The sequence below is a fragment of the Somniosus microcephalus genome, chromosome 26 (assembly GCF_052327205.1).
Source record: "Somniosus microcephalus isolate GS21.2 chromosome 26, FLI_Smic_1.0, whole genome shotgun sequence".
Taxonomy (NCBI): Eukaryota; Metazoa; Chordata; class Chondrichthyes; order Squaliformes; family Somniosidae; genus Somniosus; species Somniosus microcephalus.
The window spans coordinates 24,422,217-24,494,305 of NC_141012.1; positions in this window are offsets into that span (position 1 = coordinate 24,422,217).

The following is a 72,089-nucleotide window of genomic DNA, read 5'->3' on the forward strand; positions in this document are numbered from 1 at the left end:
TTCACTACTGGGTGACAAAGCTTGTGAGGACTTAGAACTGGTCAAGAGAGTATACCGTATAAACTGTGCCATAAGCAGACCAGATGACTCAGTGGATTCTGCAGTAAATAATTTCCAGGATGTGTTCAAAGGATTTGGAGTTCTACCATTCACTTACAAGATCCAGCTAAAGGAGGATGCTCAGCCAGTGGTACATGCTCCACAAAGAGTTCCAGCACCCCTGCGTGACCGGCTCAAGAAAGAACTGGACAGAATGACCACACTAGGAGTCATCAGGAAAGTCGAAGAACCAACAGACTGGGTTAACTCCATGGTATGTGTAAAGAAAAAGAACAATGATCTATATGCATGGATCCAAAGGACTTAAATGCAAACATAAAACGTGAACACTACCAGATTCCCAAGCGAGAAGAAATCACCAGTGAAATGTCAGGTGCCAGATACTTTACAAAGCTCGATGCCTCACAAGGATTTTGGCAACTAAAACTGGATGAGGAGAGCACCAAATACTGTACCTTCAACACACCATTTGGCAGGTATTGTTTCCTCAGAATGCTTTTCGGGATAATATCTGCATCTGAAATCTTTCATAGAGCGATGGAACACATAATTGAAGGTCTGGAAGGAGTCCGGGTCTATGTTGATGACATCATCATCTGGGGCTCCACACTGAAAGAACACAATGAGCGACTGACTAAAGTGCTACAGAGCATACGCCGGAATGGACTGAAGCTCAACAAAGCCAAGTGTCAGTTTGGCATCCAGGAAGTCACTCTCCTAGGAGATATTCTATCTGGTAAAGGAATAGAGCCAGATATGGAAAAAGTAAACGCCATACTCAAAATGCCCCGACCCACTGACAAAAAAGGAGTACTACACATCATGAGGATGATAAACTTTATTGGAAAGTTCACTCCTAACTTGTCAGCATCCGCAGTATTTTGCTTTTGTCTCCGTATCAACTGGTATTAGTATTCAACAAACAGGATCTAACCATTGGCGAGGCAGGCCTACCTCTAATTAGTGCATTTGCCTGTGTCTGTGGCGATGGACTCCCAGCTCATTTATAAAAGACACAGACAATCTAATTGATTCATCCTCACCTCTTCTGTTACTTCAAAGCTTTGGCCAATATATTTTTAATGACGTGCATTTAGTCACCAGAATTGTGGTCAAATTCCATCTGCTCTAAATCAGGAAGAAACATACAAATGTATAAAGAAATCAGCCTGCTTCCAGTGTGCAACTGAATGCTTCTGAGATAAGCACATAATACATCAGCTTTTTTGGTCAAAACACTAACCCAGATTTGTAATGGGCTGCTCTGGTGTGTGTTTTACACAGAAGCACAATTGGAAATTCCTGGTTGTGCTTCTTGTATTTTCCAACCCAAAGCACAATTGCAGCATTGCACAAGCTTGAATAGGTTTCCATGGCTCAACATTGTTGCTTAGCTTGTTCTTCTGCTTGGCTTATTTATAGCACAACTCCAGTGTGAGCAACAGTGGTTATTTGTAAGTTAATTAAAGATTGCACAGCCAATACATGGAAATAATTATAAATAAGGATTAAAAATTGAAAATTCTTCAAATGGAGAACTGAATAGTGCAGGTTGTTAGAATATAATCCTTTTATCTCTGAAACTTATATTTCATTCATGCTCCTGAAATGGGGATTTCCTCAGTCTAATTGTTAAAAGCCCTAAGTGAAATTAGCTTTTTATCAGATGGGAAGCCTGGCAAAATCTTGGAATGAAACATTCAGTCATCCATCATTTGAGGCAGAAGCTTTCAGTTGCCCGTTGACTGGACCAGAAACCATGAGCTGTCCATCTTCCCCGGTGAAAGCTTTTAGCTTGCTGTCTTCTCGGAAAAAGTCTTGAGCTGTCCAGGGAAGAAGCCTGGAGTTATCTGTCATCTGTGGAAGAAGCTTTGAGCCATTTATCATCTAAGAAAAAGTCTCGAATCATCCATCACCCTGCGGAGAATCCTTGAGGGATTTGTTAGTTGTTGTCTGTATAAGAAGTCTTGAGCTATTATTCAGAGATATAGAAAAAACGTAGCGGGAAATTAAGGCAATTTTCAGAGAATTTGTAAAGGTAAGATGCATTGTTATTCCATTGGGTGGTGCTAGTGAGGTGGGGGGGTTATTTGGTTACTTGTTGTGTGCCATTTCCTTTGGTGTAGGTTATTTTATGAAAGGGAAATCATGTTTAAAAAATTTGTTGGAGTTCTTTGAGGATATAACGAGCAGGGTGGATAAGGGTGACCCAGTGGATGTAGTGTATTTGGATTTCCAGAAGGCATTCAATAAGGTGCCACATAAAAGGTTACTGCATAAGATAAGAGCTCACGGAGTTGGGGGTAATATATTAGCATCTATAGAGAATTGGCTAACTAACAGAAAGCAGAGAGTCGGGATAAATGGGTAATTTTCCAGTTGGCAAACGGTAACTAGTGGGGTGCCACAGGGATCAGTGCTGGGGCCTCACTTATTTACAATCTACATTAATGACTTGGATGAAGGGACCCAGTGTAATGTAGATATAGACAGGCTAAATTAATGGGCAAACATTTGGCAGATGGAGTATAATGTGGGAAAGTGCGAGGTTATCCACTTTGGCAGGAAAAATAGAAAAGCAAATTATTATTTAAATGGAGAGAGATTACAAAATGCTACAGTTCAGAGGGACCTGGGAGTCCTTGTGCATGAAACACAAAAGGTTAGCATGCAGGTACAGCAAGTAATCAAAAATGCAAATGGAATGTTGGCCTTTATTGCAAGAGGGTTGAAGTATAAAAGCAGGGAAGTCCTGCTACAACTGTACAGGGTATTGGTGAGACCACACCTGGAGTACTGCGTACAGTTTTGGTCTCCTTATTTAAGGAAGGATATACTTGCATTGGAGGCAGTTCAGAGACGATTCACATGGTTGATTCCTGAGCTGAGGGGGTTGACATATGAAGAAAGGTTGAGCAGGTTGGGCCTATACTCATTGGAATTTAGAAGAATGAGAGGTGATCTTATTGAAACATATAAGATACTGAGGGGGCTCGACAAGGTAGATGCAGAGAGGATGTTTCCCCTTGTGGGGAAATCTAGAACTCGGGGGCACAGTTTCAGAATAAAGTGTCGCCCTTTTAGAACTGAGATGAGGAGGAATTTCTTCTCTCAGAGGGTCGTAAATCTGTGGAATTCTCTGCCCCAGAGAGCTGTGGAGGCTGGGTCATTAAATACATTTAAGGAGGAGATAGACAGATTTTTGCAAGATAAGGGAGTGAAGGGTTATGGGGAGCGGGCAGGGAAGTGGCTTTGAGCCCAAGATCAGCCATGATCTTATTGAATGGCGGAGCAGGCTCGAGGGGCCAAGTGGCCTATTCCTGCTCCTATTTCTTATGTTCTTATGTTCTTATTACATTTTCTTATTGTTTAGGAATTAGCAGTAGATTTGCATGACTGGCCACTGATGATTTTGCAGAAATGCAATTCCCTTTTGTTATGTTGTCTTTGAGATGTTCTATGGAAGGGCACGTTCGGTGACTTTGCACTGCTTCCTCAAAGGGTCCCATGATGCCACAATTCAAGATTAATTACGTAGTGAATTAGCACACCTTTCCCATCATTCCCAGCCTCACCACCAAATATTTGTCAAATGCTGTACAATATGTAAGTTTAGCTTGCTGACTATAAATATATATATATTTTTTCTTGCCAAGTGTCTGCTTACCACCCCTCTCCTTAACCACTACCTTGATCAACCTTCTCTGTTACCTCATCAAAGAATTCAATCAAGTTAGTCAGACATGATTTACCTTTAACATATCCATGCTGGCTCCCCTTGATAAACCTTCCAAATGAAAGTTTATTTTGACCCTGATAATGGTTATCACACGATATGTAATAATGGTTATTCTGTGAGAGCACTGTGATTCCTTACCTCGATCAGCAGAAGTTCAGATATTTATGAAGAAACTCAAAAAGTATCAAAATACAAATGCCAAACTGGCCTTCATACCTTATTAAACCTACTCTTTTACAGTAACGATCTATAAAGCATTGATTGTTAAAAGCCAACTTGTAGAAGTTGGCTCTTTTAATAGAAAAATCATTCTCTCCATCATGTCAGCTGTCAGCAGCTGAATAGTTTGTCTTGTAACATGCAAGTTCTCAGCGTGACCACAGTGCCTCTTTGCTTAATGAAATCAATTATTGCAGCTTTTTAGTAGTTGGTTGCTAGGGAGCAGCGCAAAGTTTTGCATAGTTACCAGAACCTTCAATGTAAACAGACCGTTATTCTTGCACAGCAAACAAAGCACTGTGGTCATGGCCTGTTGGGAAGAGCTATAAGTCGGTAATTCAATATTTTGTGTCCTGGAATGATTTGAACTCTTTTGATGTTTCCTGTGCAGCAAATGCATTAACACCGTTACAGTGGGCCTTCGGAGCAAATTGTGTGCCAGCTAATTAACTTGACTAGCAATCAGCCTAATAGCATTTCGCTGATTGACTTTACTGTGCCACTTCAAAAAGTCAATCTGCAAATCCAGCGCTTGAATCTTCATGCTGCAGCACTTGGTCATGTGGGAGTTGTTCTTGCTGAGCAAACCAAGCTGTGCTATGAAGCTAATGACTTGATGGTTTTGAATATTGTTCAATTTTGATTAAACTATCACTCAGACACGGTTCTTTAAACAACAAGTGTTTACACAGATCCATTTATCAATTACACCAGTTACAATGTGCTCCTCACTGATAACGATTAATCGGATTTCTGTGCAAATATAGCATGATTTATAAAAGGAGCTTGGTGAAGCATGTTGTCAGTCATTGGGTGAGGTAACTGGCCGCAATAGCAGTATTGCACCAGGAGACAAGTATCCTTGGTCCTCTTTTAAGATCCTTGATGCTTCTTCTCACTGTCATGTCTGCTGATCCAGCCAGAAAGGCAATCTAATCTGCGCCCTTTATTGACAAGGGACTTCAGAAGATTCATTGTGATACCTTCTCTTCTCCTCAGATTGGACCTGCTTGCACCGTGCTCTCTTTAGCATTCCTAGCAAAAGCTTGAGGGGGTGAAATTCGACTTGGATGGGACGCCGTGTAAGAATAAAAATATATGTTTTGTATGTGTGATGGACTCGAGACTATTAATATAAGATAAAGATAAATTTGTGTATAGATCTCCCCTGGGTAAGGCAACAGCGCGAAACTTAAAGGAAACCTGCATAACAGGATAAACCCCCACAGAGACAACATCGAAACTCACCATCGAAACTCAAGAGCCACTAAAAGGTGTCAACAAACAATTAACTTAAGCAAGAAATGGCACCAGCCACTGCAGGCAGACACATGTTCAAAGGAAAGCCAATCAAGAACGGCCAGAATCGAAGACCCAATCGTGGTGTCTTAAGAATTTATATTAGAAAACAATAGACTTTAAAAAGATATAAAAACAAGGAACCAAAGGCTCTCTCTCGCTCTCTCTGACCATGCGGAAGAACAAGAATCCCTCCCTCTACAGACCAGACCAAGAAGCAAGGAAAAAGGCCGCGTGCATTGCCTAACTCAGGGAAGTACTAGTCTGTGCAAATCTAACTCATTACCTTGCGAGTTGTAATCGAGTAGAGTCATAGGATACAAGTAGGCTATTGTTTTGATGTGCATGAGTGTGTGTGTTTAATAAACTTGCATGAGTTTGTGTGTTTAATAAACTTATTCCAAATTGTTTCAAAAGAATTGGTCTTGCTGTCAATTTATTGCCACTCGAAATAAAAAGCTAACAGCAGAACAGACGAGAATGCATCTGCCGGCACTCATACGCACTGCCTGATATTCGGTTCCAATGACTTGAATGGGGCTGAATATCTGGCAGGCCATATAACTGGTGGCAGATGCGATGTCGCCCGTTTTGCATGCACCGCCCAAGTCGAGTTTGTAACCCCCAATGAGTTCATCCAAATACAGCAGTCAGGCGCTAATGTCAATTAGAATGAAGGCTTGAAAATTGCAGCTGTCTGGTTTGAGAAGCCAATACTCTTTAATATTAAAGTTACTGGCTTTTCTAGTTTATTCCCAATCTAATACATAAATACTGTGCTAGCTTGTGGCTTGTCTGCCACATTTCAGGCATCAATCTTTTCCATATGAAAATTTTGCCTCACATTTCCACTTTATGGACTGAAATTGCAAGAAATAGCGTTTTGCAGTGTTTGAAATGCCTACACTAATGTTTTCCACTGGAGGCTTGTGCCTATGTGAGAGGTCTCAGCCCTGAAATCATGCAAATTCGTTACTCTCTGCTGAAGAGATTCAAGCTAGCAAGCCCCAGCTCCCAATGTACACCTATGCATATAACATCTAAAAAAGTTATGAGTGTCAGCAAATGTGGCTATTCACAGAGCATGCCAGGACTGACTATTTATAAGCAGATTGGGTGACCGCTTTGCGGAACACCACCATTCAGTCCACAAGCGTGACCCCGAGCCTCCGGTCGCCTGTCACTTTAATTCTCCCCTCCACTCCCACTCGGATCTCTCTGTCCTCGGCCTCTTACACTGTTCCAACGAAGCTCAACATAAGCTCGAGGAACAGCACCTCAACTTTCTGTTAGGCACTTTACAGCCTTCTGGACTTAACATAGAGCTCAACAATTCCAGACTATAACCTGTATTTCTTTATATTTTTAATTTTTTTCTCTTGTTTCCTCACATGGCAGCTGTTAATGTTGCTGCCATCATCATTCACACCTCATCTAGAGTAATCTTTTGTTTCTTAACTTGTCCCATTACCTCTCCTTTTGCCTTGCACCGTCATCCCTTTTGTCGGTCAATCTCTCCTGCCTTCCAGCCTATCACAGACCTTCCCTTTGTTCTTTCCTCCCCTCCGCCCTGCCCCTGCTTAAAAATATCTCTTCTCTAACTTTTTCCAGTTCTGACGAAGGGTCCCCGACTCGAAACATTGACTCTGTTTCTCTCTCCTCAATGCTGCCTGACCTGCTGAGTGTTTCCAGCATTTTCTGTTGTTATTTATAAGCCCTACCTGTTCCAAAAGATATTAGGAATGAAGTCTCTCAGGCACATCATTTTTCGGACAGCGAAAGAACCAGAGTTTGTTTTGTCAAAGAATATTGAAGACAAGGTAAAAGTATGAGCTCTTGAAATTTTTATGAAGTCATTTTCCTTAAAAATCAACCGGAGGTAGGTGATTTAAACCCATCCCACCCAGTGGGAACTGGGTGAACACGCAGTTAAAATTGCCTCCATAAATTTAGTGATTGGGCTTGTTAAGCCCACCCAGCAAAGTTTCCTGGTCAATTGAAGGAAGTGGGTCCGATGACATCACTTGATGATGCGTCATCAGCCGGTTTCCTTAAAGAGACCATGCGCAAATTTACTTTGACATTTGTGCTGTCAGTGTTCGACAGCATTGAGGTGCTGCAAACACTGACAATCACCGCACAGAGGTGCAGGGCTGCACCCAGGCTCTCCCATGACTCCCTCCATATGATTATGGAGGGAGTCACAGCACACAGGGAGGTCCTCTTCCCTTCCAATGGGTGGAGAAGACCTCCCCAGGAGATCAACGCAACCTGGTTGGACATTGCACAGGAGGACACAAACAGGGATGTGGTCAGGAGGATCAGGCTGCAGTGGCTCAAACCTTTCATTGATCTCAGTAGATCAAGAAACGTTACTGCAAAGCCACACTCAACCTCATCCTGTTGTGCCACTCATCACATCCTCATCACTCTGCCTTCCCTACCCTACTCCTGCACATCCTTACTCACACCAACTTACCTTGCACCTCCACCCATCCCTCTCTATCTACATTATCACTTCTCCATCTCACTAGCCACCCCTCACACTCACCCTCATCCTAATGCAATCATACCAACCAACAACACAAAAGGGTAGGCACTTGGGTGTTTTATCCAATGATGTAAAGTTTCTGTTAATGATGTGTTAAACATTAAAATCTTTATTTTCAACACTTTGCGTTCTTGGACAGATTTGTGTGCACCTTTGGAAGTGGCTTAGTGAGTTGCAGTGAATGGTGAGACATAACGCTACCCCCTGCAATGGTGATGAGTGTAAAAGGAATGGCTTGGACAGTGTAGGGATGCTTTTTGGTGTTGGTGTGGGGTGGTGCCAACCTGGTGCATCATGTGGCAGCCATATGGGTGTACAGCGTAAAGTGAAGTAAATCTGGCTATGGTGAGGCCATCCCTGGCCTCCTGGGTAGCAATGTGCTCAGGTGCTCTGCACCAGTTGATTGTGGAGAAGGTTGGTGTTGTTGTTGATGCTGCTTGTGTGCCTGGTGATGCTGGTGTTGGGACTGATTGTGGTGGAATTCTGAGGACCAAGGTGAGAGAGTATAAAGTGCACCGATGCTGTTGAAATAGATGGCAGGTGAAGTATAGATGACAGAAGCGATCAGTCAATGGTGGGAGAGGTAATGAGGTCAGACTGGATGGAGACTTGTGTGAAGACTTGCAGCATTCTGAATCTGTAGTGGAAATGCAGTTTAGAGAAGCTAATAGCGAAGGGAACATTTCTCAATCTGCTGGGAGCTTTGACTTGACATTTGAAGCTTTCAACTCGTCAGCTGATCCAGTGGCAGTGACCTCCCACCTCAGCTTTGCGGATGTGGTCTAGGCACTGCGGGAAACCGATGGGCGACCTGTCAAATCCAAAAAGCTGGGAAAAAAACATTAAGTGGCTGTAAACACTAGGGTTGCAAAATTCTGGGAATTTTTAAAAGAGGAAACTTTCCATGGGAATTTTCGGGAATTTATGGGAATTTTGGGAATTTATGGGAATTTATGGGAATTTTGAGTTTTTTTGCACACTGATGGTTTTTGTCTCTGACCCTTATATTATCTTTGTCGTCAAAATAGACATACTGTTCCATACAAATAAAAACAGGCTTTCAAAACTTTATTTAGGTTATAATTTTGAACTTTATTGAACCCCCACAAAAAAGACCCATCTAAAATAAAATAAAAAGAGCGTCAGCTTATTTAGCCTGCAATTTGTCCTTATTTTGTCCCTTTGAGTCTTCTACTCATGAGTCTTCTGAGTCTTCTACTCCTCATTGCTCCTCCTGATTCTCTGACTCTGGCTCTGACGTGTCCATTTCCTCCTCTGTGTCAGTGTCCAGCTGTGTGGTGGACACTTCTGTATCTGGCTCAATAAGTTGTAGGTTCGCCCGGATAGCCACCAGCTTCTCCACTCTCTTGTTAGTCAGCCTGTTGCGCACCTTTGTATGCGTATTCCCAAAAAGTGACCAGTTTCGTTCAGAGGCCGCTGATGAAGGTGGGATTTGGAGTATCACCGATGCAATAGGTGACAGGGCCTCAGATGCACAAAGTCCCTTCCACCAGGTATGTGCACTGATATGCTTGCATGATTCCCATATCCCATCCCCATTCCAAAGATCTTGCTTGGTAGAGAACTTTGCCAGACTTCCCAGAACTTTGCCCACATCCAGATTGAGATGGTGTGAGAGGGTAGAAATCACACTGTAAGCGCTGTTGATCTGTTCTCCAGAAAGTATTGGTCTCCCAACATGCTTTGGGTCCAGCATGTATGCTGCAGCATGAATCGGCTTGACACAAAATTCTTGACGCGTCTGTATGAATTGAACAATTGCCTTCTCCTCTGCTTTGAGCAGCAGGGATGTGGGTAGGGCAATGCTGATTTGTTCTTTTAAATCAGTAAAAAGCCTGAGAACATCTGACAAGACAGCGTCATCTCCTTCAATCTGAGCAATTGCAGATGCTACTGGTGAGAGTAGTTTAAGGCTGCTAACCACTCTCTCCCAAAACACATCATCCAGCAGTATTTTCTTGATGGTGGTTTCCATATCCCCAGACTGGGATATTGCCATTTCTTGCAGCGACTCCTTACCCTCCAGAAGGCTGTTGTACATTATGACAACACCACCCCATCTAGTGTTGTTGGGCAGCTTCAGTGTGGTGTTCTTGTTCTTTGTCATTTGCTTGGAGTTGTAGGTTGCTGCAACTACCTGTTTTCCCCTGACATACTTAACAGCTTGCTTGGCTCTCTTGTACAGTGCTTCCATGGTTCTCAAACCCATGATGTCCTTGAGGAGCAGGTTAAGCCCATGAGCTGCGCACCCAATAGACGTAATATGAGGGTAGGCCTCCTCCACTTGAGCCCAAGCAGCCTTCATATTCGCAGCATTGTCAGTAACTACTGCAAAGACCTTTTGTGATCCAAGATCGTTGATGACCGCTTTCAGCTCATCAGCAATGTATGTGCCTGTGTGTCTGTTGTCCTTCGTGTCTGTGCTCTTGAAGAACACTGGGAGAGGAGTGGAGACGATGTAGTTTATGATGCCCTCCCCTCGTACATTTGACCACCCATCTGAGATAACTGCACCACAGTCTGCCATCGCTATCGTTTCTTTGAGCTTTCCTTGGACTCTGTTATACTCAGCCTCCAGCAAATAAGTAGACAAAGCATGTCTGGTGGGAGGATAGTATGCAGGGCGAATAATTGAAAAATCTCTTCCAGTACACATTGGCTGTGAGCATGAGGGGTGAGCCTGTTGCATATACAGCTCGAGCAAGGCACTCATCTGCATTCTTCTGGCTATGGTTATCCATTGTATCAAAGAACCTTCCAAGTGGGCCAGGAGTTGCTGATGATAAGGAGCCTGATGCTGAATGAGAACCATCATCTTCTTGAATGGAAGCAGAGGAACTCTGGGCTGACTGCTGTGAGCTTTGAGTGAAGTTGTTGCATTTGGATAAATGCTGCTGCATCTTTGTGGCATTCTTTACATATGGCTTTCTACAGTGTTTGCACATGTACACAGTCTTTCCATCTTTAATGCCTGGGGTAAAATGCTTCCACACATCCGACGGTAAACATGGCATTGTTCTATGCAGAGAAATAAAGGGCATTCATCTCTGTGTCGAACTGCAGTCGATCAGCACGATTGCAACAGGGTGAGTACATTTTTGCAGATGCTCCATGTGATGGAAGCATGACCTGTACACACATGACGCTACATCACCAATAGTGTATTATTTTGTATATTTTAAATTGAAGGACAACAGAGTTCAAAAAGTAACTGGTTTATTTGGTATAAAGTCTGATTTACTTACTGCATCATCACAACATCAGCAGAAAACAAAATGACTTCCCTCAGGACCCCTAACCTGGATCTTTAAAAAATTATAGCAGTCTTACAGATGCCTGCAGGCCAATCACAATTCGATATGCAAATATTACAAATAGAGGGAGCTAATCGCTCATCCACTCATCCAACCAATCAGGACACATTTGTTCACAGCCACACACAAAACTTGTAATTATTAAAACAAGCCAAGTAAGAAGATAAACATATATTGATTAAGAAATTCCTTAATAATTAAGATTCCATCTCTGTTAGTAATTTTAAGAGAGGACCTGTGGAAAAAAAAGAAAGAAATACAAAAAAACAATATTATGCTAGTATGTGCTTTTTTGGGCAAAATTCCCAAAATTCCCAAGCTAAACTTCCCGTGGAAAATTTTCGGAAATTTACCGGAAATTTACCGGAAACTTTCCACCCCTTTGCAGCCCTACAAGCCACTAATGATTTTAAATGCTTCCCCCACCGCTGCATGTCGGGTCTGTTCAGCGCTGACAGACCCGACATTGGGAAAGGCGCGTGGTGGCAGGTTAACAGCGGGGTCCCGACCCGCTGTCAAAAAAAACATTTTTCTACCGAACCCACCACCCCCCACAAAATTCCTCCCATTAACTCTGTTTCTCTCTCCACAGATGCTGCCTGACCTGCTGAGTATTTCCAGCATTTTTTGTTCTTATTTCAGATTTCCAGCACCCGCAGTATTTTGCTGATTTGATCTGAACTTTAATTAAAACCTGCTGGTATGACGGTGGAATAGACTATTCTTCCAAATAGTCCACAACTCAGATGGCCCAAAGGACTCCTGAATGCAGTGATGTAACCTATTTACGGTTCATTTTGTCAATGAACAAGAATTGTGAAGGAATAGCCATGATTCAGAGAAATACACGATGCTATGAACAGAATTCTAATATTATTAATAAAAGACATACTGGGTTTAAAAGACACAAATCTCAGCAGACAATGCTGTGAACAGAAGAACAGGCTTCTGAGAAAAAGATCAGTTGATAACAAAGTTGTAAACAGGCTTTGAAATGGGAATTAGTTAAATATGCTAAAACAATGGAAGATTGAAGCAAACCATTGGTGCTTCCGAAAGGTCTAGAGTTTGGAGCTAACACAATGAAAATGCCCAGTTTAAAGTGTGAAGAGCTAACACGATAAAACAGAAATACAAACATTAAAAGAAGCATGTGCATTTGAAACATGACATCAAGTAAAAGCCACACCTGCTGGTCAAATAGTTTTATGTTAAACTTGGATGACAGGAAACACGATTAAATATGTAACCGATTGAGATAGCTAGAAATGCATGAACCACCCTGGTCAAAGTGTCTTTAATTTAGATATAGTAAAAACCATACCAACAAGACTTTGAAGATATAACTTCAATAGAGACACCAAGCAATTGCATTGTGTTTGTATTGAACTTGGAGCAGTAATGGAGTCACAATGTCTGCAAAAAACCAGTAAAACCAATATTAAGAATTGAATGAAAGCATTTTGTAAGAATGACATCAAACAGAAACCATAGCTGTCATTGTTTTTATGATGGTTTTTGGAACACCTAAGGGTAGAGAAATAATTATGCATGCAATAGTTGAATTGATAGTAAAATAGAAAGCATTCGAAAGAGGTATCAATAAAGACAATTAGCTAACATCAGCAGAGAACATCAAAGAAGAAACCACTGCCAAAAGGGTATAAAAATAAGACCTTTTTTAGCAGAAAGTGAGAACTTGCTGAACGGGCAAAGCATTTCTCAACTCTTCGGAGGCATCTCTGTAAGTCTTTAACTATGAGTCTCGGGAAGTCAAAGTGATTGATTTTGGTGGATGTTCTGGATTTAGAAATAAGTAAGAAATAAGAAATGTAACAAAGTAACGATTTGAGAATAAGGATCTCTGAGAAATAAGAAATGTAAGCTAATTGTACTTTGAATTGTTAATGTTGTGACTGATTCAACAGATATTAACTGAATGTCGGCTCTTAAATAAAACTATATATTTTTAGAATTGTCTCAAAGAGTAATTCTGTATAGACTCGCAAACCCACATTTCTGTACACTCCTTTGTAAGGAGTTGCAGAATTCTGGGGGGTATTCCGGACCCTCATAGTATCCGGAAGGTTACAGTCTAGTTCAACTTATTAAAAGCACTATCCGGAGGACGGTAACATCTTCAGTCATTCCGTTCCTTTAGAGAGAGATAGCCTGAACCTTTAGACTCATTTAAGCGTCTCATGGAATTCAGCTATCTCTAACTTAAGTTGAGGGTGAACGTCTGGGGAATATGCCTGATCTGGAATAGCCCAGAAGGGCTAGGACTGTAATTATCCCTTCAGAGAATAATATATGGAACAGTTGCTGAGGTAATGTTTCATTGCTCATAATTCTATAGTAAAGGGAGAATCAGAGTCTGTTTGCAATTGATTATTGCTAATACTTTTAGCTCCTTCTTAGAACAAAGACCTGCACTTGCATTGCACTTCATCACATTTTTCAGAAATTATTTTAAATCAGAGGAAAACCAAGGACTGTTGAGTGTTGCTTCTTGTCAGGAACGATCGACCAGTGAATCACCTCTCTCGTTCACATCTTGAAATGCTGTCATGTAGGCAAATGCAGCAGATATTTTACACATGGCAAGATCCTGCAAACAACCATGTTTTGGGTGGTAACAACAGAAAACGCTGGAAAAACTCAGCAGGCCAGGCAACATTCCTGGAGAGGGAAATAGAGTTTCTTTCATCCCCTCTCCCATTTCCCAGCCCCCAAACTGGCCTTTTAATCTGTTTCATTTCCTGCCTTTTTTTTCTCAGCTCTGAAGAAGGGTTTCGACCTGAAACATTAACTCTGTTTCTCTCTCCATGGATGTTGCCTGGTCTGCTGAGTTTTTCCAGCGTTTTCTGTTGTTATTTCGGATTTCCAGCATCTGCAGTATTTTGCTATCGTATTAATGTTTTGGCTGGTGTTGGTTGAGGGAGGAATATTGGCTAGGAGACCTCTGTTCTATTTTGAGTCATGTTATGGGAGCTTAAACATCCACCTGAACCACAGGAAGAGGCAGACAGAGCCTTGGTTTAATATCTCATCTAAAGAGCAGTATCTGTGACAAAACACAACACTCCCTCAGTATTGGCTACGTTGTGCGCTCAACTTCTGGACTGGGACTTTTAAACCATGGGCGAGAGTGCTACCAACTGAACCAGTGATATGCCTTGTTGATCCATACAGTGATTTGAATAAAATGATTTCTTTGAGAAAAATAAAATCACGTTTTCAAAAGGAAAGGATAAACAGCAAAGATTTCATAAAACAAATACAAAAGCAGGGTGCTGACTGTGCTGTGCTCTATGAGTCATACTTATTTCAATATTAGAGGAGCTAAAAATACCAATCCCTTTTCATAAGATTGCCTGTTCAAAATGCTACATAGATGCAGTGCTGTAGATTAATACCTGTAAATGCTTTAGTCATAATTCTCTTCAGCTACAGCTGGAGCCCAGCGGGGTGAGCAATTCATTAGCTTTTGTTGTTTAGAGATGAAAACCAGTGACTATTCCTCTTCAACAACTGATCCCTAGGGAACTGCAGCTAGAATGCTGTCTGCACACAAGTGTAAAGGAGCTTTAATGTTACATGGTAGTTATGCTGATTTTCCAGTATCCGTCATTGCTCCAGATATCACTGGAAGAAAATGGATTTCAGTCTGGAATTGGTACCTTGGGATTTAAGATTAAAACTCCCAACAGCACGACATTGCTTCAAATATCAACTACTACAACTATATAAGGATACACTAATGAATAAAGCACGCTTCAGAAATTTTGCAAAGAGAACACAGAAAAGTAGATACACATTTATGTGACATTTGTCTTTGAAACAAATGTTGCTGTTAAGCAGAGGCACCTAATCTGAGATCCGAATCTGTGCAAATTGGGACGAGAGATTGATATTTGGGAAAATCCAAATTTCATCTCAATTGAGGTTCAGGTGTAGTTGTCAATTAAAAAAAACTACAATGAGCCAAAGTTTCTTGTATGCTTTCCTGCTTTTCCTGGGCCCATATAAATAAAAGCTGCAAATTTCCTGAACTCAACGCCTGGTACAACTAGACAGAGCATGTGCAGTGCAAACTCTACCAATTTGTACTTGAAATTTGCATTTGGGATCCTACAACCCCGAATCGCACAATTAAGAAGCTGAATGCCTGTTTCAGGTGGATGTTTCGGACGACTATAAGGCGCCTGAGACAATATGGTGTCCAGCACAATTTGGGCATGGCAGATCACGACGCAAAATTCAGAGGCCTAACGTCGATTATACACTGAAAAAATGGGCAGACGTGAGTTGAATTTCTCCCCGGATGTCTTTTTTAAAATTCGTTTTTATGGGATGTGGGCATCACTGGCAAGGCCAGCATTTATTGCCCATCCCTAATTGCCCTTGAGAAAGTGGTGGTGAGCCGCCTTCTTGAACCGCTGCAATCTGTGTGGTGAAGGTACTTCCACGATACTGTTAGGGAGGAAGTTCCAGAATTTTGACCCAGTAACGATGAAGGATCGGCGATATACTTTCAACTCAGGATGGTGTGTGACTTGGAGGGGAACTTGGAGGTGGTGGTTGTAGTGTATGTACCTTTAAGGGGAGAACTACTTTTTACAGCTCCTGTATATTGTAGTACCGGCAGTGACCACACCTGTATATAAACCCTGAGTAGGGATCTGTATAGTTAGTTTTAGAGTAACCCTCATCCAGTTGATTGTTCCCTGCAGTCTCTTGTCTAGTTATTGAAGGACACACAACATCAAGATACACGGATCTAACATTGGCAACGAGAAGATTCAAACCTACCTGCAACTCTGCATCACCTCCCAGGGATTCGCTCCTGGAGAACAGAGAAAGAAGAAGGCCGAGTCCAGAAGTACGGGCGTCGACCATCCAGCGGAGACTTGAGCATCGCAGAGGAGGCTGTTGAGAGCTGGGCTTGGTTCTCCAGTCACGGTGGTCTAGCGAAACGGGCTGGCAACAGGTACGGCGCAGACCCTTCCCGGACAGCGGCGGCTAGAGCCGACCGACGGCACAGAAAAAGGCCAAGCAGCGTTGACGGGAAAAGAGAGAGGGTAGAGCGCACAGGGCGCAGCCGGTGTTCAAGACCGAGCGGCGTCGATGGGAGAAGAGAGAGAGGGTAAAGCGCACAGGGCGCAGCCGGTGTTCAGGACCGAGCGGCGTCAACGAGAGAGGCGCGCAGGAAAACGCGCAGTGCACAGCCGGTGTTCAAGGGCTGAGCAGCGTCCGCGGAGAAGAAGGGAGAGCGCGGGAAGAGAGGAAAGCGCGGGAGACGCCATTTGAGCCACAGTGGAGAAGAAGGGAGAGCGTGGGAGACGCCATTTTGAGCCGCAGCGGAGAAGAAGGGAGAGCGCGGGAGATGCCATTTTGAGCCACAGCGGAGAAGAAGGGAGAGCGCGGGAGGAAAGGAAAGCGCGGGAGACGCCATTTTGAGCCACAGCGGAGAAGAAGGGAGAGCGCGGGAGATGCCATTTTGAGCCAGTCTAACCACACCCAGGGATGCCGAAGAGTGGCAGTGTCACAGCGTTCGACAATGAAGTCGAAGATTGGGCGACATATGTCGAATGCATAGAAGTGTACTGGAAGGCGAATGAAGTGCCAGATGACAGGAAAGCGCTGTTATTGTTGAATTCCAGGGGTGCAAAATTGTATGGCTTACTGCGAAACCTAGTAACCCCAGAGAAGCCAGTGGAAAAGGATTTTGAAAACATAGTGTCAATCCTACAGGACAACTTAAACCCCACACCGCTGCTGATAGTAGAAAGATTTAAGTTTCACAAAAGGAACCAGCATAAAGATGAAAGTAATGCTGAGTATTTAACGGAACTGCGCAAGCTATCGAAACACTGCCAGTTTGGAACGGGACTAGCAGATACTTTAAGGGACAAGTTTGTGTGTGGGCTTCAAAGTGAAGGAACCCAGAAACGGCTTCTATCAGAAAAGGATCTTACGCTGGACAAGGCTTTCAGCATGGCAGTATCACACGAAGCAGCCACACGGGGCGCTGCAGAGATACAACAGAGACCACAAGAATATGGCACAAATGAAATGTCATACCGAACAGTGAAGTGCTATCGCTGCGGCAGAACAACACACGACCATAATGATTGCTGGTTCAAGGACAAAGTGTGCAGACACAGTGTGGAAAAGTAGGACACATAGCAAGAGTCTGCAGGTCGGGAAAGAAAACCAGCAGCAAGAAATCGCCACAGGAGAAGTACAAGAAGGTACATAAGGTGACAGAGAGTAGTTCAGATGAACAGAAAAGTGATACAGACTCCGGAAGCAAGGAGCTGGGTTGTCTGAAACTACATAATGTGATCAAAACGGAGGATCACCAAACTACCTGGGTCACGCTCAAGATAGACGGAGTCCAAGTGAAAATGGAATTGGACACAGGATCAGCCCTAACAGTCATAAACCGAAGGGACGACAAGCGGCTATTCTCACATATACTCTTGAGAGATACAGAGATTGTCTTGAAGACGTACACGGGGCAAAAAGTCTACCCCAAAGGAAAAATAAGGGTGAACGTTATATATAACGGCAAGGAAACACCAAAAATGGACCTATATGTATTGCCAGATGGAGGACCACCACTACTAGGACGTGAATGGATCCGGAAGATACAGCTTGTTGGCATTCCATACAAGCATTGACTATAGATGCCAAAAAGGATGACGACGTCAAAAATGCTAACTGACGCACAAGAAGTGTTCCAGCAGGGACTCGGAACACTAAAAGGCATAACAGCGACGATCAAAATAGAGGAAAATGCAAGCCCAAAGTTTTTTAAGGCCAGACCGGTGCCTTATGCGATCAGCCCAGCCGTCGAAGCAGAGCTGGAAGGTTTGGAACATTCAGGAGTACTGTCCAAAGTGGACTGGAGCGAGTGGGCTACAACCATCGTTCCTGTAATGAAGAGGTCGTTGAGTAATACGCCTGGGGAACCAAAGAAGGTTCGCATCTGTGGGGACTCTAAGGTGACAGTGAACCCAATCCTTCACACGGTACAATATCCGCTTCCACGGATTGAAGATATTTTCGCCTCGCTATCTGGAGAGAAACGCTTCACTAAGATTGATCTGGCCCAGGCGTACCTGCAAATGGAGGTAGAAGAAGCCTCGAAACAGTACCTCACGATCAACACTCATAAAGGTCTCTACCAATACAATCGGCTGGTGTTCGGGGTAGCATCAGCTCTGGCTATTTGGCAAAGGGCAATGGATCAAGTCCTGCAAGGGATTCCAGGGACCCAGTGTTATTTGGACGACATCCTGGTCACGGGCGAAAATGACAGTGATCCCCTCGCCAACCTGGAGCAGGTGCTCACTAGATTGAAGGAATATGGGCTCCGAGCTAATCGCCACAAATGCGAGTTTTTCCAGAAGCAGATCTTGTGTGTGGCCACTTTATTGGTGAAGAGGGGTTACATAAGTCCCCTGAAAAGATTGAGGCAGTAGCCAAGGCTCCAGCACTGGAAAATGTGTCACAACTGATGTCGTTCATCGGGCTGGTGAACTACTACCATAAGTTCTTGCCGAATTTGTCGACAGTACTACACCCACTGAACACCCTACTGCAAACGGGGGTACCATGGAAGTGGAATGACGAATGTAAACGAGCTTTCCAGAAGTGCAAAGAATTGATCACATCAAAAGAGGTGTTGGCTCATTTCAACCCAGCACTACCAATTCAGTTGGCGTGTGATGCATCACCCTATGGTATTGGAGCGGTGCTGTCGCACAAATTCCCGGACGGCTCGGAGAGGCCAGTAGCTTTTGCGTCTCGGTCACTAACCTCAGCCGAGCGTAACTACGCCCAGATTGACAGGGAGGCCCACAGCCTAGTGTGGGGAGTAAAAAAGTTCAACCACTATCTGCACGGGCAGAAGGTCACCTTGCTGACTGACCACCAACCACTTGTCTCCATCTTTAATCCAAAGAAGGGCGTTCCGGTGATGACTGCGCAACGGCTACAAAGATGGTCCCTTTTTCTAGGGGCGAATCAATATGAAATCGAGTATAAGGGCATGAAACAGCATGGAAACGCTGATGGGCTATCACGCCTGCCACTGCCTACTGCAGAGGCAGCACCAGCAGTGGACCCTGTCGAAATATTTTATTCCACTATAATTGAACGCTTGCCAGTAACTAACGCGGATATAGAGAAGCAGACCCGAAATGACCCGACACTGTCTCGGGTATATGACTTGACGGTGAAGGGATGGCCAACACATGGCGACTCACTGTTGCCAGCATTCTCACCCAGAAGAGAACAGTTGTCAGTATGCCAGGGGACCTTGATGTGTGGATCCCGAGTGGTAATTCCACCCAAGTTAAGGGAGAGAGTGCTCAATGAGCTTCACGAAGGCCATCTGGGAGGGGTGAAAATGAAAAGCCTTGCTAGGGCTTATGTGTGGTGGCCGGGGATCGATCAGCAAATTGAGGACCTGACAAAGAGCTGCTCAGGATGCCAGAAGGTCCAAAATGCACCACCACATGCCCCTCTACACCCATGGGAGTGGCCCTCCTCTCCATGGCAATGGGTGCATATTGATTTTGCTGGTCCATTCATGGACTCAATGTTTTTAATAGCCGTGGATGCGCACTCGAAATGGCCTGAGGTGATCAAAATGTCCTCCACCACCACGGAGAAAACTATTGCAGTCCTACGGACCATATTTGCCAGGAACGGCTTGCCAGAGCAGATTTGCTCTGATAACGGACCACAGTTTGTGTCCGAAGAGTTTCGGAAATTTATGAAAAGGAATGGGGTAAGGCATTACACATCCGCCCCGTATCATCCAGCCACAAATGGATTGGCTGAGAGGTTCGTACAAACCTTTAAAAAAGCAGTAAGGGCCATGTGCGATGACGACATTGCACTGCCGCATAAGGTGGACAATTTCCTGTTAGCCTACAGAAATGCGACACATGCCGTCACCAACCAGACCCCGGCCATGATGTTCTTTAACCGAAGGTTGAGATCTCATCTGGATTTGCTCAGACCAAATGTACGAAGAGATGTTGAGAATAAGCAATTCCAGCACATCAATGAGAAGCCGACAAGGAGCTTCAATGTAGGGCAACCAGTCTTGGCCCACGACTACCGAACAGAGAAATGGCAACCAGGAACGATATGCACATGGCAGGGGCCAGTAATGTACACAGTGGATGTTGGGGAGAACATTGTGAGACGCCATGCCGACCAGATCCTAGAGTCACAGGAACGAGTCTCCCCCATGTCTCGCGTACCTGGTGATGAACCCGACATACAGGTAGCATCTACCCCAGAAGCAGTAGCATCGGAAGCTGATGAACCAACCGACGACAGGGGGCCAGAATCGCCTCCGCACCAAGAGCAAGACACTCGGGAAAGGCGCTATCCAGAAAGGATCAGGAAGCCGCCCCAAAGACTGAATTTATAAATGGACTATTTTCAGTTAATGTTGCATGTTAAAAGTGTTAATTGTTAAATGAATGTTATGGTACTGTTAATCTAAAAGGGGAGGAATTGTAGTGTATGTACCTTTAAGGGGAGAACTACTTTTACAGCTCCTGTATATTGTAGTACCGGCAGTGACCACACCTGTATATAAACCGTGAGTAGGGATCTGTACAGTTAGTTTTAGAGTAACCCTCATCCAGTAAACACCTGTTGATTGTTCCCTGCAGTCTCTTGTCTAGTTATTGAAGGACACACAACATCAAGATACACGGATCTAACAGTGGTGTTCCCATGCGTCTGCTGCCCTTGTCCTTCTAGGTGGAAGAGGTCGCGAGTTTGGGAGGTGCTGCCGAAGAAGCCTTGGCGAGTTGCTGCAGTGCATCTTGTAGATGGTACACATTGCAGCCACGGTATGCCGGCGGTGGAGGGAATGAATGTTTAAGGTGGTGGATGGGGTGCCAATCAAACGGGCTGCTTTCTCCTGGATGGTGTCGAGCTTCTTGTGTGCTGTTGGAGCTGCACTCATCCAGGCAAGTGGAGAGTATTCCATCACACTCCTTACTTGTGCCTTGTAGATGGTGGAAAGGCTTTGCGGGGTCAGGAGGTGAGACACTCGCCACAGAATTCCTAGCCTCTGATCTGCTCTTGTTGCCACAGTATTTATGAATGTGGATCCCAGGTACAAAGTGACGTGTTGCTGCAAAAGCCAGTCTAACATCTCTTAACGTACCCAGCTAATATCTTCACCACAAATTAATGCTTGGTGTATCTCCATTGCAGTTTTAGAATGCGTTATATAGAGGGTAGTGTAAATGATCTTTCATTCATTGTCATATAGTATTTGTTCCAATGCAAGAGTACATAGTTATACGTAATTACAGTAACAAATACAGGTAAGGCCAGATGACCCAGGGGGTAATATACAGTTTTATAGGTAAACGCTTCATAATTCTTTGCTATCATTGGTGCATTGATCCTTAATGCATGCGGAATGAACACCTACCTACCTTTTGGAATACTTTTCTTTATTCTTGTTTGAAGTTTTCCTTGCTCCAGCATTCCACCACTGTTCCCTTTCCAAATTGAAGTAAAGAAGGAAAAAAACTGCATTTATATTGTGCCTTTCACGACCTCAGGATTTCTCACAGCACTTTACAGCTAATGAAGTGTAGTCTCTGTTGTAATGCAGGAAACGCGGCAGCCAATTTGCGCACAGCAAGGTCCCACAGCAATGTGATAATGGCCAGATATTCTGTTTTAGTGATGTTGATTGAGGGATAAATATTGGCCAGGACACCGGGGAAAACTCCCCTGCTCTTCTTCGAAAATAGTGCCATGGGATCTTTTACGTCCACCTGAGGGAGCAGACGGGGCCTCGGTTTAACGCCGCATCTGAAAGATGACACCTCCGACAGTGCAGCACTCCCTCAGCACTGCACTGGAGTGTCAGCCTAGATTTTTGGGCTCAAGTTTCTGGAGTTGGACTTGAACCCAGAACCTTCTGACTCTGAGGTGAGTGCCACCCACTGAGCCACGGCTGGCACTTTATGCAGGGAATGCACGGAATGCACGCAATTTATTATATTTTGTGAAAAATGATTCCTTCTATGTACAATGCTTCCAGCAAAAAAAGCTGAGGATTGCTATGTGGCCATAGTCTTATCGATTATGAGATCATCCAGAAAAGGATGAACAGGCTGGGTCTCTTTTCTCTTGAAAAGAGAAGGCTGAGGGGGTGACCTAATAGAGATCTTTAAAATTATGAAAGGTTTTGATAGAGTAGATACAGAGAGAGTGTTTCCACTTGTGGGAAAGAGCAAAACTAGAGGCCATTCATATCAAATAGTTACCAAGAGATCAAATAGGGAATTCAGAAGAAACTTCTTTACCCAGAGAGTGGTGAGAATGTGGAACTCACTGCCACAGGGAGTGGTTGAAGCGAATAGTAAATGTTGTGTATGTACCTTTAAGAGAAGAACTGATTCTATACTGCAGTACCGGCAGTGACCACACCTGTATATAAAGCCATAGCAGGCTTCTGTACTTCAGTCTTAAGTTACCCTCTGTTCAGTAAATACCTGTTATTATTGTTCTCCTGCAGTCCGTGTATTATTTATACTCGGACACTACACTGGCGACGAACAGGTTCGAACTCACCTGCAGTACTGCATCACCTCACGGGGATCTTTCCCTGAGAAGAAGTTTTTTGGAGGTCGAAGTCAGAGCAACGGGCGTCGACCGCGGGCAACCGCCCAAGGATCCATCGGAGTTCGGAGAGTTGCAGGAGAGGCTGTGGAGAGCTGGGCTTGGCTCCCCAGTCAAGGTGTTCCAGCAAATCATGCTGGCGGCAGGTAGTGCGCTGACCCTTCCGGACTGCGGCGGGCTCGAGCTTGATCGAGCGGCTCTGCAAAGGGGCCATGCAGCGTCGTCGGGAGGAAAAGAGAGAGAGAGAGGGTGGAGCGCACAGGGCACGGTCAGTGCTCAAGAACCGGGCAGCGTAGTGAAAATAAAACAAGGGGAAGGAAAAGTGAGATGCGCCGAAGCCGCGGGTCACCGCCATTACCCTGCAGAACGCTAGGAGCAGCATGGCAGCAAGGGGAAGAAGGAAAAACACGGGAGGCGCCATTTTAATACATTGGTGAAGAAGAAAGAACGCGGGAGGCGCCATTTTCAATCACCCAAGATGCCGAAAAGTGGCAGTATCACTGCTTTCGACAACGAGGTAGAAGACTGGACCACGTATGTGGAAAGAATTGAAGTGTACTGCAAGGCAAATGAGGTGGCCGATGGAAAGAAGGTGTCGGTATTATTAAATTTGATGGGCGCGAGAACGTACGGCCTATTGCGGAATTTAATTACCTCAGCTAAACCAATGGAGAAAAGTTTTGAAGAGATTGTTAATATCTTACAGGAACACCTAAACTCTACACTGCTGCTGATAGCAGAAAGATTCAAGTTCCATAAAAGAAACCAGCACAAAGATGAGAGCAATGCTGACTATCTTACGGAACTACGCAAGTTATCGAAGCACTGCCAGTTCGGAGCAGGACTGGCAGACACCTTACGGGATAAGTTTGTCTGCGGGCTCCAGAGTGAAGGAACCCAGAAACGACTACTTTCGGAAAAGGACCTGACGCTAGAACAAGCTTTCAGCCTGGCAGCATCCTACGAAGCAGCAGCATGGGGAGCTGCGGAAATACAACAGAAACCACAAGAATACAGCGCTAACGAAATGGCGTATGGAGCAGCAAAATGCTATCGCTGCGGCAGAACAACCCATGATCAGAAGGACTGCTGGTTTAAGGACAAAGTATGCAGGCAATGTGGGAAAATGGGACACATTGCAAGAGTCTGCAGGTCGGGAAAGAAAACCAACACTACAAGAACTACTAGGGAAAAGTACAAGAAAGTAAAGAAATTGACAGACAGTAGTTCGGAAGATCAGGAGAGTGATAAGGACTCCGGGAGCAGGAGACTAAGTTGTCTAAAGTTACACAACGTGATCGCAAAGGAGGATCACCGAACCATTTGGGTCACCCTCATGATAACAGGGTCCCCAGTAAAGATGGAGTTGGACACAGGATCAGCCCTAACTGTCATGAATCGACGAGACTATGAGCGTCTATTCCCACACATACCCTTGAAGGACACGTCCATTGTATTGAAGACATACACGGGGCAAAAGGTCTACCCCAGAGGAAAAATAAGGGTGCCAGTTGAATACAACGGCAAGGAAACACAGAAACTGTATCTATATATACTACCAGATGGAGGACCACCATTATTGGGATGTTAATGGATCCGAAAAATACAATTGGATTGGCATTCCATTCAGGCGCTAACTGTGACTGACAAAAAGGATGATGACGTCACACTTGGACGACTGTCAAAAATTCTAACTGACGCGAAAGAAGTGTTCCAACAAAGACTTGTGACTCTAAAAGGAGTAACGGCAATGATAAAAATCGAAGATAACGCAAACCCAAAATTTTTTAAGGCCAGACCGGTAACTTACGTGACCCGCCCAGCCGTTGAAGCAGAGCTGGAGAGTCTGGAGCGTTCAGGGTGTGCTGTCCAAGGTGGACTGGAGTGAGTGGGCCACACCCATCGTTCCTGTAATGAAGAAATCATTGAGCAGCACGCCTGGGGAGCCGAAGAATGTTCGCATCTGTGGGGACTTCAAGGTAACTGTGAACCCATTCCTGCACACAGTACAATATCCACTTCCACGGATAGAAGATATTTTCGCCTCACTATCTGGAGGGAAACGCTTTACAAAGATTGATCTGGCCCAAGCGTATCTACAAATGGAGGTGGAAGAAGCATCTAGGAAATACCTCACGATAAACACTCACAAAGGCCTTTACCGGTACAATCGACTGGTATTCGGGGTAGCATCAGCATCATTGGCAGAGGGCAATGGAACAAGTCCTGCAAGGGATCCCGGGGACCCAGTGTTATTTGGACGACATCCTGGTTACGGGCGAAAATGACAGTGAACACCTTGCCAACCTGGAGCAGGTGCTCACTAGATTACAGGAATATGGGCTACGAGGCAACCGCCCCAAATGCGAGTTCTTCAGGAGACAAATCTCGTATTGTGGCCACATGATTGATGAGGAAGGGTTGCATAAGTCGCCAGACAAGATTGAGGCTGTAGTCAAGGCTCCAGCACCGGTAAAATGTGTCGCAACTGAGGTCGTTCCTCGGGTTGGTGAACTACTACCATAAGTTCTTGCCGAATTTATCTACAATTCTGCACCCACTGAACGCCCTGCTGCAAACTGGAGTAACATGGAAATGGAGTGATGAGTGTAAGCGTGCCTTTCAGAAATGTAAATGCCTAATCACTTCAAAAGAAGTATTGGCCCACTACAATCCAACACTACCGATTCGGTTAGCATGTGATGCGTCTCCCTATGGCATTGGAGCGGTGCTGTCACACAAATTCCTTGACGGTTCAGAGAGGCCAATAGCCTTTGCGTCGCGCTCGTTAACCTCAGCCGAGCGTAACTATGCCCAGATTGACAGGGAGACCCTCAGCCTGGTGTGGGGGGTGAAGGAGTTCAATCACTATCTGCACGGGCAGAAATTCACCCTACTGACTGATCATCAGCCCCTGGTCTCCATTTTTAACCCAAAGAAGGGCTTTCCGGTGATGACGGCGCAATGGTTGCAAAGATGGTCACTTTTTCTAGGGGCACATCAGTACGACATAGAGTACAAGGGTACGAAACAGCATGGAAACGCTGATGGGCTGTCGCGCCTACCGTTGCCTACGGTAGAGGAAGCACCTGCAGTGGACCCTGTTGAGATATTCCATGCGACCATAGTCGAATGTCTACCTGTTACAAACTCTAGTATAGAGAAGGAAACCCGAAATGACCCGACACTCTCTCAGGTCTACAATTTGACGGTGAAGGGATGGCCAGCACATGGCGACTCACTGTTGCCAGCATTCTCGCCAAGGAGAGAACAGCTGTCAGTGTGCCGGGGGACCTTGATGTGTGGATCCCGAGTGTTAATTCCACCCAAGTTGAGAGATAGAGTGCTCAATGAGCTTCATGAGGGTCATCTGGGAGGGGTAAAAATGAAGTGCCTAGCCAGGGCGTTTGTGTGGTGGCTGGGAATCGATAAAGAAATCGAGGATATGACCAAGAGATGCACAGGATGCCAGAAGGTCCAAAACGCTCCACCACAGGCCCCGCTACATCCATGGGAGTGGCCCTCATCTCCATGGCAACGGGTACACATTGATTTTGCTGGTCCATTTATGGACTCAATGTTCCTAATCGCTGTGGACGCCCATTCGAAATGGCCAGAGGTCATCAAAATGTCCTCCACCACCATGGAGAAAAACTATTGCAGTCCTACGGACCATCTTCGCCAGGAATGGCTTGCCAGAACAGATTTGCACCGACAATGGGCCACAGTTTGTGTCCGAGGATTTCCGGAGGTTTCGGAGGAATAATGGGGTGAAACATTACACATCTGCCCCATATCATCCAGCCACAAATGGATTGGCTGAGAGGTTTGTTCAGAAAAAGCAATAAAGGCAATGTGTAATGACGACATACCACTACAACACAAGGTGGATAATTTCTTGTTTGCTTACCGGAATGCGACACATGCTGTCACCAACCAAGCTCCAGCCATAATGTTCTTCAACCGAAGGCTAAGATGTCGCCTGGATTTGCTCAAACCAAACATAAGACGAGATGTTGAGGATAAGCAATTCCAGCACATAAATGAGAAGCCAACCAAGAGCTTCAAGATAGGGCAACCAGTCTTGGCCCGCGACTACCGAACAGAAAAATGGCAGCCAGGAACGATATGCACACAGCAGGGACCACTAATGTACACAGTGGACGTTGGAGAGAGATGCCATGCTGACCAGATTCTAGAGTCACAGGAACAAGCCAAACCCATACCACGAGCAGGTGCACCTGGTATTCAACCCGAAGTACAGATTGCGTCTACCTCAGAAGCAGTGGTATTGGAAGCTGACGAACCAACCAATGATAATGAGCCAGAATCAACTCCGCCGCAAGAACAGGATACTCGAGAAAGGCGCTATCCAGTCAGGATCAGGAAGCCTCCTCAAAGACTGAACTTATAAATGATTATTTCAGTTGATGTATATAGTACAGAGAAAATTGTAATTGTAATTAGTTATTATTTAGTTGTTAAATGAATGTTATGTACTGTATATCTAAAAGGGGAGGAGTTGTTGTGTATGTACCTTTAAGAGAAGAACTGATTCTATACTGCAGTACCGGCAGTGACCACCCCTGTATATAAAGCCATAGCAGGCTTCTGTACTTCAGTCTTAAGTTACCCTCTGTCACAGCATTGCTGGCCGTGCAGCTGCAAGCACAAGCAGAGGGAGCAGCCAGACTAGGAGAGTGGACTAAAGTGGTGGTCCCCTGACCAGGCAGAGGAGGAGAACGCTGGACCACCACCACCTCCACCTCCACCATCATCACAGCAACTGAGGTGCCTGGAGAGAGAGGACAGAGAAGGAGGAGGAGAAGGGAGGCCAGCAACAACACCAACCAGGGGAGAGGCCTTTCCCATTACTGCCTCCCCAAATTGGCCTCCACTTCAGGAGAGGGAGAGAGGGGAGAGAAACCACCATCAACCAACACCAACTGTTCGGAAGGAGGGAGGAATATCATCTTTCAAAATATCTACAGGTGGGTGTTATTTGGGGCACTCTCCCAAAGACTTTGTATTTTAGGTGGGGGGAGAAAAGAAGAAACAAGGCCGGAACATCAAGAGGTGTCTGTGTGTGTGTGTGTGTAGTTCTTGTTAAAAACTAGGCCACACACACCACTAATAAGCATCCCTTCTAGTGCCTGACCTGGGACAGCTGGAGCTGCCTAGGTGAAGTGGTTAATTCCATTAATTACATCGTTAAGACCTGGCGCAGGACTGAGCCTGGGCATCTCCAGCTTTCCCAGGTGAAGACATCTTCTCCCCCTGCCAGAAGACTACCGCTATTAGAGACTTTAAATTTCCATCAGGAGAGTGCACCCCTGCCAACACCCAACCACCCGCCATCCTGAGTGGCGACCCTGCCTTTGCGGCCTCCCTCCTTCACACCCCCCCTCTCTCTCTCTCTCTCTTTGTCTCTCTCTGCTCTCTCTCTCAAGAGGCACCTCTACTAATCTTTTTATTAATTGCCACTTGAGCAGAGGGGAGAAGGCCCCTCTCCCAATTCCAATCAATAGGGGGAGAGGTGTGCCTTCAATTTAACAGCACCCTCTGCTCAAGGGAGGACTTTTAACCCGAGGCCATTAACACTTTCAGGCCTGTGACTTGGGGTGGGTGTGGCTCTTTTTTAAAACCACCCCATAATGGCGTCTGCTTCATCACTGGTGGCGGGGCCAGCCAGGACTTATGCGGGAGTGGCAGCCACAGCCACAGCTGCTCCCACTGCTTCTGCAGCCTCGTCACCTTTCAGACTAATAACCAAAAAGCTTGGGGTGAAGAGCTACACTCACCCCACTATGACCATTGAGGCCTGCGTTAAAGCCATGGCTGCGGTTGTCGGCCCCTCAGCCTTCGTAGCGGCCTCAAAAATATATGGGAAGGCTGTGTTCTTCCTGGGGTCGGAGCGGGCGGTGTCCCTGGCCATCACAAAGGGGCTCACCGTGGGCGGGACCTTCCTGCCGGTGGACCCCCTCGAGGCCACCGCGCAGAGGGTGGTTATTTCGAACGTCCCGCCCTTTGTTCCTGGTGAGCTCCTCCTCCCCCACTTACGCCAACTTGGAAAGGTGAGGTCGGGGATTACACCCATCCCGCTTGGCTTCCGGGAAGCCAGCCTTCGCCACGTCTTCTCCTCTGGTGCCAGCTGTTTATCCAGCTGGCGCGGGAGGAGGACACCGACGGGGCTTTCGTCGTCCTCCACGAGGGGACCGCCTACCGCGTCTTCTGGACGTCGGACGGTGTGCGGTGCCACGCCTGCAAGGAGGTGGGGCACATCAGAAAAAACTGCCCCGCCTCCAAGGCCACCAGATCGTCTGGCGTGGCCGAGGCTGGCGCCGCCACCGCTCCTCCCCCCGGTTCTGTCCGCGCGTCGGGAGCCACTGATGCGCGGTCGGAGGCCGATGCCATCAGGGCCTCCGGCGGGGGGGAGGGAGCGCGTCCGGGCGGAAGGAAGGCTCGGCGAAAATTGAAACACCTCAGGGCGGGTCCCCCCGTGGATGGCCAGCCCCTAAACTTAGAGCCCCTGACACCCGCGCTCCTCGCGGAGTTGGTCGGGGCAGACGCGAGTGGGAGGGGCCTCATGCCCGAGCCTGTGGCCGCAACCGCCGTAGCGGAAACGCCATTACCTGCGGCCGGGCTCGGGCCCGAGGAGCCCGACAAACCTAGTCCGCCAGAGGGAGCTGAGGAGGAGGCCTCTGCAGACATGGAGGTCTCCCTCGCTCCCCCCGTGCTAAAAAGAAGGCGTGACCCCCTGGAAGAGGAGGAGGAGGGCAGCACGGTGGCATAGTGGTTAGCACTGTTGCCTCACAGTGCCAGGGACCCGGGTTCGAATCCGGCCTCGGGCGACTGTCTGTGTGGAGTTTGCACATTCTCCCCGTGTTTGCGTGGGTTTCCTCCGGGTGCTCCGGTTTCCTCCCACAGTCCAAAGATGTGTGAGTTAGGTTGATTGGCTATGATAAATTGACCCTTAGTGTTAGGGGGATTAAATACGTGGGGTTACAGGGATAGGGTGGGATATGTGTTGGTGTAGGGGTTACGGGGATCGGGTGGGATATGTGTCGGTGCAGGCTCGATGGGCCGAAATGGCCTCCATCTGCACTGTGGGGTTTCTGTGATTCTGTGATTCTGTGAGGACCGGGAGGAGGAAGGTCCCTCCGAGCAGGGGGAGTCGTCGTCCGCCGCGGGTACTGCACCCCCCCCACCCCCGCTGTCGTCATCACCAGCGATCGGCAGGCGTCGCCTGTCCCTCGGGAGGCTGAGGCAGATGTGTCTGTCCGGCGCGTGCCTCCCGGGGATGTGGACAAGACCCTGCCCGTGGGGGGGGTCGCGGAACAACCCGCGGCGGAAATTGACATTCTATCGGTGCCGTTACCCCTCGCCGGGTCGGGCGGCCTGGGGTCTGGGTCGGGCGAGCTCGAGGATAATGAGCTCGCCCAATGCGACCCGGACATCTCCCAGGGGCTGCTCGTCCTGGTAGAGGTTTCAATTCAAAACACCCCATCCGCTGGGTCGGAGGTTGGTGGCGGGGAGGAGGATGGCCCCCTGGCTGCATCTCTGGTGCCGGACGTACTGGAGGAGCTGGGAATTGTTCTCTCCCCGGTTTCTCCGGTCGTTCCGGCATCTGGGGCGGAGTGGAGCTCTGAACCGCCGCCGTCTTCTGGCCCAGCACCCCTAGAGGAGCCCAGGGAGGAATCCTGTGCCGCCGATCCTGGGGGTGGGATCCGGGCGGAGGCGGGGCTGGCTGGTGCGGCTGAGCCATTCGCTGCGCACTGCGTGGCGGACGGGTCGGCCGCTGGTGACGACCCCCTGGAGGAGGATGGGGACTCGGTGATGGGCACGGAGGACGATTCGGACTCCAGCGTCGACGAGGCAATGGATGACCTCGTGCCCCTTGCCGAGTCTCCCCTCATTCCCGTAAGGGAACTCCGGGATTTTATGGCCACGTGCCTGGGTCGGCGCTGGCGCTGCTCATCGTATCCGTCCGCGCCGCCGTTAAGATCATGGGCGCGGACGAGGGTGTGAACCCGCTCGAGCTGCGTCGGCTCAGAACGTTTCTCACTGGGCTGCTGAGGAAGTGGCGGCTGACCAGAGGCTGCGCTTCCTCCCCCCGTTAGGTGTAGGTAGAGGTTGCACTATGCTTCTGACATGAAGATCACCATAGCCAGCCTCAACATCAACGGCAGCAGGGAGGCGTGCCGCAGATTCAATAACTTCTTGGTCCTTCAGGACGGGAAGTATGCGGTGTGCTTCCTGCAAGAAACCCACACCGTTCCGGGAGACGAAGCCACGTGGCTGCTGGAGTGGCAGGGAGGGGTCAGCATGAGTCACCTCTCCAACAATTCCAGCGGGGTGGCTATCTTGCTGGCCCCGCAATTTCAGCCGGAGATCTTGGGGGTCAAGGAGCACGTGCCGGGCCGCTTGCTCCAGGTCACTGTTCGCCTGGGGGGCGTGCCGCTCCACCTAGTGAACTTGTACGCCCCTCACTTCTTCAAAGAAGTGTCCGCTCTTTGGGGCTCCGTCGATGTGGGCGAGTGCGTCATCCTCGGGGGGGATTTTAACTGCACCCTCGAGGCGAGGGACCGTTCGGGTCCCCCGCGAAGCCCGGCGGCGATGGAGAAGTTGAGGGACCTGGTTGGGTCCTTCGACTTGGTGGACGTCTGGCGAAATCTCCACCCCGACTCCAGCGCCTTCACTAGCATGAGGTCTGGGGGAGGAAGGTCCAGAATCGACCGCCTTTACATTTCCCGGGCGTACATCTCCTGCGTTCCGGCGGCTTCCGTGCGGCCGGTGCCATCCACGGACCACCACCTGGTGTGGGTGGAGCTCGCTCCGCTGCGCGCATGGGGTGGGTCCGCGTACTGGCATTTTAACAACCTGCTGCTGGAGGACGCGCGGTTCCGGGATTTGTTTTGTCGGTTCTGGGCTGGCTGGAGAAGGAAGCGGGGGGACTTCCCCTCCTTGAGGCTATGGTGGGATGTGGGCAAGGCTCACACCCGTCTCTTCTGTCAGGAGTACGCGAAGGGGTTGACCAAGAGGCGGGAGGCTCGGGTCGGGCGGTTGGAGAAGGAAGTGCTCGACCTGGAGTCCCGTCTCGGTCAGGTCGTCGAGGACCCGGCCCTGCGGAAGGTGTACGAAGAGAAGAAGGGCGCGCTGAAGGACCTGCAGCTCGTCGGGTCCTAAGGCGCATACGTGAGGTCGCGGATCCAGCTCCTGCGGGAACTGGACCGCGGCTCCCCCTTCTACTCGCTGGAAAAAAGATGGGGGGTCCGTAAGCAGCTCTTGGGGCTGCTGGCCGACGATGGATCTCTGGTCTCGGATCCGGAGGGAATCAGCGCGGAGACACGCGCCTACTACGGGGCTCTTTTCTCTCCGGATCCATCCAGCGAGGATGCGCGCAGAGTTTTGTGGGAGGACCTGCCGAAGGTCAGCCCGGAGGGCGCCGAAAAATTGGACGCTCCGCTAAGCCTGGCGGAGCTGACCGTCGCCCTCCGCCAGCTCTCTAGGGGAAAGTCCCCGGGGCTGGACGGGCTGACCGTGGAGTTCCACAGGACGTTCTGGGACGTCTTGGGGGGCGACTACGCGCGGGTCCTGGGGGAAAGTTTGGCGACCGGGGAGATGCCCCTCTCTTGGCGCAGGGCGGTCATTGTCCTGCTGCCTGAGAAGGGTGATCTCCGCCTCCTTAAGAACTGGCGCCCAGTCTCCCTCCTCAGCACAGATTATAAAATCTTTGCCAGGGCCATGTCTGCTCGCCTTGGCACCGTGCTGGCCCACATGATCCACCCCGACCAGTCCTACACGGTCCTGGGCCGGACCATCCACGATAACATCCATCTGGTCCGGGACCTGGTCCACCACTCCCAGAGGGCTGGTCTGTCGGTCGCCTTCCTTTCCCTGGATCAGGAGAAGGCGTTCGACAGGGTGGATCACGAGTATCTCTTTGGGACTCTGCGCGCATTCGGGTTCGGGACGCATTTCGTCGCCCGGATCCGACTTCTGTACGCCGCCGCGGAGTGTCTGATTAAAGTTAACGGGTCCTTGACGGCGCCCCTTCGCTTCGGGAGTGGGGTGCGTCAGGGATGCCCCATGTCCGGTCAGTTATACGCCATTTGCGTGGAGCCATTCCTGCGCCTCTTGCGGAAGAGGTTGACGGGACTGGCTCTGCAAGGGCCGGGCGTGGAGGTGGTCCTCTCGGCTTACGCCGATGACGTGCTCCTCACGGTCACGGATCCTGCTGACTTGCGGAGGATGCGGGAATGCCAGCAGATTTACTCGGACGCATCCTCTGCCAAGATCAACTGGGAGAAATGTTTCGGACTCCTGGTGGGTCAGTGGCGGGTGGACTCCCTGCCAGAGGAGTTCAGGCCTTTCGCCTGGAGCACCACGCACCCTCCTCTATTTGGGAGTCTACCTTAGCCCTGCCGAGGACGCCTGGCCGGCGAACTGCCAAGAGCTGGAGGCCAAAGTCACCGCTCGCCTAGGACGCTGGACAGGACTGCTCCGAGTGTTGTCCTACAGGGGTCGAGCGCTGGTCATAAACCAGCTGGTGGCCGCCATGTTGTGGTACCGGTTGGTCACTTTGATCCCTCCCCCTGTGTTTGTCACCAAGATGCAGAAGAAGCTCATCGACTTCTTCTGGGACAAAAGGAAGCACTGGGTCTCTGCCGCGGTTCTGTGTCTCCCGCTTAGGGAGGGCGGTCAGGCGCTGGTGTGCCTTCGCACCCAGGCTGCGACTTTCCGTCTTCAGACGCTGCAGATATACCTGTACGTCGAGAATCCTCCGAGATGGTGTGCGCTGGCGACGTTTTTCTTCCGCCAGCTGCACGGCCTCAATTACGACACGCAGCTCCTGTTTGCGATAGTGGGCGGCAGGCGTGCCGGCCTGCGGGAGCTGCCTGTCTTCTACCAGGAACTACTATGGGTTTGGAACTACGTCGCTTCCAGGCGGAGCTCTCCCCCGTCAGGAGCGGCGGCTCTCCTTCGGGAGCCGCTGCTCAGGAATCCACACCTCCACGAACGTGGGTTCGGGCGGCTGGCGTAGGGCAGGGCTGTGCCTGGCAAGGTGACCAGAGTCGGGGACCTGCTCGATGGCGGAGGAGCGGGCTGGATGGCGCCGGAGGAGCTGGCGCGGCGCCTGTCCTGGGCCAACGTCCGGCTCGCGGTCGAAGCCATCGAATCGGTGAAAGCGGCACTGGGCCCCGACTCCACTAGGTGTATCGAGGCGGCTCAAGCACGTGGGGCGATCCCGTCCGAGCTTACCCCTGTTCGGACGGAATTCCTCATCGGCGCCCGGCCCCGAAACTCCCCTCCGGAACCGGCGCCTCACAACTTGAGCCATCTCAAGGAAATACCCTCCGTGCCTTTTCATTCCACGTGGAGGTGTTTCCTGTACGGGCTGCTCCTGCACACTCTCCACTTTGCCATCTTCGTCTACCGTCCGGACACGCCTTGGCGTGGCGTCTTGCCGACTGGCGGTGGTGGAGGTCCCCAATGGAGGGCTCTCTATGCGGGAGTCCTCCCTTGTTCCATCGGGGACTTGGCCTGGAGGGTGTAGCACGAAGCGGTCCCATGCAATAAGGTTTTAAGTAGGTTCATGGACTCCCAGGCCACCTGCATTTTTTGCGGCCTGGAGGAGTCCGTGTTTCACGTTTATATGGAGTGTGAGAGGTTGCAGCCCCTCTTTCACTACTTGAAGGGGCTGCTCCTCGATTTTTGGTTGCACTTCAGTCCCACGCTCTTGATCTACGGTCACCCGGTGCGGAGGGGAGCGGACAGGTTGGAGGACCTCCTTGTGGGCCTGCTCCTGGGCCTGGCTAAAAGAGCCATCAATTGGTCCAGGCAGCGGGCGGTTGAGGGGGTCGTCCAGCCGGATTGCCTGCCTCTCTTCCGTGGCCATGTTTGCGCCCGGGTGGCCCTGGAGATGGAGCACGCGGTGTCCGCCGGTGCGCTTGAGTATTTCCGCGACCGGTGGGTGCTGCGGGGACTGGAGTGCATTATCAGCCCGGAAAACCAAATTTTAATTTGATTTGTTAAGTTTTAGTTGAACTTTTGTTTACAGTCCAATTTGGGTTTTTTTTTGGTACAAACAAAACAGTTACCCTCTGTTCAGTAAATACCTGTTATTATTGTTCTCCTGCAGTCTGTGTATTATTTATACTCGGACACTACAGTATAGATGCATTTAAGGGGAGGTTAGATAAGCATATGAGGGAGAAGGGAATAGAGGGTTATACTGATAGAGTTAGATGAGGAAAGATGGGAGGAGGCTCGAGTGGAGCATAAACACTGGCATGGTCTGGTTGGGTCGAATGGCCTGTTTCTGTGCTGTACATCCTATGTAATCCTATGTAATATGTAGTAGTGTTGATCGCATACTTCCTGTGAGGTTATTGCGAGTAAAGCTTTAAAAAGTCAAAATGAATTTCAAAATGGAGGCTGGAGCCCAGTTGTCAGGGAGACACATACCAGTTTGTTTGATCTAGAAAATTTAATACAGATGTAATAGTTGGTTGAAGCATTAAGAAGTCCTCGGTAAACAAGTGTAAAGACCTGTCGGTCATTCTTTGCATAGTAACTCCTTCGTGTCTTTGATCATGGTTGATTCATACCTTTGCTTCAAGTCCCTTTGGTCTCTCATATATACTGGAGTCTTTCCTCAATATCTTTAATTCAGTTTAGCTCTAAATTTTTTACCTGGATTCTATGGGTCAACAGAGAAATCACATTGCCCACAGATAATGTTGCATCTAGTTTATTGCTGTGATTTACTGCTTTTGGGTTTTACCTTACTTGTAAATAAATCTGACAATTAGTTTCTGTTGTGTATGTACCTTTAAGAGAATAACTGGTCTCAGACTGCAGTACCGGCAGTGACCACCCCTGTATAAAAGGCGCTAGAGAGCCTCGGTTTGTTCGTTTTCACTATTGACTTCCACCAGTAAAGACTTGTTTGTTTTCACTCCTGCTGGTCCGTGTCTCAATCATTCACGGACTTAACAATTCCAGCTTGAACAGATAGGTTTGATAATGTGGTAGCGACTATGTGGTCGAATTTCCATGGGGGTTCCCCAATCGTCTGCATTCACTTTGGCGGAAATTGGCGGAAACCCTGGCGAATTGGCTTACGCATCTTATTCCACCGTTTCCGCAGGATTTCCCATGATCTTCCACCAAAGTTATGGCGGTTGATCAGGAGAAACCCCTACAGAAATTACCGATGTTTCATTTCAGAGAAGACAAAAGAAGATAATGGACAACCTACATGATCGTTGGTGGCAGACTCAAAGTGTAATTGTTAATTCTGGGCATAGCATATCAGGCATGGCAGCACAGAAGTGCAGGTTTCAGCTCCATAAAAAATTGATCAGCTTATGGAACCTGCCTTTTTGCTGAGCATGCATTAGGAGAATGTTTAAACTAATAGATAGCTGCTAGGATTTTTCCCATATCACTATTTACCAAATTAAATTGTTAGCAAGCATTACTCAATTGGAAAGATGATATGATCACTATTGGTCAATGAGATTTCTCAGAAAGGACATGTACCTAATTTTATGTTTTATGGATAATGTGAATTTTATTTAATACAATACTGATGAACGAAAGAACTTGCATTTATATAGGGCTGGATTTTGCCAATGGGGAGCTTTTGTCGGGTTTCAGTCCCGCCTCCATCAACTTCTGGCCAACCCATGCTATTTTCCCTTGATTGATCTTGTTAAGCCCACCCAGCAGGCTTAGCGGGCCAATTAAGGGAAAGCCGGTTACAGAGAACGTCAGCGTATGATGTTTATACTGTCAAAAAATTTTGACAGATGAATTGTCATCGTTTGACAGCTCTGTGAAGCTGTCAAACACTGACATTCTCTGTACTTTGATGAGTTCTTGAATTCAAGACCTCATCAAACCTCTTTCTTTTGCAGAAATTAGATGGTTGTTGCACTGGAGAATGCAATGGCCATCTGCCATCTCTGCCACGGAGGTGCGAGACTCTCCACATACCCAACTCTTGAAGCCTGCGGAAAGAAACAGAGGTAAGTAAACTTTTTTTAACACTTTCCACTTACCTCAGCTACTCACCTCACCACATCTGCACCCATCACTTACCTTCACAGTGCACCTTTGCACCCCTCCGACCCCCGAAGACCCACTGCTCGCCTTGGTGACCCTGGCAGAGTTTGGAGCCTTTGGGAAGCCCGCATACGTGTGGGCAAAATGGGGATAATCCTCTTATCTGCCTGTTAACTACATGTTAACAGGCAGATAAGTGACACTAATCCCCTTCCCATCTCCAAGGAGACAGGACCCAGCGCGGGTCTGTACCTGCCTCTTGGCAAGATGTGCCCAACCCGCCCCCAAATTCTGCCATTTTCCCGGCAGTCCCGCCTCCATACCCACCTCCCCAGGACTAGCAAGATTGCGGCAATAGTGCTTTGCATGACTTCAGAATATCCTAAGCATTTAACAGCTGAATAAATACTTTTGAAGTGTAGTTGTTGTGGTGATGCAGGGAAACATTATTAGAACAGTAAAGCATTCTGCAAATATATCAGTAAAAAGAGCTTTGTTAAATGTGAGGTGGGACCCCTGAGAGGATAGGATGGTCAGTTAAAGGATAAGTGTAAACTGGCTGGGTAACAGATACTTTGCTTCAGTGAAGGATACTGGGGAGGAGTTTAAAATCAAGGTGAGAGGTATTATAATAGATAAAAGGAATGTATTAGAGGAGTTATTTTAGCTATAGGAGGATAAAAGGACCTGATTGGATACATCTAAGGACCCTGAGGTAAATGGGGGAAGAAATAACGGAGACCCTAAAAATTATGCGAATAGTTTTAACCACAGAAAACGGGTGGGTTGGGGTCGGGTGGGATGGTAAAATTTTTTAGATCTCAAACTCAACCCAACCCACCTCCCACTAGCCTAATTCCAGTTTTAACGGAGGCGGGACAGAGGGGGCGGGTGCCCAACCCGCTCCCAGGAGGCGTGGTGTCTATTTAAATGTTATAATGAGGCTGCAGCCTCATATTTAACCTATCTTCCAGGTTTAGCCCTGGCCAGCCGGGTTTCCCGGGCCTCGGGAAACCTGGAAGCTAAAGGGAGGCGAGGATTGTTTTGTGGTAAAGTGCCTTTACAGTGATGCTTGTGGGCTAAGAGAAGCCCACAAATGTGCAGCGCTAGGCCTCTCCCCTTTAATCAGGCTTGTAATACCGCAGCGCTACATGCCGACGCGCGTGGTGCTGTTACACGTAGCGCCATGAAATTCACTGGTATTCAGTGGTAGCGCCTCCTGCTTGGGGCACTACCACTGAATTTACGGCACGGGGGCGTTAACTTTTTCGGGGCGCTAAAAGTAGCGCTCCAAAGGGGGCGCCACCGTTTTTTCCCCCTTAGAATCTAAAAGTTGAGATGTAATCTATATGTAACCTTCATAAGATCAAAGCTGGAGTACAATTACAGTTTTGGGCTCCACACTATTAAATTCGATTTATTAGGACACTGCTTGGTATGAGGAAATACAAAGAAAGGTTTGGAAAAATTGGAACTAATTTCATTCGAGCAGAGGTGGTAATGTGGTAATTTGATAGAGGTGTTTAAAAATATGACGGGATGGGATAGAATGATAGAAACAGACTGCTTCCAGTGGTTGAGGGATCAAAGAATATGAAATAATTTAAATGTAAGAGATTTAGGACAGCAAGCAAGAGAAACATTTTTCCACAAAGGAGTGATGGAGTGTGAGGCTGTAGAATGCCCGACCAGAGTGAATGATTATAGTAGAGACCATGTGACCATTTAAAAATACACGTCAATAGGTGGTTGAAGGAAAGGGATATAGGAACCGAGCAGATACATGGGATTAAGTCTGCTGCCCATGTGGAGGATAAACACCAACGTTGACTGGTTGGGCTGAACGGGCTGTTGTCATTTCAATGTAGTTCTATGATGACTATTCAATATTAGAATGATCAATGGGAGAATAATTTTTGTGATTCCGCTACCACTGTAGGTTACTTTTCGTGTTTCGGTCAAATCAGGACATGCATATTCCAAGAAATGATAAAGATTATCGTTCCTTAACACAGAAAATCAGATTGAGCTGATGTTGAATTAATACTGCAACAGCAGACTGCGAGCAATTTGTGACATTTTTTAACAAGCTGGTCCAGTGCCAGCCTACAGTGAGGTCTGGATAGTTGCTAACCAAGATAACGTCAAGTCCCTTTGACAAATATTCCCTCTGGGCATTGTATACTGCAGTTAAAGAATAAGAATTCAGTTGAAAGTGCTTCAGCCTTCATCAGCGGAATGCAGCAGTGAATGGCAATGATTGTTCATGTAGATGACATTCTGCAGGACCTGTAAAGTCTGTGGGTTGTATAGCGAAGTAATACACAGACTACAAGAGTAACTTAAACAGGACTTTACTATTCGAAGGTCAGGGCGAATCTGCCCAATAAATTCTGCCACAGCACTTATATACCGGTGTGGTCACCGTCGGTATTACAGTATACAGCAGCCAGGATAAAGTAGTGCCACACCTAAAATAGTTCTCTTAAAGGTGGACGGTTACATACAATAGTTCTCTTAAAGGTAGAACAGTTACATACACTACAATCCTCCCTTTTTAGCTTACAACATACTTATTCCCCATTAAACATAACCTCCTAACATATATCCAACTTTATGTTAAAACAGTTCACAGATGTAATCTCTGCGGAAACAGTTCACAGATTCAGTCTCTGCGGGAAACAGTTCATAGATTTAGTCTCTGCGGGAAACAGTTCACAGATTCAATCTCGGTGGATGCGCCTTCCGTGATTCTTGACTCAGTCCTGACAACGCCTCAGTGGTGCAGCAGTTCCCCATGGTGTAGTCGGTTCACGTTGCTGGAGTGACTCATCCAATAGTCCTTCCCTGGACTTAACAGCTTGAACTTCCGTCCTTCTGAACCAGCATTGTTGGCTTGTAAAACTTGAGTACCTTGGGAAGTTTTCTACTTCCAAACTGATTTGGCTCCGTTCGCAGGGACCCCGTGCGTGATCTAATAGTGATGATGATGGTCCAGATGATCATCATCTTCTGCTTCGTCTTTTCCTTTTCTGTGGTTCAGATGGTTATCATCTTCTGCTTCGTCTTTTCCTTTTCTGCTTCTTGGAGACTCTCGGGGCTCCATTGTCAGCTGCCAGCTGCCTGCACAGTTCCTCCCGTAGTAGCGCCACCATCTCCCAATGTTCCTTAGACTTTTTGTGATTCATCAAGGTTTCTGCACTTTGGGAGTTTTCATCACAAGCTGGGCAGAACAGGTCCTCGTAATATTCGGTGTCGCTCAACAGGTCATGGTAATATTCGGTGTCGTCCTGAGCTAAGCCAGTGGGAGGGTCTTCTATTTCCTCCTTGCCCAGCTGAACGTTAGCCGACTTTTGTTCTAAATCCCGACATCTGTCCTGAAGAGACTTCATCATGCGTTCAGCTTCATCCCGCTTTTTCTGGGCTTCCTGCAAGTCTTTTACTAATGACCTCATTTGTGATTTCAATACTTCAACTTCATTCGGAGATTGATTGATCGGACCATTCAATCCCTCTACTGAAGTAGCTGTTTCAGCATTCTGTTGTTCTGCATTGACGTGAGGCAGCGTACTTTCGGCATCCAAGAGCGGCTCTGCTGCAGTCTTCTCAGTCTGTGTTGCCACCTCAGCTATTTCAATAACCTTTGAGAGTTCCGAACCCCTTTTCTTTGAAGATTGAGGCTCGTGTTCAAGTTTTTCCCATTTCAGGGTCTTGTCCCTCAGCATATGAAGAAGTTGGCTGACTGTTAACTCTTCTGCCATCATCCGTTTCCCATTAGCTGCAGGGCTGTTTATAAACTTGCCCTGGGGCTCCTTTGCTGTTTCTACTTTGCCATCATCCGCAGCCTCCACCATTCGAATTTCCACAAATGAATCGTCCGGTGATGCTGCACCCAACTTCAGTAGGAGCTCGGAAGTCATGTCGACCAAATCAGCCTTTTCTGCCTGCAACCTGCTAACAAGCGCCTTCAGTTGCTGCACATCTTGTTCCACCAGATTAGAGCACGCACCTTCAGAAACCGAATCAGCTTTGATTCGTTTGGCCTCCTCTCGCAGACGGTTTGTGTGCTCCTGCTCCCTTTTCTCCCTCAGCTGCTTCTGTTGTCTTTCCAGATTCTCCCATTCGGTGTCATAGAACTTTTTCATTGCTTTCATCTCTTGTTCGAGACGGCAACTCAATTGCTCTAATTGCTGTCGTAATTTGAAATAAGTTTGAGTTCGAGCTCGGTGTTCCTCAGTAATGTATATGTCTGTAAACTGAACAGACTCAGAATTCTCTGTCAAACTATGTTGTTGTTGTTCAGTGGAGTTCTGTTCTGAAACTTTGTTCTCCTCTGGAGCATAAGCCTTTATGCACGCCTTCGTTTTTCCAACCTTAGTCAGCAAGTCCATTTTAGCCTTGTCTTTCATACTTGGGCTCGACTTATCGTCATCCGTTTCAGAGTCTGAGCTGATTGTCCGCACCGAGTCCTCACTGGTTATTGCTTTTAGGTAGTGCCATTCCATGTCTATTTTCTTGATCCACTCCCGTCCTAGAAGTGGTGGTCCTCCCTCAGGTAGTACATATAAGTCCATTCCTGGGTGTTCTTTGCCCCTGTCTCTCACCTTGACTCTTATCTTTCCCATGGGGTATACTTTATGCCCCATGTATGTCTGCAATACGAACTTGGTATCTCTCAAGGGTATATGTGAGAATAGCCAGTTGTAATCCCTTTGATTTATGACTGATAGGGCTGATCCAGTGTCCAACTCCATTTTTACTTGGACTCCGGCTATTTTTAGCATGACCCAGATAGTTTGTAGGTCAGCTTTCTTACTCACATTGTGAATTCTCAGACTACCCAGTTCCTGGCCGTTTGGGTCTGAATCCGAATTCTGTTCGTCTGAACTCTTCTCAGCCACCTTGTGTACTTTGTTGTACTTTCCCTGTGATGGCTTTTTTTGGTTGTTGGTCTTCTTTCCTGACCGGCATACTTTAGCTATGTGACCCAGTTTGCCACATTTTCTACATTCCAGGTTTTTAAACCAGCTTTGGTTCTGGTCGTGTGTTGTCTTCCCACAACGATAACATTTCGTTGTACCCGAAGTAATTTGATCCACACTGAGTACCGCTGCCTTTAGCTGCATTTCCGCAGTTCCTTTCGCTGCGGCTTCGTGCGATGCTGCAATAAGGACAGCCCTCTCAAGTGTAAGGTCGTTCTCTTCGAGTAGTCGCTTTTGCGTTCCTTCCTTCGACAGCCCGCACACGAACTTGTCTCGCAATGCCTCTGTCAGATTTCCTCCAAACTGGCAGTATTTCGCTAGTCTACGCAGTTCGACCAAATATTCCGCGTTGCTTTCCTCTTTCCGTTGCGTTCTCGCATAAAATTTGAATCGTTCCGCCAACATCAGCGGTGTGGGGTTCAAGTGATCCTTCAGAACAGCAACAATATTATCGAAAGTCTGATCCGCCGGTTTAGCTGGTGATAGAAGATGCTTCAATAACCCGTATGTCTTCGCGCCCATCGAGTTTAGCAAGGTTATAGCTTTATCATCATCTTCTATTTTATTGGCCTCACAATATATCTCGATACGTTCTACGTACGTGGCCCAATCTTCCACCTCGGCATCGAAGTTGTTGATGTTACCATGCTTAGGCATCTTCACTATCCCTCACTATCTTTCTGCGAAACAACAGGATTTCTCTTTAACTTTTTAACTTTTTCTTTTTTTTTCCCCAAAAATGGCGGTTTCCCGCGCTTGTCTTCTTCCCCGCCTACTGGCAAAATGGCGGTTTCCCGCGCTTGTCTTCTTCCCCCCTACTGGCAAAATGGCGGTTTCCCGCTCCTGACTTCTTCCTCTGGTGGGAGGGGTAAGCTTTGCCCTCGGGCGACGACCGCTGGTTTACGGGGTTTGTAGCCTGTGCGCCGGCTTCAGTTTATTCTGAAGCGCGCGCTAGAAAAGCCGATCGCGTTCCTTGTTCCCCCCCCCTTCTTCTTTTCGGCAGGGGCAACCGGCGCTGGGGACAACCAGTTGGCGTCGGACAGATCCAGCTCCTGGTCCTTCACGGCAGCTGCTGCAAGCCGCTGGCCGGAACCTCGCTCGGTCTCTCTCTCGGGCTCTGTCTCTCCCACTCGCGCGGCTCTCCCTCAGCGGCTTTAAACGCCTCTCCCAGACCTCCCGCAGTCCGGTCCTTTCCTCCCCGGCTGCGGCTGATTCTTCGTGGGTTATTTATTTATTTATTTATTTATTGCCTCCGCGCCTTATGATCCCGGTCGCAGCGCCTCGCGGCCTCGGTAGGTGCCCGGCCTTTTTCGCTCCAATCGCGCCTCCCAGCCCTCTCGCAGCCCGGTGCTTTCCTCCCCGGCTGCGGCTGAGTTCTCCGTGGCTTATTTATTTTTATATCTTCCCGCGCCTTACGATCCCGGTCGCAGCGCCTCGTGGTCACGGTATTTGTCCGGCCTTTTTCGCCGTCGCGGTCTAGTCGTCTCGCGACGCTCCCCAGCCCGCTTGTACCGCGGCTTCTGCTCCACGCTGCCCCAGTCTCAGCGCCTCTGGGCCCGACTTCTGTCCGGCTCCTTTCCCCCTCGACCGTGGTCGAGTGCACCGCCCTTATCCTCCGTTTATTTGTTTCTATTTTCCCTTTACTCACAGTCACCGTGGCCGACTTGCTTCTCGTGTTGATCGGCTCACTCACCACCGTGGCAGAAGGGACAATCCGTGCCTGTTGCTGATGGAAGACTTTGTGTTTGAAATCTTCCTCCTTTCTTGGTCTGCAGACTCGAGTTTGCTCTCAGCAAAACGACGAGGGCGGGTGCCTCTTCTCGACGCTCGTTTACTTCTTCAGAAGTATTGTTGCCGCAGGGTAAGATCGAACTCGTCGCCACTGTAAAGTCTGTGGGTTGTATAGCGAAGTAATACACAGACTACAAGAGTAACTTAAACAGGACTTTACTATTCGAAGTCAGGGCGAATCTGCCCAATAAATTCTGCCACAGCAGTTATATACCGGTGTGGTCACCGTCGGTATTACAGTATACAGCAGCCAGGATAAAGTAGTGCCACACCTAAAATAGTTCTCTTAAAGGTGGACGGTTACATACAATAGTTCTCTTAAAGGTAGAACAGTTACATACACTACAGGACCAAGCACCACTCGTCTGCTTATGGAAATGAGGTTCAATTTTGGTATGTTTGGCACATAAGAACAGAGGAGCACACGGAGGCCACTCAGACCCTCGAGCCTGTTCTGCCATCGGGACTTCAGCACAAAAAATTAGGCAGACACTCCAGTGCGGTACTGAGGGAGTGCTGCTCTGTCGGAGGTGCCGTCTTTCAGATGAGACGTTAAACCGAGGCCCCATCTGCTCTCTCTCAGGTGGACGTAAAAGATCTCATGGCACTATTTCGAAAAAGAGCAGGGGAGTTATCCCCGGTGTCCTGGCCAATAGTTAACCTACAATCAACAGAACAAAAACTGATTATCTGGTCATTATCACATTGCTGTTTGTGGGAGCTTGCTGTGTGCAAATTGGCTGCCGGGTTTCCTACATTGCAACAGTGACTACACTTCAAAACTACTTCATTGGCTGTAAAGCGCTTTGAGACGCCCAGTGGTCATGAAAGGCGCTATATAAATGCAAGTCTTTCTTGTTTTTCCTTTTTTCTGTTCGATCACGACTGATCTGTACCTCAACGCTATTTACCTGCCTTTGCTGCATATCGCTGATACCCTTAGCTAACAAAAATCTATCTATCCCTGTCTTGACTATTTCATTGATCTAGCATCCACAGACTTTTTTTTATGGGGGGGTTGGGACGAGGGGTGGGGAGAGTTCCAGATTTCCACTACCCTTTATGTGGAAAAAGTGCTTCCTGATTTCATTCCTGAATGTCCTAGCTCCGATTTTAAGATGATGCCCCTTTATCCTGGATTCGCCCAGCAGAGGAAATAGTATATTTGTATCTATACCCTATTGAATCACTTTATTATTTTAAAGACCTCAATTGTACTCAAGAGAATACAAACCGCGCTTATGCAACGTGTCCTCATATTTTAACACTATAAGCCTTGGTTTTGTTCTGGTGAATCTGTGCTTTTTGGGTGTGGCTTTGTCAAGTTTCATTCATGTATGGAAGCAATAGTTGCTATTATAAAACCAAAGCACAGACACACTCATAGAGAGATGATCAATGACACTGCCTTAGTGCAGAGAGTCATTTAGGCTTCACTAAAGATCTACTTCCATGATAGTCTTGGCAATGTTGAATTTAATACAATCAATCTATCCTTGTTGCAAGACCTTTTAGATTTATTTTAACGTTCAATGAATGGGGCTTCGGCTGTGTTTATCCAGATAATTATAATTGAGCCACGTCATTATACTGGGAACTTGATCAACCTAACATTGTGGAAATTGGAGTCATAGCTATGGGAACAGCTCTGTACTTCAGGAAGATAGAAGCTGAGGCTTTTAGCAATAGAAGAAAATATAGATTACTTAATTTGGAAAACTGGATAGTGTACAGGAAATGTATGTATATTTTAACCATACTAGTAAGAAAATATATAAATATGCATACAATAGCAAAATACTGCAGATGCTGGACATCTGAAATAACAACAGGAGATGCTGCAAACACTCAGCAGGCCAGGCAGCATCCGTGGAGAGAGAAACAGAGTTAACGTTTCAGGTCTGTGACTCTTTCCAGTTCTGAGTGTTTGCAGCATTTTCTGTTGTTATTTTATATAAATACGCATGTTGTTTTATGCATCCATTACTAGTTTTGCCAGCATGTAAATGCTTGACATATCTGCTCTTATATTCTAAGTGCCGGGCAACCTTGTTATCTCTTAGAACACATTTCTCAACTATTCAAGTGCAAAATAACAAATATTTTTTTGCAGTTAAGTTTGCAATTATATTTTATTATGATTTCTTTAGTGTAACATTATTCACATTATGGCGGGTGAGGTGTCTGATTATTTCCCTGATAAACAATGGGCTGGATTTTGCGGTCAGTGGCGAACGAACAGCGCCAGCTGTTCCTTGCAGTTACACTTGCCCAGAGACTTTCTGTGGGATTTTGCACTGCAGTTTACTGTAAATTACAGAGCCAAAAAGCACAGCGCCCTCTACAGGGCATCTGGGACCTGTGTGAACAGGAAAAGCAACTGTATCTCCTTAGCCAATCAGATTGAAGAATCATTATTGCGCAGCGCAGAGTGAGAACCAGGAAGTTACAATATTTAATTCAATGTCAAATCAGGTACATATCAAAGTTTGCAGATGATACAAAGATGGGAGGGAAAGTAGTGAGTGAGGAGGACATAAAAAACCTGCAAAGGTACATAGACAGGCTAAGTAAGTGGGCAGAGATTTGGCAGATGGAATACAATACCGGAAAGTGTGAGGTTATGCACTTTGGCAGGAAAAATCATAGAGCAAGTTATTATCTTAATGGCAAGAAATTGGAAAGTACTGTAGTAAAAAAGGGATCTGGGGGTCCTGGTGCACGGAACTCAAAAAGTTAGTATGCAGGTGCAGCAAGTGATCAAGAAGGCCAATGGAATGTTGGCTATTATTGCTAGGGGGATAGAATATAAAAACAGGGAGGTATTGCTGCAGTTGTACAAGGCATTGGTGAGACTGCACCTGGAATACTGCATACAGTTTTGGTGTCCATACTTAAGAAAAGACATACTTGCACTCGAGTCAGTACAAAGAAGGTTCACTCGGTTAATTCCGGGGATGAGGGGGTGGACATATGATGAGAGGTTGAGTAGATTGGGACTCTACTCATTGGAGTTCAGAAGAATGAGAGGCGATCTTATTGAAACATATAAGATTGTGAAGGGGCTTGATCGGGTGGATGCGGTGAGGATGTTCCCAATGATGGGTGAAACTAGAACTAGGGGGCATAATCTTAGAATAAGCGGCTGCTCCTTCAAAACTGAGATGAGGAGAAACTTCTTCACTCAGAGGGTGGTAGGTTTGTGGAATTTGCTGCCCCAGAAAGCTGTGGAGGCTACATCATTAAATACATTTAAAACAGAAATAGATAGTTTCCTAGAAGTAAAGGGAATTAAGGGTTACGGGGAGCGGGCAGGAAATTGGACATGAGTCTAGGTTCGGAATGGTCGTGGCCCTGTGGGTAGTGGAGCGGGCCCAGGGGCCGTGTAGCCTGGTTCTGCTCCTACTTCTTGTGTTCTAATTCTGTTAGATTTCAGGAGATGGTTTTATTCCTGTTCCTGGCTGGGGTGGAGATCGCCTTTACAGAAGGTAAGTACTGTAGAAAATATAGGGACAGAGTGTTCTCCTGGACGAGTTTCGATCGCCTAGATGGGTCGGAGAGGAATTTCCCAGATTTTTTCTCCCAAATTGGCCATTGGGTTTTTTTATCTGGTTTTTCGCCTCTCCCGGGAGATCACATGGGTTCGGGTGGGATGGAGAGGGGTAGAAGATTAGAGGTTAGGATCAGATCAGCCATGATCTTATTGAATGGCGGAGCAGGCTCGAGGGGCCGATTGGCCTACTCCTGCTCCTATTTCTTATGTTCTTAAAGCAAAATAAAGAGAGCAAAAGAAAGATGAGATTAAGAGAGAGAGATACAAGGGGCGGAACGAAAAAATCTTTAAAAAATTATTTACATTTTTAAATGTTCTTATCCATCTACTGCTTAAACTCTCACCCTGCCTTTGTCACTGCCAGGTTAGAGTATTCCATTGCCCATGTGACTTGCCTTTCACCCTCCACCTGCATAAGCCTCAGCTTTCCCAAAACTCTGCTGACTGTATCCTCTTTCACCCCAAGTGCCACTCAACCATCACCCCTGCCCTTACTGACCTACTACATTGGCTCACAATCACCCAATGCCTCAGATTTAAAATTCTCATCCTCATGTTTAAATCCCTTCATGCCCCTCCCTCCTTATCTATGTGACCTCCTCCAGCCCTACAAGACACAAAGGAAGAGTTCATTCCATTTGTTGTTCAACACAGAAACTGCCCAGTCAGTGCTGAAGCCATCATGAGCTATCATTTGGCCCAGAAATTCGGGTCGGGGGCTTCCCGCCGGTGCAAGCCTCCAACCTGCACTTACCTTGCGCGCCAGCCATTGAGCTGTGGGCCCGCGTGGGATTCCGATCCTGGGCCTCCTCCAACTACCGGCGCGCGGTGCTTGCGTATCCCAGGGGCGCAGTTAGTTCGATGCGTCCCCTGGGATCACGTGGGCCATGGAGAGCCAATGGTAGCAGGGAATGCTTCATTCATAAGTTTGACAGGAAGAGCTATCAAACCTATAAATACTATAAGCCCCAAAACATCACTAAAACTTCAAATACATTTTTTTAAATCACATTTTTAAAATAACTATAAATTACATAAAATAATTACTTTAAACAATAATTTAAATTTTTGAAAAAATGAATTACCTTTTCTAATGGGGCTAAAAATAAACTTACCTTTCTTTAAAGTATTTAAAAATAATAAACCTGTGGAAAAAATGATTTAATTTTAATTAATTCACCACTTACCTTGTTAAAAGCAGGCCTTGCACCAGCTTTTTATATGTGTAACTCCTGGAGACTGACCCTCCCGGGAAAAAGCTGGAAAAAAAATGTAAGTTCAATGTGCACGCGCTGCCTCTCCGGCTCACGCATTCCACCTCTGAACCCCTTCTTTCAGGGGAACAGAAGTGCCGGTTTCCCACGCATGCGCAGTGCATGCACGAAACCGGCACTTTCATTGGGCCGACGCGTGAGTACCCCGTGCGTACTCACCCGTTGGGACCCGGACACTTGTGTGCATATCGCACATGTATTATCGCCCAGTGTAATGATCAATAACATGTCATTCTATAGTGGACACTAGGTGGAGCCGTAGAGCTGTGTAGAGCTGTATATAGCTGTATGTATATAAGACTACACTACCCAGCTGTATGTATATTAAGACTACATTACCCATGAGGCACTAGGCTACCCACAAGGCAGCAGTCAAGATTGATGCCTCTATAGATACTGTACCAATCCACATGTGCTCAATAAAGTAGCTAGCAAAAGCAATCTGTGTTCATAATAAGAATGTCTATTTATTAATGAACATAAGATGGTACCAGGATGGTGAAGATCTGCTGAAAATTGTGAAAAGCGACATGGAGAATTTGAAGCCACCAGAGCGTTTGAAACTCACAGGAAATATCGACTACAATTGGCAGACTTTTAAACAACAATTCGAACTCTACATTGCAGCCATCGGATTCGGTACGAAGCCAGATGCAAGAAAGATAGCGCTCCTGCTTACAGTTGCAGGCCCACAGGCGATAGAGGTATTTAATACATTTGTATTTAATCCAGAGGAGAACAGAGAAAAATTAGAAGATGTGCTAAAAAAATTTGATGCACATTGCTCTCCCAAAAAGAATGAGACCTATGAAAGATACATGTTCTGTTCAAGGACACAGCAGCAAAATGAGACTTTTGATAGCTTTATAACTGATCTGAAACTGAAAGCACAGACATGTAATTTCTCTGAGCTGAAATCATCCATGATTCGTGACCAGATTGTGTTTGGTATTCATGATAAAAAAGTCAGGGAACGTCTGTTGAGAGAAACTGAACTAAATTTGGAAAATGCAGTGAAAATATGCCAAGCCTGCGAGCTAGCTTGAAAGCACGCGAAGACTTTCAGTGAAATCAATAATGATGCGATTGTAATGAGTGATAATGTTGCTGTCGGTGCTGTGTCCTACAAGGGGAAAAAACGTGGGCAGAACAGAAATGAAAAGCAATCGGAGGATGAAATTTTTAATTGTAAACGCTGTGGTTACAAACACCAGTTAAGACAATGCCCAGCGTTTGGAAAAATGTGCACAAAGTGTAATGGAAAGAATCACTTTCCCAAACAATGCTTTTCAAAAGTAAAAACTAAGAAAGGGCAACGAGTTAATGTAATTGTGGACACTGATTTAAGTGAGACATTTTTTGTAGGAATGGTGTCATGTGACAATATCAAAAAGGATACAGAAAATGTGCAGCCCTCAGAAATGGACAATGCTGAACATAAAGTTAATGCAGTAAAAGAGGACAAATGGATGATCCCACTGCAGGTAAATGGAGCATTAGTTACCTTGAAACTAGACACTGGGGCAAAAGCAAACTTAATCAGTATGAGTGACATTAACAATATGAAAGAAAAGCCCAAAATACAGAAAAAGTCAGTACTACTGAGGGACTATAATGGACAGAAAATAGATAGCTTAGGTGTATGCAGGCTTAAAGCGACAGTCAAAGACAAAGTGCATCATCTCATGTTTTCTGTTGTGGCTGAAGGACTTGATTCACTACTAGGTGACAAAGCTTGTGAGGACTTAGAACTGGTCAAGAGAGTCTACCGTATAAACTGTGCCATAAGCAGACCAGATGACTCGATGGATTCTGTAGTGAGTAATTTCCAGGATGTGTTCAAAGGATTTGGAGTTCTACCATTCACTTACAAGATCCAGCTAAAGAAGGATGCTCAGCCAGAGGTACATGCTCCACGGAGAGTTCCAGCACCCCTGCGTGACCGGCTCAAGAAAGAGCTAGACAGAATGACCACACTAGGAGTCATCAGGGAAGTCGAAGAGCCAACAGACTGGGTTAACTCCATGGTATGTGTAAAGAAAAAGAACAATGATCTAAGAATATGCATGGATCCAAAGGACTTAAATGCAAACATAAAACGTGAACACTACCAGATTCCCAAGCGAGAGGAAATCATCAGTGAAATGTCAGGTGCCAGATACTTTACAAAGCTCGATGCCTCACAAGGATTTTGGCGACTAAAACTGGATGAAGAGAGCACCAAATACTGTACCTTCAACACACCATTTGGCAGGTATTGTTTCCTCAGAATGCCTTTCGGGATAATATCTGCATCTGAAATCTTTCATAGAGTGATGGAACACATAATTGAAGGTCTGGAAGGAGTTCGGGTCTATGTTGATGACATCATCATCTGGGGCTCCACACTGAAAGAACACAATGAGAGATTGACTAAAGTGCTACAAAGCATGCACCGGAATGGACTGAAGCTCAACAAAGCCAAGTGTCAGTTTGGCATCCAGGAAGTCACTTTCCTAGGAGATATTCTATCTGGTAAAGGAATAGAGCCAGATATGGAAAAAGTAAACGCCATACTCAAAATGCCCCGACCCAATGATAAAAAAGGAGTGCTACGCATCATGGGGATAATAAACTTAATTGGAAAGTTTATTCCTAAATTGTCAGCCAAGACAACCTGTCTGCGAGACCTGCTACATTAAACAAATGAGTTCGCATGGACAGAAAGACATGAACAAGAGTGGATGAATCTCAAAACAGTGCTGACAACCACACCTGTACTCACCTTCTTTGACCCAACAAAGAGAATCAAAGTGTCAACGGATGCATCAAAGGATGGCCGAGGCGCGCCGGTCTTGCTACAAGCAGAGGGTGAAGATTGGAAGCCTGTTGCCTATGCCTCCAGGTCTATGACTGATACTGAGTGTCGATACGCCCAGATTGAAAAGGAATGTCTAGGCTTGGTAGTTGGACTAGAAACGTTTCATGGCTACATATATGGACTTCCCACCTTCACAGTTGAGACAGACCACAGCCCTCTGGTTGCCATCATAAAAAAAAACCTGAATGAGATGTCTCCAAGGATTCAACGACTCATGATGAAGCTGCAAAGATATGACTTTGAACTGATCTACACACCAGGCAAATACATAGTGTTAGCAGATGCACTATCTCGAGCACCCACAATGAATCATGTGAGCTCTACTGAAGAAGACGTGGATGTTCATGTGAGTATGGTCACTGCTGCGCTGCCCGTGTCAGACTCAAAATCAAAGCAAATAGCAGAAGAAACAGTAAAAGATACAGTATTACAAACAGTAATAGAGAACATTCATCATGGTTGGCCAAAAGGTTCCTGTCCAAAATATTTTCACATAAGGTCAGAATTGAGTGTCGCAAGTGGACTATTACTAAAACAGAACAGAATAGTCATTCCACAGGCTCTACGTCAAGACATGCTCAAAAGGATTCATGAGGGACACCTCGGAATTGAAAAATGCAAAAGGAGAGCAAGAGACACTGTTTATTGGCCTGGCATAAATAAGGACACTGAGAACATGATAGGCAAATGTGAGACATGTCAGAAACACCAAAACAAACAAGCAAAGGAACCAATGATAGTAGCTGACATATCAACAGCACCATGACAAAAGATTGGTATGGACCTTTTTCATTTAAATGGTAAAGACTATCTAATAGTGATTGACTACTATTCTAACTATCCTGAGATGGCGCTGCTCTCAAGCACCACAGCAAGCAGTGTCACAATGCATGTGAAATCCATCTTCGCCAGACATGGAATTCCCAGGATTGCCGTTAGCGACAATGGTCCGTGCTTCAACTGTAAGGAGTGGCAACAGTTTGCAGCACATTATGACTTTCAGCACATCACATCCAGTCCTTTGTATGCTCAGTCAAATGGTAAGGCAGAGAAAGGTGTTCAAGTTCTCAAGCAGCTACTGAAGAAAGCGACAGAAAGCAAGTCTGATCCTTATCTCGCCCTGCTGAGCTACCGAGCCTCACCTTTAGACTGTGGTTCTTCACCTGCTGAACTACTAATGGGTCGCAAGTTGCGCACCACGCTACCCTGCTGTGCAAAAGAACAGCAAAGTGAGGAACTGAGACAGAGACTTCAACTGTTAAAGCTGAAACAGAAATCATACTATGACAAGTCATCCAAAACTCTAAAACCATTGAGAAGGGATGATGTTGTCAGGATTGAGGATCCAGATGCATGGAACAGGAAAGCTACAGTTCTTGAGGAAATAGGACCAAGGTCATACACTGTTAGAACTGAGGAAGGACAGATTCTCAGGAAGAACCGCCGTTCCCTCCTAAAAACACAAGAGACTATTCAAGACCAGATTGATGACAATGCCACAACTGCATCTTGTCATTCACCGCCAGAAGAATCTCATGAAGACACATCAGACTTACCCATGTTGAGAAGATCCACACATGAAGTAAAAAAGCCTGATAGACGTAATCTTTGAGTACAATGTAAAGCTTTGAAAATGTGTTGACTGTTTTGAAAATGTTTATGTTTATAGAGCACTAACAAAAGTGTTACTGATATTATCTTTATTGTTTTCTTGAAAGTTGATTGATATTGATTTTGTTAAACCTCAAAGAAAGGGGGATGTAATGATCAATAACATGTCATTCTATAGTGGACACTAGGTGGAGCCGTAGAGCTGTGTAGAGCTGTATATAGCTGTATGTATATAAGACTACACTACCCAGCTGTATGTATATTAAGACTACATTACCCATGAGGCACTAGGCTACCCACAAGGCAGCAGTCAAGATGGATGCCTCTACAGATACTGTACCTAGTCCACATGTGCTCAATAAAGTAGCTAGCAAAAGCTAGCTGTGTTCATAATAAGAATGTCTATTTATTAATGAACATAAGACCCAGGGCCTGCGGGAAGGAGGGAGGAGGACAGTAGGAGTATGTTTGTGTGTGTGTGCTAGGCCGATGTAGCAGAGCCTGGTCTCCAATCGTTTTGGGTCCCCTTGCCATTGGACCAAGACCTTGCTCTGTCAAGCCCGTGTGGTAGCTGGTGGGCAATGGCCACCCCACGTTAAAAGAATTCATGTACAGGCATCTTCCACCCTTTAAAAGGAAGTTCGGGACCTGGAACGTCAGGACCCTCATGGACAACCCCAAGAGAGAGGGAGTATTAAACATACATCTTTGATACACTGCTGCTGTGCCTCCCTGAGAGACTGGACAGAAGATCACCTGCTGCTCCATCAACCACTACCTCCCAAACAAAATTCCTTTTTTACAAAAGACACATACCCTGCCCAGGAACTGAGACTGTGGCATGCATGAGCAATGCATTAGTAGAATTGTCTGCATTTTCTTGGTGCATACTGCACTTTTTATCCTTACTATGTTTTTCCCTTTTTGTTTACAGCCATAAACCCATCACTTTACAGCTTAAATGCAAATTTCATACACAACCCAAGATTGCTTTTCTCATATAATCATGTCTGATCCTGTTTACTGCTGCTAGTAACATACTCTTTGCAATGTAAAGTGATGTCCTGCAGTCAGGAGCAGAACAACATATCATGCTGACAATTGCATTTTTATAAAGAACGTGTACTTCAACTTCACTGTAAGGCTCTCAGTTATTTTGTCATTACTGTTACAAAGCTCTTGGATTTTAGCTCATGACTATTCAGGTTACAAGCTTATATTGTGCTATAGAACACATCTTATTAAAGAGTGTAAAAAGCTAAGCTTCAGAAAACCCATGAATTAAGAGTGGAATGTACTGAATGCTTCATGCAATTGCATTTGGATTCTCCCTTTTCATGTCAGCTGTGACTCACTGGGTAGCACACTCGCCCCTGAGTCAGAAGGTTGTGGATTCAAGTCCCATTCCATGGACTTGAGTACATAAAGCTAGGCTGACACGCCAGTGGAGCGCTGCACCGCCAGAGGTGCCGTCTTTCAGATGAGACGTTAAACCGAGGCCCTGTCTGCTCTCTCAGGTGGATGTAAAAGATCCCGTGACACTATTTCGAAGAAGAGCAGGGGAGTTATCCCCAGTGTCCTGGCCAACCAACATAACAAAAAAAAAACAGATTATCTGGTCATTATCACATTGCTGTTTGTGAGAGCTTGCTGTGCGCAAATTGGCTGCCGTGTTTCCCACATTACAACAGTGACTGCACTTCAAATGTACTTCATTGGCTGTAAAATGCTTTGAGATGTCTGGTGGTTGTGAAAGGTGCTATAGAAATGCAAGTCTTTTTTTTCTCAGTTTCCAGGAAGCTGCTTGCTGTCTGCTGTTTGCCCTCCACATATTTTTGTCCTTTTTTTGGCGAGCTGATTAGTTTTATAACATATTTGGACTCTTCTTGGTCGCAGGCAGCCCATCCTGAATGGTGGCTGCTAAGCATGTACTTGCTTCTCCGCTTCTGATTCTGTCTATCTCGGCCTCAGTTTTGTTCACAGCTACTTGGCACTCCTCTGGCTTATCCACTTACTAGCAGGCTGCTGGGCTACCTGGTCTTTCCTAATCCCCGAAAATACATGCTTTTCATGCCAACCTGCCCGCTCCCTCCCAGGCTTCAGCTACTTGCTCCCTCCCCACAAACCCCAAGGCTTGTCCATACCCAGGCCCTTAATGGAGCCGCCTGTTAGGCCGCAACCAACAAGGTAAGATTTTAGAATTTACTTAACTGAATGTGGAGCCTGGAAGAGCAGGAGAGCTCCTCCCTGGAATGATCAGTAACCTGTCATTCTGGAATGGTACACTAGGTGGTGCTGTACGTATATAAGAGTGGGCTACCCATGGTGCACCAGGCTACCCACAAGGCAGCAGTCAAGATGGAGGCCTCTACAGATACTGTACCTAGTCCACATGTGCTCAATAAAGTGTCTAGCAAAAGCTAGCTGTTCTTAATAAAAATGACTAGTTATTAATGATCATAACATGGTACCAGGATTGGTAAGATCTGCTGAATATTGTGCAACGCGACATGGAGAATTTGAAGCCACCAGAGCGTTTGAAACTCACAGGAAATGTCAACTACAATTGGCAGACTTTTAAACAACGAATCAAACTCTACATTGCTGCCATCGGGTACGGTATGAAGCCAGACGCAAGGAAAATAACGTTGCTGCTCACGGTTGCAGGCCCACAGGTGATAGAGGTATTTAATACATTTGTATTTAATCCAGAGGAGAACAGAGAAAAATTAGACGATGTGCTAAAGAAGTTTGATACACATTGTTCTCCCAAAAAGAATGAAACCTATGAGAGGTACATCTTCCGTTCTCGGACACAGCAGCAAAATGAGACTTTTGATAGCTTTTTGACTGATCTGAAACTGAAAGCACAGACATGTAATTTCTCTGAGCTGAAAGCATCCATGATTCATGACCAGATTGTGTTTGGTATTCATGATAAAAAAGTCAGGGAACGTCTGTTGAGAGAAACCGAACTAACATTAGAAATTGCTGTGAAAATATGCCAAGCTAGCGAGCTAGCTCAAAAGCATGCCAAGACTTTCAGTGAAATCAATGATGATGCGATTGCAGTAAGTGCTGTTGTCGGTGCTGTGTCCTACAAGGGGAAGAAACATGGGCAGAACAGAAGTGAAAAGCAATCGGAGGAAGGGATTTTTAATTGTAAACGCTATGGTTACAAACACCAGTTAAAACAAGGTCCAGCATTTGGAAAAATGTGCACAAAATGTCATGGAAAGAATCACTTTGCCAAACAATGCTTTTCAAAAGTGAAAACTAAGAAAGGGCAACGAGTTAATGTAATTGAGGACACTGATTTAAGTGAGTCTTGTTTTGTAGGAATGGTGCCATGTGACAATATCAAAAAGGATACAGAAAATGTGCAGCCCTCAGGAATTAACAATGCTGAACATAAAGTTAATGCAGTAAAAGAGGACAAATGGATGATCCCACTGCAGGTAAATGGAGCATTAGTTACATTGAAACTAGACACTGGGGCAAAAGCAAACTTAATCAGTATGAGTGACATTAACAATATGAAAGAAAAGCCCAAAATACAGAAAAAGTCAGTACTACTGAAGGACTATAATAGACAGAAAATAGATAGCTTAGGTGTATGCAGACTTAAAGTGACAGTCAAAGACAAAGTGCATCATCTCATGTTTTCTGTTGTGGCTGAAGGACTTGATTCACTACTGGGTGACAAAGCTTGTGAGGACTTAGAACTGGTCAAGAGAGTCTACCGTATAAACTGTGCCATAAGCAGACCAGATGAATCGGTGTATTCTGTAGTGAATAATTTCCAGGATGTGTTCAAAGGATTTGGAGTTCTACCATTCACTTAAAAGATCCAGCTAAAGGAGGATGCTCAGCCAGTGGTAAATGCTCCACAAAGAGTTCCAGCACCCCTGCGTGACTGGCTCAAGAATGAACTGGACAGAATGACCACACTAGGAGTCATCAGGAAAGTCAAAGAGCCAACAGACTAGGTTAACTCCATGGTATGTGTAAAGAAAAAGAACAATGATCTAAGAATATGCATGGATCCAAAGGACTTAAATGCAAACATAAAACGTGAACACTACCAGATTCCCAAGCGAGAAGAAATCACCAGTGAAATGTCAGGTGCCAGATACTTTACAAAGTTCGATGCCTCACAAGGATTTTGGCAACTAAAACTGGATGAAGAGAGCACCAAACACTGTACCTTCAACACACCATTTGGTAGGTATTGTTTCCTCAGAATGCTTTTCGGGATAATATCTGCATCTGAAATCTTTCATAGAGCGATGGAACACATAATTGAAGGTCTGGAAGGAGTTCGGGTCTATGTTGATGACATCATCATCTGGGGCTCCACATTGAAAGAACACAATGAGAGGCTGACTAAAGTGCTACAGAGCATATGCCGGAATGGACTGAAGCTCAACAAAGCCAAGTGTCAGTTTGGCGTCCAGGAAGTCACTTTCCTAGGAGATAATCTATCTGGTAAAGGAATAGAGCCAGATATGGAAAAAGTAAACGCCATACTCAAAATGCCCCGACCCACTGACAAAAAAGGAGTGCTACGCATCATGGGGATGATAAACTTCATTGGAAAGTTCATTCCTAACTTGTCAGCCAAGACAGCCTGTCTGTGAGACCTGCTACGTAAAACAAATGAGTTTGCATGGACAGAAAGACGTGAACAAGAGTGGATAAACCTTAAAACAGTGCTGACAACCACACCTGTACTCACCTTCTTTGACCCAACAAAAAGAATCAAAGTGTCAACGGATGCATCAAAAGATGGCCTAGGTTCGGTCTTGCTACAAGCAGAGGGTGAAGATTGGAAGCCTGTTGCCTATGCCTCCAGGTCTATGACTGATACTGAGTGTCGATACACCCAGATTGAAAAGGAATGTCTAGGCTTGGTAGTTGGACTGGATAAGTTTCATGGCTACATATATGGACTTCCCACCTTTACAGTTGAGACAGACCTCAGCCCACTGGTTGCCATCATAAAAAAGAACCTGAATGAGATGTCTCCAAGGATTCAACGACTCATGATGAAGCTGCAAAGATATGACTTTGAACTGATCTACACACCAGGCAAATACATAGTGTTAGCAGATGCACTATCCCGAGCACCCACAATGAGTCATGTGAGCTCTACTGAAGAAAACGTGGATGTTCATGTGAGTATGGTCACTGTTGCGCTGCCCGTGTCAGACACAAAATCAAAGCAAATAGCAGAAGAAACAGTAAAAGATACAGGCCTAGAAATTCAGTCGCGTTTGCGCCCACTTATTGGCTATAGAGTGGTTTGCGCCGGAAGTTTTTTAGCGCCCGAAATTCAGTTGGTCCCTAACATCAGCGTTAGCCGGTAGCGCTGCGCCGGCACCAATGATGTCATCGGTGTGCGCAGCGCCCCAGTTCCAATGCTATTCCGTGCCGATGGCCAAATCCAGTTGCGGCCGCCTTGCCCGTAGCGGCCGCAAACAGCGTCTGAAAAACGGTGCCTTGCAGCTCTGAGAGGCCGGCGCATAAAGGTGGAGGGGCGGCCGGCCGCTTTCCCGGCAGCCGCCTGGCCGCACCTCCCTCCCCGGACTCCTGCACCACCCCCCCGCGGCATTGGTGTCTGACTCCCGCGAGCCCGGCACTTCTCCGTGGTGCCGGGCTCATTTGCCGGGGGAATCCAGCGGCGATCTCACGGCTGCAGGCAGCTCCTCCTTAAGAGAAGGAGGAGGCCTGCAGTGCCCCAGCCTGCCGCACCGCATCGGGTGCCGCAGCGGCAGCTAGACGCCTGAAACTGACTTTCATTGCCTCAAACGAGGCGGCCAAACCCTGCAATAGCGCCCGCCTCCGTCTTGGGGCGGCGCAACTGAATTTCAGGCGGGCGCTACGGGAATCCGGGCGAGCGCAAAATTTCAGGCACTAAAGACCTGGCGCGGCGATACCGAATTTTTAGCCCACAGTGTTACAAACAGTAATAGAGAACATTCATCATGGTTGGCCAAAAGGTTCCTGTCCAAAATATTTTCACATAAGGTCGCAAGTGGACTATTACTAAAACAGAACAGAATAGTCATTCCACAGGCTCTACGTCAAGACATGCTCAAAAGGATTCATGAGGGACACCTCGGAATTGAAAAATGCAAAAGGAGAGCAAGAGGCACTGTTTAATGGCCTGGCATAAATAAGGACATTGAGAACATGATAGGCAAATGTGAGGCATGTCAGAAACACCAAAACAAACAAGCAAAGGAACCAATGATAGTAGCTGACATACCAACAGCAGCATGGCAAAAGTTTGGTATGGACCTTTTTCATTCAAATGGTAAAGACTATCTAATAGTGATTGACTACTATTCTAACTATCCTGAGATGGCCCTACTCTCAAGCACCACAGCAAGCAGTGTCATAATGCATGTGAAATCCATCTTCGCCAGACATGGAATTCCCAGGATTGCCGTTAGCGACAATGGTCCGTGCTTCAACTGTAAGGAGTGGCAACAGTTTGCAGAACATTATGACTTTCAACACATCACATCCAGTCCTTTGTATGCTCAGTGGAATGGTAAGGCAGAGAAAGGTGTTCAAGTTCTCAAGCAGCTACTGAAGAAAGCGACAGAAAGCAAGTCTGATCCTTATCTCGCCCTGCTGAGCTACTGAGCCTCACCTTTAGGCTGTGGTTCTTCACCTGCTGAACTACTAATGGGTCGCAAGTTGTGCACCACGCTGCCCTGCTGTGCAAAAGAAAAGCAGAGTAAGGAACTGAGACAGAGACTTCAACTGTTAAAGCTGAAACAGAAATCATACTATGACAAGTCATAGTTACATAGTTACATAGAGATAGGAACAGGAGTAGGCCATTCGGCCCTTCGAGCCTGCTCCGCCATTCAATGAGATCATGGCTGATCTTCGTCTGAGATCATAGCTGCTCTTACCAGTTCAGTACCCCGTCCCCGCCTTTTCTCCGTAACCCTTAATCCCCTTAGCCTTCAGAAATATATCCAATTCTCTCTTGAAAATATTTATTGAATTAGCCTTCACAGCCCTCTGTGGCAGGGAATTCCACAGGCTCACCACTCTTTGAGTGAAGAAATTCTTCCTCATCTCTGTTTTAAATGATTTGCCCGCTATTTTTAGACTGTGGCCCCTGGTTCTGTGCTCCCCGGCCATTGGAAACATTCTCTCTGAATTCAGCCTGTCCAGGCCTGCCATAATTTTATATGTTTCGATGAGATCCCCTCTCAATCTTCTAAACTCCAGTGAGTACAAGCCCAAACTATTTAATCTCTCTTCGTAGGTCATTCCCGCCATTCCAGGTATCAGCCTGGTGAATCGCCGTTGCACTCTTTCCATGGCAAGAACATCCTTCCGCAGATGGGGCGACCAAAACTGTACACAATACTCCAGATGCGGTCTCACCAGCACCTTGTACAGCTGTAGTAAGGTATCCCTATTCCTATACTCGAACCCCCTTGATATGAAGGCCAACATACCATTTGCCTTCTTAATCGCCTGTTGCACCTGCATGCTCTCCTTCAGTGACTGGTGCACAAGAACACCCAGGTCCCTCTGCACTTCCCCATCTCCCAATCTATTGCCATTTAGATAATAATCTACCCTCCTGTTTTTACCCCCAAAGTGGATAACCTCGCATTTATCCACACTATAGTGCATCTGCCACGTATCCGCCCATTCCCCCAACCTGTCCAAATCGCACTGTAGCCTCCTGACATCCTCATCAGAGCCCACCCCTCCTCCTAGTTTAGTGTCGTCAGCGAATTTGGAAATATTGCATCCAATTCCCTGATCCAGATCATTTATATATATTGTGAACAGCTGGGGTCCCAGGACAGATCCTTGCGGCACCCCGCTGGTCACTGCCTGCCACTCCGAAAACGAGCCGTTTATTCCAACTCTCTGTTTTCTATCCGCCAGCCAGTTCTCTATCCACGTTAATACTTTGCCCCCAATCCCATGAGCCTTAATTTTGCATGATAATCTTTTGTGTGGAACCTTATCGAAGGCTTTCTGGAAGTCAAGGTACACCACATCCACTGGCTCTCCCCCATCTATTTTACCAGTTACTTCCTCAAAAAATTCCAGCAGATTAGTCAAACACGATTTACCCTTTGTAAATCCATGTTGACTCTGTCCGATCCTTTCCCCATTTGTCAAGTGCTCCGCTATTTTATCCTTAATAATGGACTCTAGCATTTTGCCCACAACCGATGTAAGGCTTACTGGTCTATAATTCCCTGCTTTCTCTCTACCCCCCTTTTTAAATATTGGGGTAACATTAGCTACCCTCCAATCCACGGGTACTGTTCCCGAGTCAATGGAGTTCCGGAAGATGATCCTTAGAGCATCTGCTATCTCCAGGGCCACCTCCTTAAGTACCCTAGGATGTAGTTTATCAGGCCCCGGGGATTTGTCGGCCTTCAGTCCCCTCAACTTACCCAACACCATATCCCTAGAGATACTAATTTCTGTCAGCTCCTCCCTCTCATTAGTCCCTATGTTTGCCGATATTCCTGGGAGGTTATTTGTGTCCTCCTTTGTGAATACAGAACCAAAGTATGAGTTTAATTGGTCTGCCATTTCCTTATTCTCCATTATATATTCTCCCGAATTGGACTGCAAGGGACCGACTTGGGATTTTACCAGTCTTTTCCTCCTGATATACCGATAAAAGCTTTTGCAGTCTGTCTTTATGTTTGCTGCAAGTTTACTTTCGTATTCTATTTTCCCCTTCCTGATTAATCCCTTTGTCCTCTTTTGCTGTATCCTGTACTGCCCCCAATCTTCCGGTCTGGTGCTTTTTTTTGCCAGTTGATATGCCCTTTTTTTTGATTTTATGCTGTCCCTAATTTCCCTCGTTATCCACGGTTGAGTCACATTTTTAGGTTTAAGTCATCCAAAACTCTGAAACCATTGACAAGGGATGATGTTGTCAGGATTGAGGATCCAGATGCATGGAACAGGAAAGCTACAGTTCTTGAGGAAGTAGGACCAAGGTCATACACTGTTAGAACTGAGGAAGGACAGATTCTCAGGAAGAACCGCCGTTCCCTCCTAAAAACACAAGAGACTATCGAAGAGCAAATCGATGACAATGCCGCAACTGAATCTTGTCACTCACCACCAGAACAATCTAACACAAATACACATACAGGCTTTCATGAAAACACATCAGACTTACCTGTGCTGAGAAGATCCACACGTGAAGTAAAAAAGCCTGATAGGCTTAATCTTTGAGTACAAAGAAAACTACATTGAAAATGTATTGACTGTTGAAGATGTTTATGTTGTTATTGATTGATATTAATTGATACTGATTTTGTTTAACCTCAAAGAAAGGGGGATGTAATGATTAGTAACCTGTCATTCTGGAATGGTACACTAGGTGGTGCTGTATGTATATAAGAGTGGGCTACCCATGATGCACCAGGCTACCCACAAGGTAGCAGTCAAGATGGAGGTCTCTACAGATACTGTACCTAGTCCACATGTGCTCAATAAAGTGTCTAGCAAAAGCTAGCTGTTCTTAATAAAAACGACTAGTTATTAATGAACATAACACTCCCGACACCACATTCAAAGAGCGAGTTCTGCTGCTGGCCACCCGTGCCCTCCATTTTGCAGTTGCTACCCACTCCCTCCTCCCCCCAGCAACCACTACCTCCCGACCCAATCGCCTCTTTCCTGATCCGATTTCATCCCTTTCTGATCGCCCTTTGCAGTCCCCTTTAATCACTTACCCGAGGGCTTCCATTTGCCAGCAAGCTGTGTGTTAGTGGCCGCAGCTTGCCGGCCAGGTGGTAATGAGGTGCAAGGCCCAATATTGAGTGTTCCTCGGGCCTCACCATTGAGGCGTGCCTGAATTTCTAGGCCAGTATCTCCAACAGTGCAATATTCCAGTGTCCAGTATTGCACTAGAGTGATAATGTAAGTTATTTGGTCAAGGGCTAGTGAAGAAAGCTAGAAAGAAAGAAATAGCATTTATATAGTATCTTTCACAACCTCTGGCCATCCCAAAGCACTTTACGGCCAATGAAGTGCTTTTGAAGTGTAGTCAATGTTGTAATGTAGGAAACGTGGCAGCCAATTTGCGCACAGCAAGCTCCCACAAACAGCAATGTGATAATGACCAGATAAAAGTTTTTTTAATGATGTTGGTTAAAGGATAAATGTTCGTCAGTGTAAAGTCTGTGGGTTGTGCAGTAAATAAATACACAGACTTTTGAAGTACAAACAAACAGGTCTTTACTATTCAGAGGTCAGGGCGAATCTGCCCTAGTTATCCTGTAACATCACTTATATACTGGTGTGGTCACTGTCGGTATTACCGTATACAGAAGCCAATCAAATAGTGCCACACCTAAAGTAGTTCTCTTAAAGGTGAACGGTTACACTCAATCGTTCCCTTAAAGGTAGACGGGTACATACACTACAATCCTCCCTTTTTAGCTTATTACTTACAGGGTCCCCGTTAAACATACATATCTTCAACTTCACATAACAATTTACAGAGATAATTCCGGTGGAGTCAACGTCATATAAAACAGTTTACAGATATACTTTCGGTGGGAACAGTTCACAGGTTCAGTCTCTGTGGAAACAGTTCATAGATTCAGTCTCTGATCTTGACTCATTCCGAACAGCATCTCTTTGGTGTAGCCGGTTCACATGGCTAGCGTGACTCCTCCATAGCCTTTTTCTTAACGTAACAGCTTGACCTTCCGTCCTGTTGAACCAGCAGTGCGGACTTTTACAACCAACTGGCTGTCTTGATAATTTTCGGGTTTTCAACTAATTTAGCTCCTTTCATGGTGTCCCGCCTGAGATGATAGTATTTTCAACAGTTATTATCTCCTGCTTCTTCTTTTTCTTTTCTGCCTTTTTGAAACTCTCGGAGCTCCTTTCTCTGCGGCCATCTGTAGCGCCACCAACTCTCTATGTTCATTAGACCTTAAGTGCTTCATGCGGATTTCTGTACTTTGGGAGTTTTCATCACAAACTGGGCAGACCAGATCCTCGTAATATTCAGTGTCACTCAATAGGTCATGATAGTATTCGGGGTCGTCCTGAGTTAGGCCAGTGAGGGGCCCTTCTACTTCCTTCTTATCCAACTGGACGTTAGCCGACGGTGGTTCCTTCTCTGACCATCTTTCTTGAAAAGGCTTCTTCAAGCATTCATATTCATCCCGCTCTTCCTGGGATGTCTGCCATTCCTTCACGCCTGGCCTCATTTGTGAGTTCAATACCTTCCCTTCCATCGGGGATTCCGTTATCAGGCTATTTAATCCTTCTACTGAAGTAGCTGTTTCCGCATTCTTCTGTTCCCCTTGACGTAATTCAGCATACTTTTGACATCCATGTGCAAGCTGTGTTGCCCCCTCAGCTCTCTCCGTGACTTTTGGAAGCTCCGAATTCTTTCCCTTTGAAACCTGAAACTCGTGTTCCCATTTTGGAGTCTTGTCCCTCAGCGTGTATAAGAGTTGGCTGGCCGTTAACTCTTCTACGGGGACACTGTGGATTAGCGCCTTCTCCATTTCATCCACCTTTCCCTCCAATGTTTTCACCTTCCTTTCCTCCGGTCCTTTGGTTTTAAGCGCTCGAAGAAATTGCGCCTTGGTGTTCTCTAACTCCTGATCAGGGGCCGTTCCTACAGTCTCTGTGTTCCTTCCATTGGCCTTTCCTTCCACTGCCCGGATTCCTAGTTGAATATGTTCTTCAAGTTGTTGGACCTCTGCCATTGCCGCCTCATATTTGTCTTGGGTTTCCTTCAATAATTTAACGAGTTCTTGGACATCTTGAATTTCACGTTCTGCTATGTCTTCCACCTCTAATTTTCCATCTATGGATGGAATCTCTACCGATGAGTCTGTCTTGGCCTGGAGCTCGTCAAACATTTCCTGCAGCCTTTGTAATTCTCGCTCATGTTCAAACTTTAGTTGTTCATATGCTTTCACTAAAACTAGCTTTTCGGAGGTTGCCGAGTTAACCCCTTCCAGGATTGTAGTCTGGGCCCGTTCATACTGTTCCTTCAACTTGTTACACTCTGCTTGCAACGAGTCGTAGAGATGAACTGGGATAAAATCCTGGCTTCCTGAAGATTCCTCTTCCTTTAGGTCGTTCTGTAAATAGTCGAGTTCCTGAACAGTTTCAGGGAGATGTGATCGGTACTTGGCCACGATGGCTCTATGGTCACTCTTTTCTCGAGCTAGCTGTCTCTGTTGTCTTTCCAGGTTCTCCCATTCAGTGTCCCAGAACTTTTCCATATTTTTCATCTCTTGTACGAGACGGTCACTCCACTGTTCTAATTGTTGTCGTACTTTGACATAAGTTTGAGTCCGAGCTCGGTGTTCTTCCATCGTGGATGAATCCTTAGCTTGAACAGGCTCAGAATTCTCTGTCAACCTGGAGTTCTGCTCTGTAACTTTATTCTTCTTGGTGACATAAGTCTTTCTGCATGTCTTTGTTTCCTTCCCCATCGTCGGCAAGTCCCCTTTAGCCTTGTCATGCATATTTGAATTGGTCTTATCGTCATCCATCTCAGAATCTGAGCTGATAGCTTGCACCGAATCCTCCTTCATTATGGCTTTTAGGTAGTGCCATTCCATGTCTATTTTCTTAATCCACTCCCGTCCTAGAAGTGGTGGTCCTCCCTCAGGTAATACGTACAAATTCATTCTTGGGTGTTCTTTCCCTCTATCTCTCACCTTGACTCTTATTTTCCCCATGGGGTATACATTATGCCCCGTGTATGTCTGTAATACGAACTTGGTATTTCTCAAAGGTATGTGAGAGAACAGCCGGTGGTAGTCCCTTCGGTTGATGACTGATAGAGCTGATCCAGTGTCCAGCTCCATTCGTACTTGGACTCCAGCTATTTTTAGTACGACCCAAATCGTTTGTAGATCAGTTTCTTTCCCCACATTGTGGATCTTCAGACTACCCAGCTCCTGGTTGTTTGGGTCTGAGTCTGAATTCTGTTCGTCTGAACTCTTTTCAGCCACCTTGTGTACCTTGTTGTACTTTTCTTGTGGTGGCTTCCGTTGATTGTTGGTCTTTTTCCCGGACCTGCATACCTTCGCGATGTGACCCAGTTTGCCACATTTCCGACACTCTTGGTTCTTAAACCAGCAGTGATTCTGGTCGTGCGTGGTCTTCCCACAACGGTAGCATTTTGTTGTGCTCGAAGTAATTTGGTCCACCCCGAGTGCCGCCGCCTTTAGCTGCATTTCGGCCGTTCCTTTCGCTGCGGCTTCGTGTGATGCAGCTATGAGGACAGCCCTGTCCAGTGTGAGGTCGTTTTCTTCCAGTAGTCGCTTCTGCGTTCCTTCTTTGGACAATCTGCATACGAACTTGTCCCGCAGTGCCTCTGTCAGATTCCCTCCGAACTGGCAGTATTTCGCTAGCCTACGCAGTTCGACCAAGTATTCCGCATTGCTTTCGTCTTTCCTCTGCGTTCTTGCGTAGAATTTGAATCGCTCAGCCAGCATCAACGGTGTGGGGTTCAAGTGGTCCTTCAGCACAGCCACAATTTCTTCGAAGGTCTGATCCGCTGGTTTAGCTGGTGCTATTAGATGCTTCAAGAGCCCATATGTTTTTGCCCCCATCGAGTTTAGCAATGTTATCGCCTTGTCGTCTTCCTCTATTTTGTTGGCTTCGCGATAGATCTCTATGCGTTCCACGTACGTGGCCCAGTCTTCTATTTCAGAATTAAAATCGTTAATATTCCCTCGCTTAGGCATCTTTCTTTCTTTGAAGCAGCACAGTATTTCTTTAAGTATTATTTATTATCTTTTTTTTTTCTAAAATGGCGGTTTTCCTGCGAAAATGGCGGTTTCCCGCTCTTCCCTTCTCTCTCTCTCTCTCTCTCTCTCTGCCCACTTCAATGGCAGTTAAGATGGCGGTTCTTTTCCCGCGAAAATGGCGGTTTCCCGCTCTTCCTTTCTCTCCCCGCCCACTTCAATGGCGGTTTCCCGCCTCTGTCGTCTTCTCCGCCTAATGGCGGCTTTCCGCGTTTCTCCCTGGTGTAAGGGGTACGCTTTCCCCACAGCGGACAGGTTCAGCCGCTGGGCTGGCTCTCGCACAGCTCCCCTTACTCGGCTCTGTCTTTTCCTCCCGCCCGCACGGCTCTACCGGCGCTGGGTACACCCCGTTAACGGAGGACAGTTCAGCCGCTGGACTGGCTCTCGCGCAGTCTCTCTCTCCCCGTGCTCGGCTCTGTCTCTCCCTCTCCCGCACGTTCAGTTCTACCGGCTCTGGGTACACCCCGTTAACGGAGGACAGTTCAGCCGCTGGACTGGCCCTCGCGCAGTCTCTCTCTCCCCGTGCTCGGCTCTGTCTCTCCCTCTCCCGCACGTTCGGTTCTACCGGCTCTGGGTACTCCGTAGGTGGAGAACAGTTCAGCCGCTGGACTGGCTCTCACGCAGTCTCTCTCCCCGTTCTCGGCTCCTGTTCGCTCTCCCACTCCCGCACGTTCGGTTTTGCCGGCTCTGAGTACCCCGTTGGTGGAGAACAGCTCAGCCGCTGGACTGGCTCCTCGCAGTCTCTCACTCCGCACCCGGCTCTCACCCGCACGGTTCCCGTTCGCCTCCCCAGCCCTCTCGCAGACCGGTGTTTCCCTCCCCGGCTGCGGCTGGGTTTCTCCTCCCGCGCCTACTCGCAGGTTCAGCGCTTCGTGGCTGCGGTCGCTGCCCGGATTTTTCCCGCCGATCGCGGTCCGGCTGTCACCCGACGCCGTTGGACCCGACTTTTGGCCGGTACAGCTCCCCCTCGACCGAGGTCGAGTGCTCTGCCCTTCTCCTCCGGATACTTCTACCCCTTCCCCTACTCACAGTCTCTTCGGCCGCCTTGTTTCTTGCTGGTCGGCTCACTCCACACCGTGGTAGCAGGGTAATCAGTGCCTGTTGCTGATGAAGCTTTTGTTGCTAGTCTTCCAGCTTCTGTAAAGTACCACACTTTCTGTTGTTGTAGCCTCGTGTTTTCTTTTGGTAGCACAACGAGGGCGGTTGCCTCTCTTCGACGCTCTTTGTTACTTTGCTATTCTTGCCGCAGGGTACGATCGGACCCGTCGCCACTGTAAAGTCTGTGGGTTGTGCAGTAAATAAATACACAGACTTTTGAAGTACAAACAAACAGGTCTTTACTATTCAGAGGTCAGGGCGAATCTGCCCTAGTTATCCTGTAACATCACTTATACACTGGTGTGGTCACTGTCGGTATTACCGTATACAGAAGCCAATCAAATAGTGCCACACCTAAAGTAGTTCTCTTAAAGGTGAACGGTTACACTCAATTGTTCCCTTAAAGGTAGACGGGTACATACACTACAGTCAGGACACGGGGATAACTCCCCTGCCCTTCCTTGAAATAGTGCCATGGGATCTTTTACGTCCACCTGAGAGAGAAGGTTTAATGTCTCAACCGAAAGATGAGAAGAAATGGGGGACTTGACCTTTTTATGTTTCAATCACATCCAATGATCTATTTAGCTAATATAAAGCCCGACGTTCTGTAAACATAGAAGGTGCCTTCCTTCTTTGGGTCAGCAAATTTATAAACTTGTATATTATCAAGTTACATCTTTGGATGTGTTAAATTTCTAAAGCAGCATAAAAAAGTAGAGTTTAAATGGGATATAATCTGCTTTGCATAGACCTTTTAAACTGTCTAAAGTCCTAAAATAACTCCTAGTATAACTAAGGGCACATTCACAGCCACACACACCCATAGGGAAGAAATAGCATTGGACATGCTCGTATTCTAAATGCATTTAATCAGAGAAATTATAGCCCTGGTTTTAACTCGGGGCAGGAATCGGAGGCATGGGGGCTGAAGTGGGCGGTGATCCATCCGGTTCTCCCCGGAGCATAAGGCTCCGAATATTCTAACTCATTTAAATTTCCCAACACTGGAGCTGGTGCGGATGATGTGGAGGCTGACGGGTGGGATTGGAAAATTGCGGGCTGCAGGGCGTCTCAGGGAACTGAAGGTAACAGTCCTCAGCCAGGGAAGTGAACAAAGGAGGAGAGACGGAGGGTCCAGGCCAATCGCAGCCGGAGAAGGGGAGTGGGGTGCGGGGGTGGGGGGAGGGTAGCCCAGGGTAGAGGGACCCAATGTTTCCTTGGTGGGCCAGGAGGAGTACTCCTTCACCTCCTGGGTCTCAAGGAACTTCTTAGAAATGCAATACTTATTCTGGCTTTTGCTGGAGCCTTGGAGAACATTCGTGTTCTCATATCTCTAAGTTCAATTTGCCTTAGGATAGAAATATCACCACAGACCCCAACACTTCACTAGACTGATTCCTGGATGAGAGGGTTGACCTATGAGGAGAGATTAAGTAGAATGGGTCTATATTCTCTCGAGTTTAGAAGAATGAGAGCTGATCTCATTGAAACATATAAAGTTCTTAGACGGCTTGATAGGGTAGATGCTGAACGGCTGATCCCCTGGCTGGAGAGTGTAGAACTAGGTATCATAGTCGCAAATAAAGGGTTGACCATTTAGGACTGAGATGAGGAGAAATGGCTTCACTCAGAGGGTTGTGAGCCTTTGGAATTCTCTACCCCAGAGGGCTGTGGATGCTCAGTCGATGAGTATATTCAAGACTGAGATCGATAGAATTTTGGGCACTAAGGGAATCAAGGGATATGGGGATTGTGCGGGAAAGTGGAATTGAGGTAGAAGATCAGCCATGATCTTATTGAATGGCGGAGCAGGTTCGAGGGGCCGTATGGCCGACTCCTGCTTCTATTTCTTCTGTTCTTTGATTCTTATTTCAATATTCATGAGGCCCCCACCTGTTTGCGGCAAGTGTCCTCCACTCTCTCGAAAACCCGGGAGTTAAAATGTCTGGGGGCGGGAACATGTGGGATTGCAGTGGCTTCTGCTCGGCCTCCATTTTAATCCCCCCCTCCCCCCCAGTCTGCACCGTTCTCTCTGGGCCCGCAGGGTAAATATCGATTCTTATGTTTCTGTCTAGTATGATTTTTAATACCACAAACAACATTGTTGAAGGAAGGTTGTATTGTTAAAGCCTACTTGACAGGATGGAAACTAAAATTCAATATAATCGTATTAGATATTATGTGAAATCTATAGTTTAAATGCTTCTTGGCCTATGCTTCAAACATTTCTGTGACTGAAATAAAGAGAGACAAACACGGATGTTGAGGTTTTCTGTGATTTATTGGCTGACGTTAAAGCCTTTGCTCGGAGTTTTGTGCAGACTGTAAAATGGCTGTGCCTCAAGAAGGGTCGTGACAAAGTCCTTGAGAATGATAAAATGTCAAGCAATAAATCACTGAAAAGCAATGCTTCTGTGATGCTGCTTCTCGTTTCAGGAATGGCCAAAATCAGCTTTGTTTTTGTTCTGGCAGTAAGAATTGATTTTGGGATGCGAAATATCCAATCAAATGATTGGATTTAAGTTCTCATATTATCAAGGCTAATTTGTTACAAATTGCACAGTTAATTATGAAGCAGCTAATCACAGTTTTGTACTGAGATTGAAAGGTTATGAATATATATTGAATTAGTCCAATGAATGTGGCCCTCAGTCCAATATGACATATTTTTAATTAAATCCTATTATTGCCCATTTTGTTGATTTTAGTAATAGCAGCTTTTACCCTTACAGCTATTCGAATAGTCAGTTTTAGTCTATTATTCTGCTCCTGTTGACTTTTATGAACGGTGATGTGATGATGAAATACCAAGAGATAACTAACACATGAATGCTTAAATTTGAATAACATTATCCTGGTTCAGTTTAGTGATGTGACAAAATTTGGGAATAATACAGATCTGAGACACTCTGCCAGGATCCATCAATCCAGGTACAGTACTGTTATGAGTTTCAGTGTGCAGCCCAATACAGCACACAGTGCTCGAACTGAGGCCTTGTTAAAGTTTTATAGAGACTCATAATTGGCTTTTATATTCTGTGGGCTAAAAATTGAGTAGTACCTAACTTTGCCAGGGCACTACTTTTAGCGCCCGGAAAATTAGTGCCCCCGCGCCGGAACTTGAGTGGTTGCGCCCCAAGAGGGAAGCGGGGTGCTCCTGGAAGTGCCCCGCATTCCTCTTGGGACGCTGTGAGTCAATATCGTGGCGCTACATGCCGCAGCGCCAGGTCGCGCCGCGGTATTGTAGGCCTTCCTCCCCTTCTTGACAGGATGGAAACTAAAATTCAATATAATCGTATTAGATATTATGTAAAATCTACATCCTGGGCCCCGGGGATCGGGAGTGCCGGCAAAAGAGCCCGGCACTCAAGAGAAATGCCGGGCTCATGGAGCGCAGCCGGCACTCCACGGAGGGTGGGGGGGGGGGTGTTCAGGAGGCCGGGGAGGGGAGCGCAGGCAGGTGCTGGCAAGTGGCCAGCAACAAAAATGGCCGCCCCAGCACCTCACCTTTAAATTGCGCCTCCCCGGCCGCAGGTAGGCTCCCCTGACCCCGTCGGACATAGCGTCCGGTGGGAAGTCAGGGGGCGCTCCCAAAGATCGCGGGTGCGAGTGGGGCGCTGTGCACGGCGATGACATCATCACCGGTGGTGCAGCGCGGCGAGGCGCTACCAGTTAGCGCCGCGGATAACCTCACGCTGAATTTCGCGGGAGGCATGGGCGGCGCCGCACCCAGGCGCTAGTTGCTTTGCGCCCCGTTAGCGCCCTCTTAGGGTGCTAACAGGAGGCGCAAAGCAACCCAATTTGTCCCCCTATATCTCTAATGTAAAACCTAGAGTTCCATTAGTTTTTATGTTTACAGGCCTATCAATTTGAGGCGCTGCTTTTAATGCCCTGTGAGCCTGTACCCTCAAATCCCTCTGCTCTTCCACAGCACCAGGCACACTTCCATTCAGAGTAAAACTACTGCTGTTATGTTTTACCAAAATGTATCACCTCACACATACTGACACAGAATAGGGGGAAAGACTGGAGAGCAGCCAAAAGTGATGGTTCATATTGGGCAATTGATATAGATAAAGAATGTTCGAGGCCTTGCAAAGGAGTTTAGTTCTAGATGGATAAACAAGACTTCAAGGGGGAGAAAT